The sequence below is a fragment of the Hemicordylus capensis genome, chromosome 2 (assembly GCF_027244095.1).
Source record: "Hemicordylus capensis ecotype Gifberg chromosome 2, rHemCap1.1.pri, whole genome shotgun sequence".
NCBI classification, from domain to species: domain Eukaryota; kingdom Metazoa; phylum Chordata; class Lepidosauria; order Squamata; family Cordylidae; genus Hemicordylus; species Hemicordylus capensis.
Genome location: NC_069658.1, coordinates 219,431,728 through 219,503,316, shown reverse-complemented (window position 1 = coordinate 219,503,316; position 71,589 = coordinate 219,431,728). Strand labels below are relative to the sequence as shown.

General features: G+C 46.8%; 1 protein-coding gene and 1 long non-coding RNA gene across 2 annotated transcripts; one reads left to right on the top strand and one right to left on the bottom strand.

The window, feature by feature from the left end:
* Positions 1–18,019: 18,019 nt before the first annotated feature.
* On the bottom strand, positions 18,020–23,263 carry LOC128341858 (uncharacterized). The gene is made up of 2 exons (XR_008314618.1): positions 22,565–23,263; positions 18,020–18,502 (listed from the first exon to the last, which is right to left on the bottom strand). It is a non-coding gene; the product is annotated as an uncharacterized LOC128341858 (long non-coding RNA).
* On the top strand, positions 22,711–55,981 carry LOC128341857 (ceramide synthase 4-like). The gene is made up of 10 exons (XM_053288462.1): positions 22,711–22,914; positions 24,399–24,516; positions 35,553–35,671; positions 36,376–36,433; positions 37,256–37,306; positions 46,037–46,129; positions 46,563–46,691; positions 51,500–51,606; positions 52,427–52,583; positions 54,020–55,981. Exons 1-10 carry the CDS (start codon positions 22,742–22,744, stop codon positions 54,212–54,214), a joined length of 1,200 nt encoding a protein of 399 aa, XP_053144437.1. The 5' UTR covers positions 22,711–22,741; the 3' UTR covers positions 54,215–55,981.
* Positions 55,982–71,589: the final 15,608 nt, after the last annotated feature.

Sequence of the window (71,589 nt, the reverse complement as noted above, 5' to 3'; positions counted from 1 at the left end):
GTTTGGGCTACGTCTGAATGAGGCCTAAGCAAGCCAGCCTGTGGATTTCACCTCAGCTGGTCAATTCCAGCCAAAGGAAGAGTGCAAAACATTGCAGGTGCATAGGAGGCCTGCAAATCCACAGGAATGGGCCACAATAATGCAAGAATGCTACCTCTGGAAAACAATTACTAAAGGGAGGAGACTCCAGTTCAAGGGGCTAATTACTAATGGCCACAAAACAGCAGGAACCAGATGAGAGCCAGAAGTGAAGTGTGCCCAGCAAAGAGGAGGAGACAGAACTAGGCCCAGCTGCATCAGAGGAGGCTGAGGAGGCCAGAAGGTGGGTGGAGACCTCCTGGTTCCTACTTAAACCCTGCAGGGCCAGCTCTTCAGTTGCTGCTGCGACAGCTCCCTTAGCTGAGTTTCCTGCTCAAGCTCTTCCTGGAGACCCAGAGCCTTGCAGAGCTCAGCCCAGCTTCCCTGGTAACGGTTAGCCTTGAACCAGCCTGCCTCAGCCCAGCTGCTGCCCAAGCCCCGTTCCAACCTGCTTTTCCTTAGGTTCCCTCAGCAAGTGCTCAGAACTTGGCAGGGAAGCTATCCAGGGGATAAACTGACTACAAAAACGACTCCACCCATCTCCAGAGGCAGAACCAACGGGGCAAACCACTTCTGCTTTGTCAGCTGGAAAAATCTCCTCTGAACAAAAACAATAATCCAGTGAAAATACTGGGATTCCAACTTTGCAAAATGTTCCAGATCAAGTTCCAGGCAAGACCTTCATGGGGCTACTAAGCCAAAGAAGGGTCTTGTATCACTACCAAATGCTTCTGGGGAGGAGGAACCTGATTCAAGGATGAAAAGGCCATCTTTAGAAGAGAAGACGGGCACAGCTGCAACACCTGCAACTCCTGGAGTATCTCTGACTCCAAGTGCACTGGGAATCGTTCAAACACCTGAAGTTCCTCAAATCCATGAAGCTCTTTTTACTAAGCTGCCACCTGTGGGGTTGATATCTCTGGGGCAACAAAAGACTTCAACTGACACATCTGACATTTCAAGCAGTTATGAAGAACAAGAAGCACAACCAAAGCAACTCCCATCTAAAATGTCAGCACCTGGTGCTGTCAGTAAACGTCATTTTAAAAAACCAACAACATCTGGGAAACCAAATAAACAACGAGAGTTGCCTGCAACTCTACCTGTATTGGAACCTAAGCAACAGGTTTTGAATTTTGCCAAAGGTTCTGCACCAGCCATCAAAGATAAGCCAAGCACAGGTTTCTTGACTGCAGCAGCTTCCAGAGGAGGAACGGCTTCCATGTCTTACAAGGACCTGAACTGCATCACAGATGATGATTACTGGCAAGCATTCATAAACACTGTCCCAGATGACCACAGCCCAAGACAACCTTTTGTGATTCGTTTCCGCTATGTGGGTGATGACAACCTCAAGGGTACGAGAGACTACTTATTGAAACACTTCATAACAGAAAAGATGGAATTCCCAATGGATACCATTACCGACATTATACAAGAGCCGGGTTCCAAACAGATAGACGTTTGCTTGGAATCGCAACCTATTTATGAAAGATTTTGGGCGGCTTGTAAGCGGGTGGATTGTTTCCATCCAGACCTATTGCATGGATTTGAGGTTGTACCCCTCTTCAGAGGAGACATGAAAGTAATGACTGTCGCCTTGAGAACGACGGCGATTCCTGCGGAAGACATCGCCATCTGGATCAAGCGCCACGCTGACCTCTTGATGGGACCACACAAGGTAAAGGACAGTTACGGCTGCTGGACAGGTGAGTACCGTTCCGTCATCTCACTCCGTAACGACCCAGAGACTGGCTGTGTGAGACATCTGCCGAAGTATTTTTTCATAGGAGCTGACCGAGTCATTACCACATACTCTGGTCAACCCCCCGCCTGTTATCAATGTGGGGGGTATGATCACTTCCGTAAGCTTTGCATCTCCGCCTTATGTGCGAAATGTGGCGAGATGGGCCATAACACACCTTCGTGTAGGAGAAATATTGAATGCAACTTCTGTTTAAGTCCAGGGCACACCTACACATGGTGTCCCGAGGCCTACTACAACCGGACCAATGTACGCCGCATGTCTGAAATCATGCAGAGAGTCAAGCTGGGAAAACAGAACTGAAAAAAGGGTTAAGGCGTGCATGAAAAGGACAAATCACATTGTACCTGGTGACTCCAAGGAAGTGAATGGTGTTTGACTTTTAGAGACGGAAGCCACATAGAAAATGCAGAAAATGACAAAAACAGGGCAGAGGGATGTCAACCGTGCCAAAGAGAAAATAACATAAAACAGTAAAGCTGAAACAGGTGTCACTTGTACAAGCCCCAACACATGCTAACAAGCTCACCTTTTTGGATGATCAAATTGATGGAGGGAAGAAGTACAATCAGAGGAAGATAACGGCCTGTCGGAGCCAAAGGAACAAAGAGTGTGAAAGAAGGTGGTAAACTAAGAGACCATGAGGGTGAAGAGATTAAGCGTAGGGCATGACCAAATCCAGAGGAGAAAAAGAGAAACTCTGAGGTGGAAGAAACTGAATTGGATATTCAGGAAGCAGTCCAAAGTTGAATTGGGCAGAACACCGAGAGGGTGAACTTGAGCTTGATCTCCAGGTCTTCCATGATACTCTTAAAGCCTGTCAGGTGTCTCTGGAAGAAGAATTTTTTTCTACAGTGTTTAAATCCAGAGCAGGCTGATCTTTGACCAGAAGCTCAGTATTAAGCAGAATTGATAATTAGACAGATAACACTGTTAAGATATCTGCCATACTGTGGAAATTTATAAGGAACAAAATTTGAATTTGGAGTATAATCCCTAAGTGCTGATTAAGAGGGATTCAGAAGAGCACTGAAAAACTCTTCAGGCTGAACATCTAGGCCAGGGGTTCCCAACCTGTGGCCCTCCAGATGTTGCTGAACTACAACTCCCATCACCCTAGCCACAATTGATGATGGGAATTGTAGTTCAGCAACATCTGGAGGGCCTCAGGTTGGGAACCCCTGGCCCAGATAAACTAGAAGCAGAAACGTCTGGGAAGGAGGGTGTGCAAAACCTGTCTGGTGATTCAAGACAAGAGGTCCTGATTCTGAACTTATCACAATGATTCTTAATGTGGGGCCCACCAGATGTTGATGAACTACAACTCCCAGCATCCCCCACCACAGTTGATTGGCTGTTGTGGTTCAGCAACTTCTAGTGGAGCCCACGTTAAGAACCACTGGCTTACCGATTTGGCGATGGTGCAAGCTTGGCATCGTATGTGTAAGGCAGACATCTCTGCCAATTGGCGTGAAAGAGCAGAACTAGGAGGTGGTTTGGATCCTCCGAAGCCTCTCTCTGTTATCCCAGGCATGAAACTATTGGCATATGCTGACAATGTAAATGTTTTGTATCAAAAGTAGATTAACTACAAAGTATTTTACACTTGTTTGACAAGTTTGGGGCTATCTCTGGATCAAAACTGAATATTGACAAAAGTATAGTGGTCAAATTGGATGTTTCTAAGAGGGAAATTAATGCTGACTCCTTTGTAACTCAAGACCCGAAACTTTAGGGGAAGTTGCTCAAGGCACTGGAGCTTGAAAGAGTCAACATTTTGGGGGGTGGGCTTTTTAGTTTTTTGCTTTAAGCGATCCTGATTTGGCTTACAATTGAAATCTTTGGTTTACAAAAGTAGAGGAGAGAATCCATATCTGGCCCAAGTGGTAGCTGTGCCTTCATAGGAAAGTGTTTTGGTTAAAATGCACACAGAAAGCGATTAAACAATAAGAACAAGTTCTTATATTTTTTTTGTGGAGGGATGAATGTTTCCCCCCCTTCTTTGGGTGATTGCATTTCAAAAAACCTGAACATGGTGGATTGGCTTTACCTGCCCTGGGCCCTACTCTTGTAGCAGTGTTGATGGCTTTTAATTTTTGCTAATGGATCCCCAGCATGGTGGAGTGGGACATGAGATTCCTTTTTACCTTTTGGATCTGGGCTTTCATGGCCCGGTGTGGGGAGACCCAGTGCTTAACCCACCAGGTTTCCCCCATCCAACGGGCCAAACTGTGGCTGCCTAGAACTAAGCAAGAGTTAGTCATGTTACAGTCTAGAGAGACTTTTGTACACTTTGCCATGATCCATTTGGTTTGGAGGAAACTGAGTCAAGCAGGGCATTGGCCTGCTTTGGCAACATAGGCAGCAGGAGGAATAGTTTCAGGATGTCTTGGCTCTCTCAAACTCCAGGGTCCTGCTAAGGTGAGCAGTTGGAATAGGAAAAGATCCTGTGAAAGGACAGCAACACAAGCCCCAGGACTTTGGGTCATGCCTCTCTCTATACGACCCATTGAGTTGAATTATATGTGCTTCTTGGTTTGTGTTTAGTTCATAGCAGAGAGTGAAGAATGAAGCACTAGCATACTTATTGGACTGGGTCTCACGATCCATGAGACCCGGTTTGGGGAAGTGAGCAGGAAGATCGGGCTGAGCCCGCTCTCGCCACTCACAAGCGGGGAGGGAGCCCTGAGCGGCTACTCATGAGCAGATAGCCTGGGTTTGTGGAGTGCTCGCTCCGCAAACCCGGGCTAAGGGGTGGGCTACAGGAGCTGGTTAGCTGCTCCAGAACCACCGGGCTCAGCTGTGAGCCCGGTGGTTCTCACGAACCACAGAAATCGGGCTAGGCTCTCCTAGCCCGATTTTTGTTCCTCGTGAGAATAGCCCCATTATGTTACTGTGAACTTGGTTGTAAAAAACATACAGACACTGGCTCACCTTGAGAAGAGAAGGCTCCCTTCTTCCCACTGGAAAACGTTCTGGCCGTGGATGGCGGAATCCACGGCCCACATCTCACCGGCGACAGCAAGAGACTCCTGCTGCTCTTCACTTGTTTCAAATTACCCAAATTTTCACTTCCCTGTGGCTTTCAACATTCTCAGTTTGGTTCCTTCCCTTGGACATATTGCTGTGAAGAGAGGAAGGTATCTGTATTAGTTTAGAGTCCTCTTTTGCGGTTGGGTTTTCTGTAAAGTTCACCTGTGGACTATATGCATTCACTCAATAAAGAGTTCATGAATCCAGCTTGCTTTGACCCTGTCTGCTACACCAGCCAGAACTCTACCAGCTGCATCACCGCCGAGCCATCCAGTAGACCAACCTGTGGGAAATACGGCCTCACCTTCCAGACCCTGCTGAGCCCTCTGACCCAGCCACACCGCTGCTCACTGTGCCATACAGCATGCATCCAGCTTTGCTGTCCATCCACAAGCCACTGCTCCAGCACCCGCTTGCCCGCTCCCTCCCCCGCTCCTCCATTTTGTGTCTCCCGCTCTTTTGTCTCCATTTTGTCTCTCCTCCATTTCAGGATGATTCAGACAAGCCTGGTGCTTGGTAGAGAGTGTGTGAGCACATAAGTGAGCTAGTGCTGCAGCCGGGGGACATAAGAAGTTGCCTTCTAGAGCAGACATTCTCAACGTTGGGTCTCCAGATGTTATTGGACTTCAACTCCTATAATCCTCAACCAAAGACCGCTGGGGCTCGGGATTATGGGAACTGAAGTACAATACCACCTGGGGACCCAACATTGAGAATCCCTGGTCTACACACACTGCCAACAGCTTCTCCAAGGTTGCATACAGGAGTCTCTCTCACCCCTATCTTGGAGATGCCAAGGAAACTTCTGTATGCAAATAGGTGCTCTTCCCAAAGCAGCCCCAAGCCCTCAGGGGAATATCTTACAGTGTGCACACATGTAGTCTGCCATTGAAAGGCAAACTAGGGTGGATCCTGCTTAACAATTTCTGCTTGCTACCACTTGCTCCCTGCTAACTGAGCAAAGAGGCACCATTTAAAAGAGCTGATTCTCTTTATTTAGCAGGGGGAGAGCAACTGGCCCTATCCATCTCCAGCACACCATCCCTCCAGTGGCAACTGCTGGTGTCAATCTTATGTTTCTTTTTTATATTGTGAGCCCTTTGGGGGACAAGGTGCCATTTTATTTATATCTATGCAAACCACTTTGGGGACTTTTGTTGAAAAGTGCTATATAAATATTCATTGTGTTAGTATATATAAATATTTGTCATATTCGTAAGGCCAGCTCTGTTGCCTGGCCAGGTGGAAACAAGACATAATGTTGGGGGAAATGGTCCCTTTAAACTAGGAATGAGTAGATTCCCCCGCCCCATTAATTGGCTCCTTTTCTAGTTTGCTCTGTCCTCTCCCTGCCTGAATTTTGATCTAATTAGAGGAATGTTTCTTCTGGAATTCAGCTTTCAGTTCATCACCCTCTAGGTCATGGATGTATGTGCGGGTAAAACACTGCAAGAAAACTCTCAATGTCCACACAATTGTTCCAGGATTCTGGTGGTAGAGTGGTCTCCCATTTGCAGCAGTGCCTCAATCATACACTGCCCCCCCCCCATAATCTTGAGTCAGTCCTGCATAGGAGCATGTCCAATTGCCTTGGGGCGGAGGGGGGGCAGCGTCACCATGCAGGGCAATCTTTAAAGAGTCCTGGTGTGCTGCAGGGCCTGGAGCCAATCAGCCAGTGCGGGGGCCCTTCCAGCAATTTTAATGGTGGCAATGTATGTGGCGGCCGCAGGGCCTGATCAGAACTACTCTGCTGGATCAGGCCCAAGGCCCGTCTAGTCCAGCAACCTGGTTTCCACAGTGGTCCACCAGATTCCTCTGAGAAGCCCACAGGCAAGAGGTAAGGTTATGCCCTGACCAGCATCTGGCCTCTGAGGCTGCCATGACCGGAGGACAACCCTGTCTCCACCTGTGTGTACCTCAGCCATCTGGACTGGGAGGAAAGACTGTGTGAAGTGAAAGATCTGAAAGCCAAACTGCATCCCATCTCTTATTTCCAGTTTTTGTACCATGGTGGATTCGTAATGCTTGAGTTCTCCTTTAGAAAGAAGACCTGATAGAACTCCAAAAGCCAGACAGAAATCCAGAGAAGAGAAGGCTGCAATTACTCTTCATTTAATTGGGGGTGGGGGGCTGGCTGTAGGGCTGGGTGAACTGGGCAGTCGCTCAGGATCCCTACCTGAGCATGCTAAGAAGAATTTGGTGACTCATTATGGCCACATTCACATGTAATGCAAAACAGCAGTTGAATAGGCCTATGGTTCTGCGGACGTAACATCCGAATGTGTGGGGCTGGAGTTGGTTGCAGCAACAAAATTGAGGGTTCAGAAAAGGACCTGCAATCTTGAGTTGTGGTGAGTTTTGTCACTGCAACCCGAGGTTCCTGGCAGCTTGTGGTACATCTGAATTTGGAACCACAGGCTACTGAGCCTGGAACCAGAGTTGAGGGAGGAAGCTCCTCCTTCAACTCCAGCCATGATTGGCTGTGCAGGCTGTCTTTCAGTAAAGAAGGAAGCCTGCACAGTCAACTCACACCTGCCTCTCTTCAGTCTCACTGACTGCGGAGAGACCACTGTCCTGAATGTTCAGATTCAGATGGGAGAGCGGGGGGACGGGGGGCACATTGGACCCACAGTTCTGCGTTACGTCTGAAGGCAGCTTATATGGTGAGTGTGCTGGCTGATAATGATCCGTTGGCCCTATGTAGATAGTAGGACATGCAGCACAGCTGTAGAGACTGGACTGTAGCACCAGAAACGTTACTGCACATTCCCTTGTTTGTGACAACGGGAAGAAATATGGTAACACATCTAGAATTGCCTGATCTTCACAATGGAGAAGCAAGCCATGCCATATCATCTCCATAGGGCTTCTGGGTCACGTCAGCCACCGTCAAGGATTAAATATGAGAAAGCAGCCTAACAGCACCTCTAGACAAACTGCACCAGTGCAGCAGGGGAGTGGCAATTTCTTCTCTCCTCCAGGAAGCCCTCTGAGCTACCCAAAAATATGTCCCTGAGGGTTGTGTGTCTCTTGGAGGCATGTTTTCAGGTTTCACAGAGGGCTTCCTGGATAAGAGGAGGGTGTCAAAAATTGCTGCTTCCCTGCTACAAGGGAGTCGTTAGTTGGGAAGTACTGTTAGGCTGACCTCTTGCTGCAGCAGGGAATCCTTGCTCTGTCTTGGCTCTCACAAACTCCAGGGTCCTGCTAAGCTGAGCAGTTGGAATAGGAAAAGATCCTGTGAAAGGACAGCAACACAAGCCCCAGGACTTTGGATCGTGCCTCTCTCTCTATGATCCATTGGGTTGATTTATATGTGCTTCTTGGTTTGAGTTTAGTTCATAGCAGAGAGTGAAGAATGAAGCACTAGCATACTTAGTGTGTTACTGTAAACTTGGTTGTAAAAAACATACAGACACTGGCTCACCTTGATAAGAGAAGGCTCCCTTCTTCCCGCTGGAAAACGTTCTGGCCGTGGATGGCGGAATCCACGGCCCACATCTCACCGGAGACTGCAAGAGACTCCTGCTGCTCTTCACTTGTTTCAAATTACCCAAATTTTCACTTCCCTGTGGCTTTCAACATTCTCAGTTTGGTTCCTTCTCTTGGACATATTGCTGTGAAGAGAGGAAGGTATCTGTATTAGTTTAGAGTCCTCTTTTGCGGTTGGGTTTTCTGTAAAGTTCACCTGTGGACTATATGCATTCACTCAATAAAGAGTTCATGAATCCAGCTTGCTTTGACCCTGTCTGCTACACCAGCCAGAACTCTACCAGCTGCATCACCGCCGAGCCATCCAGTAGACCAACCTGTGGGAAATACGGCCTCACCTTCCAGGCCCTGCTGAGCCCTCTGACCCAGCCACACCGCTGCTCACTGTGCCATACAGCATGCGTCCAGCTTTGCTGTCTGTCCACAAGCCACTGCTCCAGCACCCGCTTGCCCGCTCCCTCCCCCGCTCCTCCATTTTGTGTCTCCCACTCTTTTGTCTCCATTTTGTCTCGCCTCCATTTCAGGATGACTCAGACAAGCCTGGTGCTTGGTAGAGAGTGTGTGAGCACATAAGTGAGCTAGTGCTGCAGCCGGGGGACATAGGAAGTGGCCTTCTAGAGCAGACATTCTCAACGTTGGGTCTCCAGGTGATACTGGACTTCAGCTCCCATAATCCCCAACCAAAGACCACTGGGGCTGGGGATTATGGGAGCTGAGGTCCAATACCATCTGGGAACCCAACATTGAGAATCCCTCTGCTAGAGAGTCAGATCCTTGGTCCAACTAGCTCAGTACTGTCTACGCCAGGGATTCTCAGCGTCTGGTTCCCAGATGGTATTGGACCTCAACTCACATAATCCCCAGCCCCAGTGATCTTTGGTTGGGGATTATGGGAGTTGAAGTCCAATAACATCTGGAGACCCAACGCTGAGAATCCCTGGTCTACACAGATTGCCAGCAGTTTCTCCAAGGTTGCAGGCAGGAGTCTCTCTCAGCTCTTATCTTGGAGATGCCAAGGAAACTTCTGTATGCAAGTAGGTGCTCTTCCCAAAGCAGCCCCAAGCCCTCAGGGGAATATCTTACAGTGTGCAGACATGTAGTCTGCCATTGAAAGGCAAACTAGGGTGGATCCTGCTTAACAATTTATGCTTGCTACCACAAGTTCCCTGCTAATTGAGCAAACAGGCACCTTTAAAAGAGCTGATTCTCTTTATTGAGCAGGGGGAGAGCAACTGGCCCTATCCATCCCCAGCACAGCATCCCTCCAGTGGCAGTGGTTGTTGCTAGTGCCTATCTTATGTTTCTTTTTTAGATAGTGAGCCCTTTGGGAGACAGGGTGCCATTTTATTTATATCTATGTAAACCGCTTTGGGAACTTTTGTTGAAAAGTGGCATCTATATTCATTGTATTAGTATATAAATATTTGTCGAATTCATAAGGCCAGCTCTGCTGCCCGGCCAGTTGGAAACAAGACATAATGTTGGGGGAAATGGTCCCTTTAAACTAGGAATGAGTAGATTCCCCCATTCCATTAATTGGCTCCTTTTCTAGTTTGCTCTGTCCTCTCCCTGGCTGAATTTTGATCTAATTAGAGAAATGTTTTAGGGGTGTGCAATTTGGATTTCAGAAGTTTTTCTGAAGGGATGTTATTCCCTTATTTTCTGAGGTGTGAATTCTCATTCAATGATAGCAAATGAGATTTTTTTCAATTAAAGAACTCTCATGACCCCACTTTCACTTTTTCACACTCGCATTTACTATGAATATGATGAATGAATGAATCTACCACAAAGCACTTTATGAAGAAAAACCTCAGAAAATCAACAAAATCCAGCCCTCTGGCCAATCACTCTGAAATTGTGGATGGGTGGTAGCCTCCACCCATTAGGCACTATCTACCAGCCCACCCCACTCTTTTCGGGCAGATCCACTTTCTGCCCCCAATCTGCCCCAAAGACACCAAAACTTCAAAAATTCCCAAAAAATCAGCCCTCTGCCCAATCCCCCTGAAATTGGGGTGTTAGCTGCCACCCATTAGGCACTACCACTCCACCCCACTCTTTTGGGGCAGTTGCACTTTCTACCCCCAAACTGCCCCAAAGACACAAAAACTTCAAAAATTCCCAAAATATCACCCCTTTGCCCAATCCCCATGAAATTGGGGTGGTAGCCTGCACCCATTAGGCACTACCACCCCACCCCACTCTTTTTCCCCAGATCCCATTCTATGCCCCCAAACTGCCCCAAAGTCACTAAAACTTCAAAAAATCTCCCAAAATCAGCCATGAGCCGAATCACCCGAATTTTTCAGCCCCGAAATTCGGGTGATTCGGCTCAGCCCCGAAAAATATCAGGGGACATCAGGGGTGATTCGGTTCAGCCCCGAATCACCCAAAATTGCTCATTTCGGGCACAGATCGATCTGTGCCCAAAATTTTTTGCACATCCCTAGAATGTTTAATAGGAATTCCAGCTTTCTTCTGGAATTCAGCTTTCAGTTCATCTCCCTCTAGATCATGGATGTATGCGCGGGTAAAACACTGCAAGAAAACTCTCAATGTCCACACAATTGTTCCAGGATTCTGGTGGTAGAGTGGTGTTCTCCCATTTGCAGGAGTGCCTCAATCACACACTGCCCCCCCCACCCCAATAATCTTGAGTCAGTCCTGCATAGGAGCATGTCCAATTGCCTTGGAGGTGTGTGGGGGGGGGGTGGGCAGCGTCACCATGCAGGGCAATCTTTAAAGAGTCCTGGTGTGCTGCAGGGCCTGGAGCCAATCAGCCAGTGCGGGGGCCCTTCCAGCAATTTTAATGGTGGCAATGTATGTGGCGGCCGCAGGGCCTGATCAGAACTACTCTGCTGGATCAGGCCCAAGGCCCGTCTAGTCCAGCAACCTGGTTTCCACAGTGGCCCACCAGATTCCTCTGAGAAGCCCACAGGCAAGAGGTAAGGTCATGCCCTGACCAGCATCTGGCCTCTGTGGCTGCCATGACCGGAGCTCAACCCTGTCTCCACTTGTGTGTACCTCAGTCATGTGGACTGGGAGGAAAGACTGTGTGAAGTGAAAGATCTGAAAGCCAAACTGCATCCCATCTCTTATTTCCAGTTTTTGTACCATGGTGGATTCGTAATGCTTGAGTTCTCCTTTAGAAAGAAGACCTGATAGAACTCCAAAAGCCAGACAGAAATCCAGAGAAGAGAAGGCTGCAATTACTCTTCATTTAATTGGGGGTGGGGGGCTGGCTGTAGGGCTGGGTGAACTGGGCAGTCGCTCAGGATCCCTACCTGAGCATGCTAAGAAGAATTTGGTGACTCACTATGGTCACATTCACATGTAATGCAAAACGGCAGTTGAATAGGCCTAAGGTTCTGCGGACGTTACATCCGAATGTGTGGGACTGGAGTTGGTTGCAGCAACAAAATTGAGGGTTCAGAAAAGGACCTGCAATCTTGAGTTGTGGTGAGTTTTGTCACTGCAACCCGAGGTTCCTAGCAGCCTGTGGTACATCTGAATTTGGAACCACAGGCTACTGAGCCTGGAACCAGAGTTGAGGGAGGAAGCTCCTCCTTCAACTCCAGCCATGATTGGCTGTGCAGGCTGTCTTTCAGTAAAGAAGGAAGCCTGCACAGTCAACTCACACCTGCCTCTCTTCAGTCTCACTGACTGCGGAGAGACCACTGTCCTGAATGTTCAGATTCAGATGGGAGAGCGGGGGGACGGGGGGCACATTGGACCCACAGTTCTGCGTTACGTCTGAAGGCGGCTTATATGGTGAGTGTGCTGGCTGATAATGATCCGTTGGCCCTATGTAGATAGTAGGACATGCGGCACAACTGTAAAGATTGGACTGTAGCACCAGAAGCGTTTCTGCACATTCTCCTGGTTGTGACAACGGAAAGAAATACGGTAACACATCTAGAATTGCCTGATCTTCACGATGGAGAAGCAAGCCATGCCATACCATGGGGTGTGGTATGAAGCCCTGGGGTGTGTATGAAGCCATGGGGTGTGGTATGAAGCCCTCCATAGGGCTTCTGGGTCATGTCAGCCGCCATCAAGGTTCACTGCGAGAGAGAAGCCTAACAGCACTTCCAGATTAACTGCACCAGGGCAGCAGGGGAGTGGCAATTTCTTCTCTCCTTCTCCAGGAAGCCCTCTGTGCCACCCAAAAGTATGTCCCTGAGGGTTATGTGTCCCTTTGGGGGCATGTTTTCAGGAGTCACAGAGGGCTTCCTGGATAAAAGGAGGGTGTCAAAAATTGCTGCTTCCCTGCTACAAGGGAGTCGTTAGTTGGGAAGTACTATTAGGCTGATCTCTTGCTGCAGCAGGGAATCCTTGCTCTGTATGTCAGCTCGGGCCTGCAACAAGATAGGAAGACAACAACATGCTGATAAATCAGCCATGAGGGGCCCCTGAAGGCTCTTCCCTCTCTCAGGACACTGCTGGTGCCCCAATATTCTGCCCCTTGAGGTGACCATCTCACCTGGCCACATAAAAGGGCCAACTCTGCAGCCAATCCAATTACTTTTCATTGCCCAGAACAAGAGTTCCCAACCTCTGGCCCTCCAGATATTGCTGAACTACAACTTGCATCACCCTTGGCCACAATTTATTGTGGCACGGGGATGGTGGGAGTTGTTGTTCAGCAACAGCTGGAGGACCGCAGGTTGGGAACCCCTGGCTGAGAACCAAGGGCCAGCCCTAGAGGTGTGCTATTCACAGTTGTTGGTACGTGCAGATTTCCCCATTGGAACGCCAATGTAGTTTTAACCAGCCTTTGGCAAGGCCTGTGTGACTGGGTACTGTTGCTGCTGCACTGTTGGAGCACTGCCTGTTCGTTTCATCTCTGAGCTTGCAACATCTTGTAAGGCCCCTGGGCATCGGCGCTGGGAAGAAGAGGGGGTGACCCCCCTCTCCACGGGTGGTGGATGGGATCCAAACACAGGACAGCCTCTTGGCTGGAGTCCTTCACTTCTAAAGGGAAGCAGTAATCCCTCTGCCCCAGGCAAATTCCCTCCTTGCATTCAACAGGGAAAGTGAAAGACCCCAAAGCGACAGGAGAGAGACAGGCCCTTTCCAAGTGGAAAAGCACAGACCTCATCCTAGATTACTCTGCAGCAGCTGGAGGAGGAGGAGGAGGAGGAGGAGGGAATTTGCAATTGAGGTGTTAACAAATCTCAGCATTTGCTATCATGCAACTCTAGGGAGCAAGCACAGCATGAGTATGGGCATAAGCAACCAGGCTGCTCATGGGCTTTCAGTCAGTTTGGGACTGTGGCACGGAGGAGAGGGTTTGATCTTCCGCCCCTGCCACCATCCCCATCTGGGCCAGCTCCTTCCCCCACACTGCCATGGAAAAACAGCTCCGACTGCCAGCCACTCAGGGATGGACAGAGGGATCCAGGCACCTGCAGCAAGGTGGGGGTATTCCCCTTTCAGAGTGACCCCCTAGCAAGTGTTGAAAATGGGGCAGAGGATCGGGAAAAGGCCTCCTCTTATTTCCTCTTGTTTCTTGCCAGCTTTGCATGGAGTGTGGGGAGAGGTGTTGATCAGGGGCCGGGAGCACCTTCCTCATGAGGTAAGGCTACAACACCTGGGGCTTTTTAGTTTTGTTTTGTTTGGGCGGGGGAAAACTGAGAGGCACCATGATAGAGGTCTATAAAATCAGGCATGGCATGGAGAAAGTGGATAGAGAGGCATTTATTTTTTCTCCCTCTCGCATAACACTAGGACCAGGGGTCATCCCATGAAACTGATTGCCAAGAAATGTACTTGCCCACACAATGTACAATCAGCCTATGGAATTCTCTGCCACAAGTTGTGGTGACAGCCAACCACCTGGATGGCTTTAAGAACGGTCCAGATACATTCATGGAGGACAGGACAGGTCTATCAACAGCTATTTGTCTGAGGGCTATAGGCCAGCCTCAGAGGCAGGATGCCTGCAAATACCAGGAGAGAGGGCATACTCTCAGTTCTTGCCTGTGGGCTTCCCAGGGGCATCTGGTGGGCCACTGTGTTGTGTAACAGGATGCTGGACTGGATGGGCCTCCTTGGGCCTAATCCAGCAGGGCTCTTCATATGTTCCTATGCTCTTTGCAACACGTGCAAGGGTCCCCAAGAGCTGCTCCAGTGGGGGCAGTAGTTGTCGGGGGCATCTTGTAATTTTATATTACTTTTAATTTTTTGCTGTTGTGAGCTGCCCCAAACAGTATTGTACTGGAGGGTGGGATAGGAAAATAGGAAGCTGCCACATACTGAGTCAGACCATTGGTCTATCAAGATCAGTACTGTCTTCACAGACTGGCAGCAGCTTCTCCAAGGTTGCAGGCAGAAGTCTCTCTCAGCCCTATTTTCGTGAATGTCCATAATATGTCCAACCTCCTGCAAAAAACCTGGGTCTCGCTTTTCACTCTGCATTGGCGCAAGTCAGCATGGGGCATAGCATGGTGGGGGAAAGGATCTTTCAATGGTAATATCACACAAGTATTAAAAAGAGAACACCCAGACTACTTGAGAGATTTTTTATTCACACTTAAATGGAAGGTTGAACTGGATCTAATTAAAGGATCCTCCTCAGTTAAGCAGCTAAGGAAAACAATTTATGGAGTGATTCTAGAAGTGGGTTTCTTAAAACCTGATTTAGAACGTAAACGCTACAAACACCGCACTTCACAGTACTTGTTGCAACCCGATCACCCTATTGCTCTCTTTAAGGAGAAAAAAGTCCCTTTCCATTTATGGGAAACAAGGTGGCTCTTATACCATCAAGTACTACCACTTAATGCAGCTAAGCCATGGCTCCCAGAGGAACAGCAAGAGTGCCCTAAAATCACTTGCAAACAGAAAGCTAGTAAGCTAGGCAAAACATTCAGGGAAACCCACTCACATTTCTTAAAGGAGTGTGTGGTAGCCAAAAGAGTGTGGCAGGGAGTAAGCAAGCTGTTAGAGTGGCCTGATTTGGAAAAACAGACTTGGGAAGAACTAACCTCGGGTTTGAGCGATAGAAGCTCCTTTCGAGGTCCCAGAAAGAAACCTTCAAGGAAACGGGACGGAATGGGTGCCCTCATACTAGGGAATCGGAACGTTCCCCTTCTCGTAATCAGGTTAGTAAACCTGTATGTCATTTATGCAATGCTCCTGCATAGGAATAGGGAGGGAAGACGTGACCAAGAGGTTTACGCAGATGAGTCAGTAAATCTCTTCTGGAAAAGTTTGTATGGTTATGTGCAAAAAGACAAGAGTATCTCTTCTAAACAGCAATGGGACAAATTGTGGAAATGGACGTCGGACGTAACCCCCCTGATTACCTGATGTGCCTTGAAATCCCCCACCCCCGAGTTACAGTACTACCTGCATATATTTCATAACCTTGTGGGTTTCCAAATCCTGGTGTGTAAATCTTTGTAGATATATCATGTACAAACAACCACTTTGTATATAATTGTGCTTTGGCAACGTACTGTATGCTTTGGTAGTTTGTTGGTTCAATAAAAAAAACTTGTCCTATTTTTTAAAAAAATCTTGTCCTATCTTGGAGATGCCAGGGAGGGAACTTGAAACCTTCTGCTCTTCCCAGAGCAGCTTCATCCTCTGAGGGGAATATCTTTGGGATATAAATATCATCATCATCAACAACAACAATAATAAAAAATTAATAATACTGGGCTAGATGGACCACTTGTCTGACTCGGTATGCTATGTTCCCATGTTCCTGCTTGTCTGACTTGTTCTTAAAGGGCTTCCCACATGCCAGGCCACATGAAGCATGAATAGAAGTCAACAATGCAAACAATAAAAGGCGAAAAAGCAAGTGTACAATTTGAGCATCACTTGGTCAAAGCGGCTTCCCAGTTTGCTGTGATGTTATCTGCATCTCCCGAGTTGCTTTTTATGAATTTAGATCTCAGCCCAACCTCTCTGGGGCTGGATCCTTCATGCCTGGCTTTGATCTGGATCTGGATCTGCAGCTGTGTTAGTGTGTTGGTCCCTGCATGACAGCATTATCCATCATCCACTCCCTGTTGGAAATTCTCTGTGGTGAGAGAATCCCTTTCTCATTATAGCAGAGTGCACAGAGGCACAACACAGCGGTAGTTTAGTTAGGCATGCGTGTATGCTGAGAGTAAAGTAACCTGGAGCCAATTCATAGTTTCAAATCAATATAAAAGGCATTTATTAAGGAACTCCATTCTAGATAGGAAAGTGAGGATTTAGGATCTCTAATCTATCTATCTATCTAGATGCAGATGGATTCTGCATCCTCTCTGCACATATGGTGCAGGGAGAGAGGCTTGCCATGTTGCAAGGTAGGAGGCCAGGTAGGGAAGAGAGAGAGAGGAAGGAAGTTTGAATCCCCTAAGAGTAGCAATCTACATTTCAAAGGGATAGCATCAGAGCAGTGGAGAAGGGATGACCAATGTCTTGGCTCTCTAGCCCACTGACCCACTAGTCTGTCCTCCACTGTCTGAGGCAAAGAGACAGCGCAAAGTCCTTTAACTTCCAACACTAAGCAAGGTCTTGGTAAATTGGTGGGTTGTTGTTGTTGTTTGGGGTTTCTTCTTTTTCTTTAACCCCTGCTAACTGGGCAAAGAGGCACCTTTTACTGTGGTGATTCTCTTTATTTAGCAGGGGGAGAGTAACTGGCCCTATCCACCCCCAGCACAGTACTTCCAGTGACTGTTGCTGGTGTGTGTCTTATTTATTTATTTATTTTTAGAACGTGAGCCCATCTCGAGTTTCACCTGGAATGATCAATTGTTGCTTTAAGAGCAAAGTTGCTTGCCAATTCACTTTCACAGCATGAATTCAAAATTCTCCTTCTGCTTGTTTCAGAGGATAACGTCTCCACAGCCTTTTCAAAGCTTAGATTGGTGTGGGTTTCCAATTGGCCGATTATACTGCTATAGCTGGGAGGCATGCTCAGGAACAGAGCTTCTAGCCTCTGACTGTCTGAAAATCGTTCTCCTGCCTCTCTAAATTGAAAAAAGAATCTTCCAAAGTTCCCACAAAAGTAGAAAAGCAGTCCCCCTTTTATATTGGAGATCTTGCATTTTCTTTCGTAAATTAAAGGTGTATGCCCACCCTTTTTTCATATGCAAGGAATCTAGCTTGCTTAGCATTTCCTTTGAGGTTCCAAGATTACAAATAGCAAAAAGGTAATTTTTACTCACAGAAGCTGTAATTAAAGCTTGTGATCTTGCGTCTTTGATGACCCAATTTTGCCTGGCAGTCTTTTCATCATTTGTGGATCCTTCTGGCGGGGGGTCCCCTTCAATAACATTATGTAGTCCTTCTGCTTTCAGTGCAATCCTCAATCTGGTTTTCCATTCCAAGTAGTTGTCCACATCCAGGATAGTAAGCCTGAGTTTCCCTTCTAGGTATGTAGCCATCCTCACCAGCTCCAAAAGGCAGTTGCTGTAGATTAGCAATTCAAAGTGTCCACGCTAGATCTCAATGGATCTCCTGGAACAAACCTAACTCTCTAGTTGCAGCACACGAAGCTCAAAATACTGGGCTCCCATAACCTGTTGGAAATTCTCTGTGGTGAGAAAATCCCTTTCTCAATATAGCAGAGTGCACAGAGGCACAACACAGTGGTAGATTAGTTAGGCATGCGTGTGTGCTGAGAGTAAAGTAACCTGGAGCCAATTCATAGTTTCAAATCAATATAAAAGGCATTTATTAAGGAACTCCATTCTAGATAGGAAAGTGAGGATTTAGGATCTCTAATCTATCTATCTATCTAGATGCAGATGGATTCTGCATCCTCTCTGCACATTTGGTGCAGGGAGAGGAACTTGCCATGTTGCAAGGTAGGCGGGCAGATAGCAAGAGAGAGAGGAAGAAGGAGGAAGTTGAGTCCCTGAGATTAGCAACCTACATTTCAAAGGGATAGCATCAGAGCAGTGGAGAAGGGATGACCAATGTCTTGACCCTCTAGCCCTCTGACTTACTAGTCTGTCCTCCACTGTCTGAGGCAAAGAGACAGCGCAAAGTCCTTTAACTTTCCAACAAAATGATCCTACGATGTTATGCAGGTCTGTCCGTGGTACATTCTAGAGGGGAAAGGCTGAAAATTCACAGGAGAACCTTCTCAGCATTTCCAGGTCCTGCTGAAGCCACCATTGCTGCCTGCAGAGATGGGATGAAGAAGGGTGTGGTTGTCGTTTTAAGCTCATACACACCATTTTGAGAACTTTTTGTTTAAAAAGTGGCCTATAGATATTCTTAATGATAACTAACCCTAAAAGGCAGGGAGGGCTGATCCAACCACACCATGAACATGGGATGCCCAGAGATTTTGCCTGCAAACAGGCCCATTTGCAAGCAAAGCTATGCCCCCTGCGTCTGACGTCAGACACAGGGGGCGTGGCTGGGACACCAGGCCGGCATCGGGTTTTTTAGCAGATATGATGGGAAGTTGCTGATGAGTCATGCATACCCAGTACTTCCAGCCGAGGAGGGGCAACGGGGCAGCAGAGAGGTACGCTGCCACCCTGAAGGTTTTTCAAAGTAACGAGCTTTGGCGGGGGGGGAAGCGGCGGGAGGGGTGCGTGCACCCTCCCCCGCCCTTAAAGAGGCACCCCCGCTGCCTTCGAACTGCAGAGGCGCAGTTCCGTGCACATCCCTATTTGGGAGTGCTCCTGGATGCAAGTCCCACTCTTCTATTTCAGGCTGAGGCAGTGACCAGCAGCGTTTTCCATCAGCTTTGGCTGATACAACAGCTGCATCCATTCCTCGAAGAGAATGAACTTCAAACAGGGGTGCACTCTAGGTCTGATTACTCCAGTGTGCCCTATGTAGGGCTGCCTATACACGTTCGGAAAGGTCAGTTCAAATTTGGCAACCAGATTGGTCTCCGAGGCCATCCCAAGAAACCATAGTGCTCGTTTTTTACAACTACTGCACTAGTTTCTGGGCCAGACACAAAGTGCTGGTGAGGACCTTCACAGTTCTAAATGGCTCAGAACCAGTTAACCTAAGGGAACGGCTTCTTCTGCATTAGCCCCACCACTCATTAAGGCCATCTGGGAAGATTTGCCTCCAGCTGCCACTGGCTTGTCTGGTGGTGACAAAGTCCCTGCTGAAATACAAGGCCTAACACTTTTGGTGGCCTTCAAGAGGGCCTCAAAAACGTGTTTTTATCCAGCGGTTGGGTTGTTTTCAAAATCTGCACCAAATCTCCTTATGAGATTATGTATATTTTTTTGTGTGTGTGTGTGTTTTTTAAGCATTGGAGACAGGATGGAGCCCTGGGGGCCTCCATGTAAAAGCTCCCATTTCCAAGAGCAATGGTCTCCCAAGTGACACCCATCTGGAATCTTCCCAAGAAATAGAAATGGAACCATTGCAAGGTAGCGCCTCGTGTTCCCAGATCCACAAGGTGATCCAAAAAAACCCAAAAAACCCATGGTTGATGGTATCGAAAGTAGGGGTGTGCACGAAACGATTTTTTTGTGATTCGATTTGTACCCAAATCGAAACACCCCATTTCGATTTGTGTCCGAATCTGACCCATCCGAATCAGCCCAGATTCGATTTGGATCCAAATTTATCCGAATCTGAATCCGAATTTGATTGGAAAAATGGGTCTTGGGGTCAAAAGAGTGGGGTGGGGTGGTAGTGCCTAATGGGTGGAGGCTACCACCCCAATTTCCCCCAAAAATGGGCAAAGGGTTGATTTAATTTTTTTTTAAGTTTATGTGTCTTTAAGATTTTTTTTTTTTTTTTTGCTAGTAGCAGTAGCAAATGAGAGTGGATTCATGGTTTCTCATTGAAAATCTCATATGCAACCATAGAATCTACACTCAGAACACTTCCAAAACAACAGAACCCAGTACACCATGGGTTATCAAGCCATGGGGGTGGTTGGCACCCTATGTTCACTATGCCACCACTCTCTCTGGGCCACCCAAGTGGCCATTCTTCACTATGGGGGGAAAGAGTAAACTTCACTTCAAAAATCAAATAATATTGAGCCCTTTGCCCAGTCACTCTGAAACCTAGGTGGTAGCAGGCACCCATTGGGGCACTACCACCCAACCCACTCTTCCCCTTCCAAAATAACATCAACATCACACATCTACAACACCTGCAGAGCTTTGCAAAGAACAAGTTTTGGTCACGCACATTCACATCCCTCCCCCCCCCCCAGAAATGCAATTTATCCACACACAAGAGTGTGAAACAACAACTAACAACAAACACCACACATAAATTTTTAAATTCAATTGCTGCACCCCCAAAGCCCATGCTCCACTGCTGCACCCCCAAAGCCCATGCTCCACTGCTGCAACCCAGAGCCTGTGCTCCCCTGCTGCAAACCCAAAGCCCCGTGCTCCCCTGCTGCCACCCCAGACCCCGCACTGCGCTCCCCAACCCCAGACCCCGCGCTCCCCTGCTGGCCAATCTGCAGGCTGGAAGGGCCGGAAATTCAAACAGATGTCAAAACTCAAAATGGAGACTGAAGGAGAAAGATTTTTTGTGATTGCAAAATGGAGTTGCAAAACAGCCGAACAACAAAACGTTTTGTATCCGAAACAGGGACGTTTTGTTTTGGCTACAAAATTTTCTGTTTTAAGCATTGGGTGTTTTGTTTTGGCTACAAAACAGATGAAATGGCCTGTTTTGTGCACAAAACGTTTTGTATCCGAAATGAAACGCACATCCCTAATCGAAAGCCATCCTCCACCCCTGCAGAGGTGGGTTGTGACTGTGAATCCAACCTTGAGCTGATGGCGGCCCATCCATGACAATGGGGCAACCATAAGAGTCCCCGCCCACGGGCCCCTCCCTGATCCCAGCAAAAGACCAGATCAGGCCTATGACAAGCAACAAACAGTCCGGAAATCTGTTTCATATGGCTATAGTTGATTGACTCCTGAGCCGCACCAGACAAGCCAGGCCTGAAGAGACTCTTAGGAGAGCAAAACCCTTTTTTTCCATAAAGAAAAATCTAATAAGTTTGATTCTTGGAGAGAGAAGGATATAGTATGCAAAGTCTAACTATTGGAAAAACAAAACCTAAACCTATTCCAACTCTTACTTTGGAATGGTCCGAGGAACCTTCATGGTTTCAATATTTACAAATTAGTTCTATAGTGCAGAAAGAAATACAAAGACAAGGTGATAAGCTCAGAGATTTAACAGAATTTGAAGTATTAATAATAACCAAAAACATTGATCATTTATTGGGATTGATATACAAGTTGCTGCTGAAATACGATTCAGAAACAGAACAGATTAAAGACTGTATGATTAAGTGGATGCAAAATTTAAACAGGACAATTGATATGCAATCATGGGAACATCCATGGGATGTGAATATAAAATTTACAGCAAATAGCACCCTAAGAGAAAATTGGTACAAAATGTATTTTTGTTGGTACATTACTCCTACAACCATTAGTAAGGGACAGTAATTACTCGGGAGACTGTTCGAAATGCAAGAATCATGCTGGGACATTCTATCATATGTGGTGGACTTGTGGCAAAGCACAACAATTTGCGGGGGAAACTCACTTTAAGGTGCAACAAATTCTAAATATAAACAAGCGCATTATTTATATCTCTTTATAATACCTGATGTGAGGGGGAAGGTTGGCAAAGGGTGGAAGTGGAACTTTGGATTGTCAGATGTATAATGTCATATGTAACCACTGGAAGTTCAAGAGATGACAATGTAACCATGTTCTTTCTTTTTATTTTCTTATAAATAAATGAAAAAAAATTAAAGGAGAGCAGAACACAAAAACTGGCTGTTGAGTCTTGGTGGCAGCAGTGAGACTGGAGGGGGAAGTGGCAGATATAAGTAAAAATAAATAAGAAAGAGCAGGATATAAAGGTAAAAATAAATCAATGAAGTGCATCAAGGTGTGGCCAGTTGTTCATCGGGTCCGGTCACTTTGGCCCAGGAGCTCAAAGAGTGACCTTGGGCCAACCACTGGATCTTCCACCTACCCACCTCACAGGGTTGTTGTGGAGCCAAAACAAAGAGAGGGAAGAACTGTTGGCAACACCCTGAGCTCTTTGGAGAAAGTTGGGGGTTAAAATGTGATAGGAATACCTGATTTGGGTCATCAGCTAAATGTTTAGGGAAGAAATCAGCACCCTTTCGGTTGGCACCCTTGTCTGCTGGCAGTCCTTTGGATTTTGGAGAGGGTGGGGAAGGAATCAGAGATGCATTTTTCCCACCTTTTGATGTCAGTTTTGGCACTTCGGGACTGTTGTGTAAGCTCCTGGAAACGCGCCAATGCCTTGGATCCATCTGTGTTCCTTAAAAGCTCATCCCTAAACTTCCAGCTTTCATTTCTCCGTGTCCATTTGCCGGAGAGGCTTCCTTATCTCACCGCCTTCTCTTTTCTCCCTAGGATGACACTGCCGTTGACTGCTTGGCTTTGGCAGCATGAATACTGGCTGCCTCCAGGGATCACCTGGGAGGACATGAAAGAGACGGAGGAGACCCGCTACCCTCAGCCCCAGCACCTCCTGGTCAGCCTCCCCGGTGCCCTTCTCCTCATCGGCCTGCGGTTCATCTTTGAAAGGCAAGTCCAGTTCCCTTTCATTGGCTCTGCCCCATAGCAGTTAAAGAGCCTCCAGGTTCAGAGGCAGTGTACCTGGAACACTTTTTGCTAGGGCCAAAGAGTAGAGAGCTGTTTCCTTCATGCCTGGCTTGTGGACTTCCTGGAAACAGCTGGGGGGAAGGAGAGGGTGGACCTGACGGATCTTGGGTCTGATCTAGGAGGCGGTGATGGTCTGGCTAACCTAAACCCCAATTACTGAATAATTACCACACATAGTAAATTTAAATCTTAGAAAGATCTTCTGGTCCTCTTGGCCATGATGTCATTTTTGAATTATCGATCTGATTATTGAGAACTATAAAAGTTCAAATATGATTATATTCAGAATTTCTTCTAAAAATTAAAAAAAAATCATTACTTACATCTTTCATCCAGCATATTCTGGTGTGAAAAGTAGTGCATCCCGCTAATTTAAGTGGCAGTATTGTTTATGTAAAATTTGGTATCGGTGGTTAATCGGGAAGTATGACTTCATTTTGCATAAACAAACATATTCTCTCTCTCTCTCTCTCTCTACACACACACACACACACACACACACACACACACACACACACACACACACACTGTTTGATGTTTTGAAACTGCCGGATAGCAAAAACCTTGTGCAATCCCCAGCTTATCAACTACAGGAGGACCTCTATGTCTGCACATTCGCGTATCTACGGATTCGCGTATCCACGGTTGGGTAAAAGACACCCAACCTCAGCATATGCAGGGGGAAGTGGTGTGGGGGGGACACACCGGCCTTGCATATCCGCAGGTCACGGGTGGCTGGAAATGATTGCAGAGGTCATTTTCGGCCTCTGTTTTCTGTTTGGGAGCCTCAAAATGGCTCTGGTTTTTTGTTTTGTTTTTAAAGGAAAAACCTATGATTCTTGGGCAATTTCCAGGGCACAGTTCAACTCAGGGGACTAGCAAGCACTGTAAGGCACTTTCCCCACAATTCCTCCCCCCCTAAAAAATTTGATTGATTTTTGGTCATTTTCAATTATTTTGCCGACGACTGGGAGCCTAACGCCTGCAATCCCATAGCCCCCAATGACTTGATATTCGCAGTTTCCTTATCCACAGTTGCAGCCAGGAACGGAGCTCCTACGAATATCGAGGTCCTCCTGCACCTGGAAGTTCTGTTAGCATAAGCTCTACACTAATTCCAATCGTGTAGAGAAACTAGCTGTGGTGCTGCACTCTGCACATGCTCAGGCACCTGTTCCTGCTTCACATGTTCAGAAACCAGTGTGCCAAAACTGTTTCTCAAAAAGGTTATTTTTGTGGTGGCTCTAGTGGGGAGGCAAAAGCTATTCACATATGCTCAGAGACACTCTTTTCTCTGCGCTGGCACCACGTGTCTGGTGGCTGAGTTCTGCCAGAGAAAACAGGCATCGGGCCTAGACCTATCCAGAGAGTGCCCCGTTGCTGACCCTCTTTCTTCTCTCTTGAAGGTTCGTAGCTGTGCCCCTGAGCCAAAAGATGGGGCTGAAGGAGAAGCTGCTAAGGAAAGCTTCTCCCAACCCTGTGCTGGAGGCTTTCTACGCTGCACACCACAGGAGCCCCAAAGAGGTGAGCTCACCCACCCACACACACCCTGCAAGGCCCTGCTCTTCCCCTGGGGGGAGTCTGGGGGTTCAGCATGGTCAGCCCTCCTATTTAACCCACAATAGAGATCGGGAGAGCAGCATGGTTTCTGATATTAGGGGATGGTTTTGTATCCTCTCTGCATGCAGCAGCAGAAATCACTGGCAATAACGGAGGGGGAAATATCCATTAAACATTAACATGTCTGGTTGAAAGAGGATTTGTGGTGTCTTGAATCCTAAACCTCATGTTACAATACATCCAGCTGGGAGGGAACTAGTTTCTAACGTTTCAAAGCTTTAAAAAAGCCGTCTTCCAAGTTTCCGTTCAAAGTTTTGAACTGGAACCAAAATAATCTCTTCTCCAAGACACATTCGAGGGTGGGGCGGAATGGTGTGGGGCTATCCTATATAATAAAAGGCTAAGTGAGTGGCCGTGGCCTTGGAACGTTGGGGATCTGCGTCCCTGCCTCCTTGGGCTGTTCTGGGCCTGCGCGAAGCGCAGGTCCAGAACAGCCCAAGGGACACAGGACCGCAGACACCAGTGTCCCAAAGCCACGGGCGGCCATTAGCCAGCAAACACCCGACCTCTCGCCGCGGCCCCACGGGCGCCCATTACGGGCCAATCGCTGCCCGCCCGCCCGCCACCACCGTCCCGGACCCACCGGCGGCCATTTCGGCCCAATCCCCGGTCCTCTTTTCAAGCCCCCACGGGCGGCCACTTCAATCCAAATGTTGCCGCTGGCCGCCCGCCCTCCCTCCTGAGTCCTCCTTCCTCCTTCCCGACTCCTGCGTCCCCGGTCCTCCTTTCACAGCCCCACAGGCGGCCATTTCCACCCAAATACTGCCGATGGCCGCCCGCCCTCCCTCCTGAGTCCTCCTTCCTCCCTCCCGAGTCCTCCTTCCTCCCTCCCGAGTCCTCCTTACCCTGGCCATGTCCGTCGGGCTGAAAGCTACTGCATTAAAGAGAAAACGAGGAGCTCGCAAGCAGAGCTCCTCTCTTTGCAACGGCTCTGTCCGAACTGACACTCTGGCCGTGAAGGACGCAATAGGCGTCCTTTGCGTCCAAACTGACAGTACGGGCAGAGGCTTTGCAAGAGAGAGGAGCTCTGCTTGCGAGCACCTCTCTCCCACTGACATGAGGCAGTTCTTGGGCGAAGGACTCTCCTCATGGGAGAGCGGCCGGGAAGACAGTGGTGACAGCTCCGTAGGCCAATTGCACCCGGAAAAATATTCCAGACCTTCGGAGGAAGGGCGGCCGGGAGGGCAGCGGAGCAGGCGGCAACGGCACCATTTCCATGGGACGATCTGGACTTTAATACTGTGGGGAGGGGGGTGGGGGGAGTACCACACAAGCACACACACACCCTTTGCTTAATTATTTACTATTTGTGAAGATGACTGTAATTGTTCAAAATTATAGAACTTTCCAATACTACTTTGCATACTGCGCAGAGATCCACAGCTCTGAGATGTGCGTGTACTGCTTGCAAGCCACTCCAAAGTGCAACCACTCTGGGGCCACTAAGCAGTGCATAATTCTAATTGTGATGGTACTCTCATTTTTCCCAATGGGTGTGCAAAACAAAGAGAGAGAGGAAGAGAGAGAGAGACAGACAGACAAAAAAATAGACAGACAGCAAAAGACAAAACAAGGAATGAGGGAGGGATACAGAACAATAGAGAAAAGAAAAGAAATAAAGAAGGAAAAACAGAGAAAAGAGAGAGATGGGAAAGAAAAGAACAAAATAAAGAGAGAGGAAGGGAAAATAAGAGAGATAAAAGTGAAGAACAAAGGGAAAAAACAAAAGATAGAAAAAGAGAAAAAGGAAAACACACACACACACAAAAACCCCACAGAACACACCCATTATAGAAAGAAGAGAGAAAAAGATAACGAAGAGAATAAAACATATAAAAAACAAAACAAAAAATATATAGAAGGAAAAGGAGAACAAGAAAAGGAAGGAAAGGAGAGAAAGGAAGAGAGACAGGGACAAAAAAAAGCAATAGAAAGGAAGAACGCTTAAAGGGGGGGGGAGCTAGCACCCGTTATTATAACGGGCTTAAAAATACTAGTTTTCTAATGTTTCAGAACTTTAAAAAGCCACCGGCTAAATCTTCAGTTCAACGTATCGCCAAAACAACCTTTGCTCCTGCAAAGCATTTCCTAACTTTTCCGCTTAGAACAGTGGCACTGATGTCATGTGATGTGCTGTACAGAAGCCAATTTGCTGGCAATTTGCACCATTTGTGGTCAGCTGACCTTGATCATAAAGCACCATGCCCACTTGGAAATGCACCATTTCCTACTGTAGAGAACAGTGGGTTTTTGAGATGAAAATCAGAATTGCTCAGATGACTTGCTGAGATGACAGAAATCTGGCATGTCCCTTTTTTATCTGTCATAAGAACAGAGGAACTGTCCTGCTGGATCAGGCCCAAGAAAGCCCATTGAGTCCAGCATCCTGTTTCACTCAGTGGCCCACCAGATACCTCTGAGAAGCCCACAGGCAGGAGGTGAGGGCATGTCCTCTCTCTTGCTGTTGCTCCCCTGCAACTGGTCTTGAGAGGCCTCAGGCCTCAGGGGCGGAACCAGGGTGGGGCAGCCAGGGCACGTGCCCTAGGCACCACTTGAGGGGGGCGCAATTGCCGTGCCCCACCACGCCCCCTCCCACCACCAAAAATTTCCTTTTCCAAAAAAAAAAAAAATTCCCCCCAAAACACCTTTTTTTAACAAGAAGCCAGCGGGCGCCACCGCCGGGCAGGGCACTGCCACTGTCTCTGGGCGCCCCCTAACCCACAGCACCCCTCACCCCATGCTCCCCACTCACTCAGTGAGGTGGCAGGCGGGCACTCCCATTGGCGGGTGGGAGAGCATGCGCCCCTGCTGATTGGGCAGCGGGCTGCTCACCCCCCCCCCACCGCCGGTCATTTGTAGCTGCACACCCAACACGCATGCCTGTAGCACGACCACGTGCATTGGGACCTAGGTCAGGAGGGACTAGCAGTAGTGGGAAGCAAGTTGCTGCTGCTGCTGGGCGTTAGTGTGCTACGTGTATGCTGTCCTTCATCTCTGTGCTACAGCTGGCTGGTTGACTTACTCGTTCATCCCCCACCCCCCGTTGCCCTCCACCACACTGCCTGCAAACTGAGCAAAGCAAGAAGTAAGTGTGGATCTTCTGGCCATCTTCTTCCTCCATCCTGCTCAGAAGCCCGGGACCTCTCTGAGGGAGGGGCAGATTTCCGGGCAGGTCGAATGCAGCAGCTCTAGGAATCTCCTCTCCCCTGTTGCAAACACATTTTCCATGCCTGCTTCTTTTGCTCGTTTTCCCCACTTTAGCCTAAGAATAAACGGGAGGTAACTGCTAACAAAGTCCAGTTTCCATGTGGCATCTCACATTCTCTTCTGTATCCTGTTCTTCCTCCTTACAACAACCCTGCGAGGCAGGCCAAATCATTTGAGTGGCAGGCTCTGTGTCACCCAGCAAGTGTCATGGCTGAATGAGGGTCTGGACTCGGGTTTCCCCGGTCCTAGTCCAGCACTCTAACCACTGCACCACGTTGGCTGACAATCATACTTACAGGCCTTTGTCAGGGCAATCAATCTCCATCCAGTATACCTGACTTCATTCTCCATAAAGGGGTGATTCGTCAGTAACATCTGGCTTTGGGAACTTCATCTAGGTCACATGTAGATAGTTGTGGTGTTCCAGTTCTCCATCTTTAGCCTCATAACTTAGCAAGTGACCAATGAGTAAGGGTTTGGGGTTTGACATCTTTGTAGGGTAACAATATCTTCTGGGAAAAACCTATATAAGAAAGAAACCGTCCATGCCCCCAGGCAAAATACTATACCTTGTTGAAATAGGATTGAGACTTCCGGACAAGGCCTAATGTCTAATGAAGCAAATCAAAGTGTCTCTTTTTTCAGGCCTCTTTAGTAAAAGGTGTTATCAGAAAAATTGTCCATAATCTTGCAGAGGGGTGAAACCTGTGATAATAAAGTCAAGTCTCTCATCAGGAGCTGTGAAAACAGGGTATGGGTTTCACAGTAACACACAAAGCTTGATCCTTTCAAACTGGGAAGTCTTCTAGGTAAATTGCAAATCGGTACTTTGGAACTCCCTTCCACTTGCAGGAGTGGCAAAACAAAATTCCTTTCATCAAATCTCATGTCTGGGATCTGGAATTTTAAGATTCAGCTACTGTGAAGGCAAAGCAGGGCTAGTGGATGAGACAAATTTAAAAATTTAAACCTTAGACCATTTGATCATTAGCTCTCAGTTTACATCAAAATCAGCTAGCAGAAATATTGCATAGATTTTGCAAAAACATGACAGTAATACAATTAAACTAATTTATCTTAAAATCCATTTTTCCTTCTCACCCACAATTAACTGGCTGGAACACAAACTGCTTTACAGAGAACCTCTTTTCCCCTCCCATCTGGAAATGGACGGAGTTGTCATTGTTCATCAGAGATCAGCTCTCAGTTGTGAGAAAGAATTTGAAAGGGAAACTTCCGGTTTAGGGAAAGGTTTTGAGCTCACAGAAAAAAGATAGACCATGTCAAGGAAATCAGTAAACATAATATATAAAGGCTTATGATACTCAGTAGTGGCAGAAATATCACAATCAACTTGATAGAAGAATGAATGAAATAGAGCTTGCTCCTATGCCTAATGCATTCAGCCAGCCATAAGCAGCACTTTTGCAGAGGTGGAAAGATTCAGCCCTCCAGTTGGCCAGCTGGGACTGTTGCTCCCCCTGTTGCTCAGGCCATGACCAATTTTATGTTCAATTAATATAATAACTGCTAATTTTGGAATTCAATGTCAGAGCAAGTTTGGTCTGGAACAGTTTACAGGAAAAGACATGTCACTAGAATAAATAAATTCACAAATACAACAGAAACCTCATCTTCACAGAGATGAGTTAAGATTGATGGGTGTTGGAGAGCTTTGGGCTCCCGCTCAGAAACATGCACACACACACACACACACACACAGAGGCTTGTCTATTTCACAGAACAAAGGACTAAACAAAAGAAATTTCATATGAGTCACAAAGAATTTTATAACATTTTTAAAATGTTAGCCATAAACTCAGTTAAGAAAGTAGCTTAAACAGAACAGCTTACCACAGTCATCCATAAAACAATCTGTAATTCCATATTAGCTTTCCACATCACAACTTACAACTTACAGGTGCTTTTCAATCAATTTTCTTTTTGTTTTGTTAACAACTTCAAACCAAAATCCTTTCACGTCTCCTTCTAGTCTTTTCTCTGCAATTCCCTGCACAGAACTTCAACATATGCATTCCTTCAAACTCCATTTTCTTTCCTCCTTTCCAACTGCAAGCAGTTGAAGAGAGAGAGAAAAAAGAAAAAGAGAACAAAAGCAGCCTTTTGTTCGGAGAAACTTTTTGCAGCAAGAACAGTGTTATCTTTTGGCTTCCTTACAGTAGCAGCAAGAATTTAGACTGTTTGCAACACAAGAGCAGCTAGCAGCTGTTTGAGCTTGGAAAGAGAACACAAACAACATGATTTTAGCAAAAGGCAATCATTCGGGGGTTTCTTTGGTAGGCCTGTGCATATTGGTGTTATTAAAATTTACCGGTATGTGTATAAAATAAAAGCAATTGCAAAAGGATGTTACTGAGCTCATGATATGTCCAAACTTCCATACTGAGGCGTTTTAAAACTCTCATTCTGAGGGCGCCTCCCCCTCCCGTGAGAATCATCCAATTTTTCAACATGCATTCTAAAGGTGTACATGAAGCCCGTTCAGATTTTGTGTACTTGCTATTTCTACTCCCCATAGCGCCCCCCATTTCGTCCCTGCACGGACTTCGTTTGCCCCTTCACGGGCTGCAATTTCCCCTCGCCCCTGCGCGGACCGGGTACTCACCAAAAGACGTCTCTGGATTTCACTCTCTCTGTCTCACTCACTCACTCTGTTCACACTTTCATTCACTCTTGCCTCGATTCCCAGATGTGGCGTGTTTGTAACAACTGGCATGTCTCAGGTCTATGAGAATCCTCCACAGACAAAACGCTGTGGGGCGCGCTGGATTTCATCGTCCCGTGACAGGTCAGACTGTCCACCCAGAGGTCACATCCGACTCTCACGGCACCAAATTGATGTGAATTCGGTTCGTCCCTGGGTCCGCCTTCAGCCAATCAAACAGACTCAGTAGGAATTCTTTAGAGGCTTTTATTGCACTGCAGTTGCAAGGTATTCAACGGCTAATTGCTCCACATTGAATACAAATAAGTTACAGCTGAGGTTCTTCTTTTATACAATCAACAAAATGGATGCTGACACCCTAGACATAGTATACGTGGCAATAAAATGGTGGACTAAGTATCTAGTACGCATGCGAATGATTCATTGTTCATCTGGTGCTTACTCCTTATTTGGTGAAATCCTGTTTTCTTAACTGTCAGCAAAGAACAGTGAGAACCTTGTGAGAACCAAGTTTCTTAGATACAATTTAGTGGTGAGAGATGATGACGTTGATCATGAGAGACCGTGATGTCCCTGAGCTGGGCTGGGGTTACTTTGAGTTAGAATGTGGTATTCTGGGCAAACATGGAGTTTCTTTGGTTTTCTAAACACATCAGTTGGAGGAGATGGGTGTTGGAAGAGCAAGCAGGGTGGGACAGAGACCTGCTGCCAGGGTGGGGTGGGGGGGCGCAACAGCAGAGCAGATGTTTACTTGGACTAAAGTCTTGAAGGAGAGAGCTTTCTTCCCTTTAAAAATCTTGTTTATTCCAGCTCTCTTTGGATTTCCCCCCTGAACATGTTTCTTTCTCTGGAAGCTCCTCCTCTTCCTCCTTCCACTCCACAACACACATTACATTCGTTAAAACAACAACAACAACATCCTCTTTCCCACATGTAGCTCCTCTGTTTCCCATACCCCTGCTTTTTTCCCCTTTTCCTTTTTAAAACGGAAGCCCTCTCCCTGCCTGCCTGCCTGCCTGCCTGCCTGCCTCATGGTCCCTCTTGCTTCCTCTTGCTCTGGGTCGGTTGCCGGCTGCTTTGTTTACCACCACTTCCTCCTCCCCAGCAAGAACCTCCTCACATAGGAGATAAGGAAAGAGGCGCTATTTCTAGCAGCTCCGTTTCCCACCAATGTCACGCCTTTAGACCAGGGGACTCGAGCTTGCTCGTCCGTTGCTTGCAATTCCGGGGCTTGAGCGCTTTCCCAAGTTCTGAACCCCGAAGGAATAACTTTTTGGGGTATGCATCTTGCTCCCCATTTCTGGACCTCTTCCTCCCACCCTCTTTCTCCACTCCCTTCCCCCACCTTTCCTCACTGTTCGGAGATGAAATTAGTCCCGGTCCACATCCTCTGGAGCAGGGTTTCTCAACGTGTGGGTCCCCAGATGTTATCGGACTTCAACTCCCATAATCCCCAGCCCCAGTGGCCTTTGGTTGGGAATTATGGGAGCTGAAGTCCAATTACATCTGGGGACCCACATGTTGAGAATCCCTGCTTTGGAGGAACCTGTTTGGTTGCATTTCAATGAAACATTACAGGAGGGAAAGGGAAGTTTTATATGCCTGCACTCCACTTTCTTCCCCTTTAATCCCCGAGTGTCAGTATTTACAACCCCATCTAGCACCTTGCTTAACATCTCATGAGGCAGCACACTTTGCATTTATTTTGAGTTAATGCGACCTTTTAAAGCTGCATTCACACACACACACACACCTTTTTTTTTTTTTTTTTTTTGCATGTCTGAGCTTGAGCCTTGAAGGGAGGGAGGCTTGTCCTGGTGGCAAATGTTTTTCCTCTCTATCCCTCCACGTTGCTTCTCAGCTCCTAGCGTTTCTCTCCAAACTGTTATAGTTTTGTGTCCTAATTGGTAATGATAATGCTTTTCCTGTCTCCAACTGTTGCTGCTGGAGAAGTGAAAGGAGAAGGGAATTACTGTTGTTGTTCTTTCACCATCATCACCATCATCATCATCATTATAATTTATTACAGAAGATACCCACTTGCAGAATCAATGTAGGGAAAGAGAGGGAATTTGCCAGAAGCGAGTTTTGGAAATGTAGTTTGCCCCCATCCAGGGTCCCCAAGAGGTGTAATGGGCAGAGGGAGACCCCGCCTGAGACAGAGATGAGAAGTGATGGAGAAAGAGCTTTGTAGGTGGGGGAGAGGAAGAGGAAAGTGTCAAGGAAGAGCAGGGCTTGGCTCCTGCTCTGGTTAAAGTGTCACTGCCTCCTCCTGCTGCTCACATATTATTAGCACAGACAGGGCAGCTGACTGTGTTAAGTGGGATTCGCTTCCCCAAGAGTCTTGTGTGGTGGCACCTTGGAAATGGCTGCATTGGTTGTGGCATAAGCTTTTGTGCAGCAGTACAACCAGAAAGCAGAGGTGCAACCGGAAAGTGGCTGCATCACACAGAGGAAGGAAAAGAAAGCAAAAACCTGAAAATTGGGCAGTTTTGAAAAAGAGCAGTTGGATAAACGTTTCTTATACTCATTGGACACAATCCCGCAAAAGTTAGTCATAATGGAATTTTTATAATCCCATTGCTTTGTTCTCAGTGGCCCAGCCCAAGTCTAAGCATGTTTACTTGGAAGTAAGCCCTATTGAATTCACATAGTTTAAGGTAAGCACGCATAGGATTGCTGTCTAATGCTGCAATCCTACGCATGCTTACTTTGGAGTAAGCCCTCTTGAACATAATGGGACTTACTTTTGAGTAAACAATTTTGCATCAGTGAAAGCAAGGAAGGTGCAGTTACAATTTCCATGTAGTGCCATAATTTGTTAATTAAAAGATTTGTTAATTAACGGGTTTGACTTGTATTTTTGAGCTGATGGTATGGTAAAATTTGGACAGGGGTGCAATTTCAGTGCTTGCCCTAGGCGCTATTTCCCCTAGATACGCCTCTGTCAGGCCTCTGAGGCTGGAGGTGGCCTATAGCCCCCAGATCAGTAGCCACTGAAAGACTTGTCCTCTCTGAATTTATCTAAACCTCCCTTAAAGCCCTCCAGGTTGTTGGCTGGCACCACATCTTGTGGCAGAGAATTCCATAGGTTAATTATGGGTTGTGTGAAAAAGTACTTGTCCATTGGTTCTCCAACCTCAGTCAAGACAAATGGGGCAGATCAGCTCATCTTCATATGTAAAGGGGAGTGACCAAGGGCAAAGCTGAGATGACCCTATAGCCTGTCAACCGAAGGGTTAACCAAAGGCTTCTTTTCATGGAGCAATGAGGGCTCTGCTGCTTCTCTGTCTGAAACACAAATGTAGTCCATCCTGCTCCTCAGCCCATTTGGATATTAACTACCAGAATAATTGGCATATGGCTTCATACTTATTTATTATTTATTATTATTTATTATTAAAACTTTTATAAAACTTTAAACTTTTTTTATATGGCTTCATACTTAATTAATCTTAATAGTTTCCATCAAGTTGCTTTTGCAAAGGCTGTTTAAATACTTCCCCCTCACAGGAGTTATTAGGGAGATTCTAGGGTGTACAATGATACTGTCCATGCAATAATTTAGAAATAGAGACTGTGGAGCATGTACTTTTGGTCTGTGGGTTTTATGTTAATATGAGATAAAATCTCATTTGCTCCTTATTAATATCACAACCTGGTCAATCAACAGGGGCGTATCTAGGGTAGGGCAGGCAGGGCACGGTGCCCCGGGTGCCACTTGAGGGGGGCAACATTTTGTAAATTTTTTTTTAATGGCTGCCAAAACCAAAATGGCCACCGCACATGGTCAAATGGCCTCTGTGAGGCCCTAGGTCATGCCAGGCCTTGCAGAGGCCATTTGAGCATGCACGGTGGCCATTTTGTTTTCAGCAGCCTTTTTTTAAAAAAAAAAGATTATTTTTTTAAATGGCCACCGCACATGCTCAAATGATCCCTGTGAGGCCCTAGAGGCCAGAGGGGGGACCTTTGAAGACCCCCCCCCAACAGCCTTTAGGAAGCCCCCTGAAGGGGCTACAAGTAAAAAAAAAATTAAACTTAATATAATATAAGACACTGTACACATATTCAGATTGACACTATGTACAGAGAATCAGGGCTTGTGAATACTGAGCTGAAGCTTATGAGCTAGGATTGTATTCATTTGCTCTTACTTTGCTTCTTGTGATAAGCGAGTTAAATGTGATGTCTTAATAACATGGCTATTAATGGTGAGTTTGTCTTTGAATCCATGTAAAATCCTTAGTATTAACGCCCACTGGGAGTATCTTGCTCTCTTTCTCTCATTTTAACTGTCTTTCTGAAAGACTAGAATATATTCCAAGCAGTGACACAGTTTACTCTGCATATTCTTTAATTATTTTCCAGAGTATCTGGGAAAAGTCCAATTCTCCATTTAATTTTAAAACTTATGTAATAGTGATGCTACAATGCATAGTAGAGAATTTGACAGGCACTTCTGTTTAGTTTTCCAAGTACACCTCCACATAGTATGTGGCTATTTCATGAGCCCCAGCATACTGAAAGTTGTCATTTTCCAGCCCTTTTTGGTCTGGCTATGTTCACTGCTAAATAGCTTTTGAAAGATTAAAAGATTAACGAGCTTGACGTATATTTCAACTGATATTATGGTAAAGTTATCTGAAAGATGGGTGTCAGATGTTTGGACAGGGGGCACAATTTCAGTGTTTGCCCTAGGCACTATTTTCCCCAGATACGCCTCTATCGATCAGTTCAGGTATATGCAGAATTCCTTTTGTCTGACTCCAGGTCTGAGGTAACTCTTGCTGTAGCTAAATTCTTAGCAGCTGTGATTAAACATAGGAGGAAATTGCTATCTTAAGTGTCTGTTTTGTATTCCAATGGTATATCAAATTGCTGTTATTCTTTTGTTGTTTCTTGTTCTCTTGCTGTATTTTGAGTCTTTTGACTGTAATAAAAACTACTACTACTACTACTACTACTACTACTACCACCACCACCACAAAGGGCTTCATGGATGTGTGCCGTGATTCCTCTCACCTTTGCTTCTGTTTTCTTTCTGCAGGGCGAGCTCAGTGGTCTGGCCAAGCAGTGTGACCTGCAGCCCAGGCAAGTGGAGAGGTGGTTTCGGTGCCGTCGGAATCAGGACCAGCCGAGCTTGACGAAAAAGTTCTGTGTAGCCAGGTGACCAGGGAGAGGGGCAGACCGCTTTCCTTTGAACTGGAACAAAAGGAATTTGGGGGAAGTAGGGGGTGGGATAAGTTCCACTCTGGAGTTCTTAGAGTTTACATTTGCATTTGTCCATTCAAAAATGCAAAGATTCAACAGGTCCTCTTTGGCAGCAATGAACTGTGCAACATAAGAAGCTTTCGAGCAAATTCCAAGCACAAGTTGAGTCATGCTCCACACACTCCTGCAGGCCTCAGTCTTTCTTCCCACCCTGAATTCATGCTATGTGTAGATAGAGAGCAGAGTCCTTGCGTGATATTTACAGCTCCACCTGCTGGACAGCACTTGTATTTCATGAAGAACCACCATTTATCGAAAAAGCAGTTCTTCATGGAATGCAAGAGGTAGCCAGGAGGTGGCGCTCCAAAAGTCACACAAGGGCCCTGCTTTGTTTTTGAATACAGTATAAATTTGAACTCTGAAGGCTTACAGGTGTGTCGGGAGGGTATCTTTGAAACTGCACAGCTAAATCTATTGCCAACTGGAAGGACCCCTAATGTTCTGAAAGCGGGGGGGGGGGATTTTTCTTCCTTGTAATAGTTTCCAGAGCAAAACAACACTTGCTGTGCATTTGCTGTGGTCTGCACACACACCTTTTCCCTCGAACCTCCCCCAACCCCAAACCTTGATCTATGTTCTGTGTGTTTGTTTTCCCCTAGCTGGAGAGCCACCTTTTATTTAACGGCTTTCTGCATAGGCATGGCCACCTTATATGATGTGAGTATGAAGATCCTGCCCTATTTTGAATTAGCCATTACCAAATGACAACCAGCAGAATTGCATCCCTGGATAGACTTCCCTGTGCTTGGGGGGTTCCCTGTTTGAATAGAAGAAGAGAGGAGGGGTAGTCTGGCGGAGAGCAAAGGCATCTGGCAAGTTACCCGAGGGATACAAGGGAACGGGGCCATATGCAGGAGGTCCCAGGTTCACTCCTTGGCAGCATCTCCAGGTAGTGCTGGACCAGGTCTGCTCAACTTTGACCCTTCTGCAGATGTTGGCCTACAGCTCCCATGATCCTCGGCTATTGGCCCCTATGGCTGGGGATTATGGGAGTTGTAGTCCAAAAACAGCTGGGGGGGGGCTAAGGTGAACAGGCCTGGTTTAGACACAACTGAGCTAGATGGACCAATGACTCAGCAGAAGACAGCTTCCTGTGTTCCTGAGCCAGCGTGGTGTAGTGGTTAAAGTGCTGGACTAGGACTGGGGAGACCCAAGTTCAAATCCCCATTCAGCCATGAGACTTGCTGGGTGACTCTGGGCCAGTCACTTCTCTCTCAGCCTAACCTACTTCACAGGGTTGTGGTGAGGAGAAACTTAAGTATGTAGTACACGTTCTGGGCTCCCTGGAGGAAGAGTGGGGTATAAATGTAAATAATAAATAAATAAATAAATAAATCCCTGCATAGTGCTTCTGTGGGCCAAGTCTGCTTTTTGCCCAGAGGCCCTCCGTCCAATTTTTGATGCTGCCATAAAATTGGCATCTCCTATAGTGTGTGTTTGGACCATGCACACTTCTTAAGAGATTGTGTCTCCTTGCAGAAACCCTGGTTCTGGGATCATCGTGAGTGCTGGACCGGGTACCCGCAGCAGGTACGTAACTGAGCAAAGCCGAAGATCAGGAGTAAGATCAGGAGTGAGCAACCTGGGCTCACTGGCTGTTTTGGAACTACAACTCCCATTATCCCCAGCTGCAGTTTAGTGGGAGTTGTAGTTCAGCAACAGCTGGCGAGACCAGGTCGCCTACCCCTGCCCTAAGATGACCCAAACTCATCATTCTCACACCCAAACACCTAACGTGACATTAATGTGGGTCTGACCTTTTCACAGGCAAACATGGCTGGGAACTTAAAAACCCAGAATTCCCCCTCTTCCTTTAAAATTCTAATTCTCGGCTGCTGGGTGAGGACACCTCATGTGGGTCATCCTCCCAGGACACCCCAGAGGCAGGACAAACCAATTAAGCAAAGCCTTTAAGAGGCAGTGGAGGATAGCCCCTTCCGTTTTATTTTTAGTTTGTCCTGCTAAAGCTCCGGAGCGTTCAAGCTCCCCTCACTTCTTGCTTCCCTCTGTTTTCTCCTTCAGCTATTTGCCTCAGCTTACCTTATCTTCCTTACTCTTCCTCAGTCTTCTCTTCATAAAAATATTTTTAAAAACCCTTATCCTTTCCCCTTTCTTTCTCCTTCCTATCATCCTCCCTCCTATGGAGTCGGCATTCTTAACGTTCAGATCCCAACGCGGGAGGAAACTATGGCCCTGCTGCAAGCCAGTAAGCCCCAACACCACCGCAGTAGAGAGGTTTACGGGTGCTCACCTAACTGAAATTGAGCATGCGTAAAAGTGCAACTATTCCAAATCCCCCTTCGGTGGGAGGAAAGCCGCCAAATCATTGTTCTGTTTGAGGATATCCTGGACTCCTCAGTGGGCCTTCAAAGCCCTCATTTGCCTTGAGTGCCCCCTACAAAGTGGCCTTGAGAAATCTGCAGCCAGGGCACTTTCCAAATTGCACCCTACAACAGGGTCACGATGAATCTCTGAAGTGTGCTTCCACACTTCCTGTGTTGTGACATTGCAGTCCCTACACTGGCAGCAGGATGCTGTTCATATTTCCAATGCCTTGCTTCGAATTTAGTCGCTGTGATATAGTGCTATGACGTCGTATATCCTGCGTAAAGAAGTTGCTGTTTTTTGGGGTTGTTAGTTTTCACAAGACTGCTCCCCCTGCTGGGCACTTTGCTATTTACGTTTTGAAAGTGATTTGCTTGAATGGAAGCATTTTGCTACTGTTGAGAGGCTAACTGGAAAGCGCCCAGCCAGCAGCAAAAATACTGAGCCCCCGAGCACACCACTGACTGTAGAAGGAAAAGGAGAAGCAATGCCGGGCAGGTCCAACCCAACACCAGAGGACCCTGTTCTTATGCTGGCTCTACCCGCGCCTTCGAATCCAGGGGGCCTGACACGTGATGAAGGTGGTGAGGATCCAAACGCCCACCACCACCACCACTCCATGGACTCTGGACAATAAAGACAACGATAATGTTCTTTAGCGGCACCACCACCCACTAAACCAGTCATGCCGGGACCAGTGAGTCGAGGGCCATCTGGCCCCACTATTCCAAATACGCCCCAAGTACCTATTAATCCAATGCCACCCACCTCCACTGGTGAGGTCCCTGAGGCTTGGGAATCTTGGTTCTCTAACATGCTGAAGAGCAACACAAGTCTAAGAAATCCTCCAAAAAGCGCCATAGGCCTAGGGAGGTGTCGTCTTCCTCAGCCACTTCATCATCTTCATCAGAGAGTTCCCTTAAAATGACAAAAAAGAATCATAAGCAGAAGAAATGGAAAAGATACAAAAAGACTAAAAAAAAAAAAACCCTTTAAAAAACCATTCAGGGCATAGGCCTAAAAGGCCAGCTTCCCCTCACTCCTCGGCTGTCTCGGAATATGACTCTCCAGACCCTCACCCGGGGCGGGGGGCTGTTGAACCACATATTCCACAGGGGCCCACAAATCCTAAAGATACCCAATGGGCTTCTCAGTTGATTTGGAACATGGACTAGACTTCGAAGAAGAGGGAGAACGGTCTGGTGGCCAGCAAATTAAGGAAATGGACCCCAAAAGAACCCACCACCATATTATAGTCCAAAATGTTATGCTTCATAAGTATGCATGGACTTTGGAAAATTGTCAAGTCTATGGATGGTGGGAGTAGTCCAAACATCAGGGAATAAAAATATAATATAAAGAGAAACAAATAATAAGCAGTCTCATTCAACACATCGATGTGAGCAATGTAAACACATGTAACCAGGGAGAACAAGAGTACAGAACAAGTTTGTGTAATGAGCATTTACAATCAACCTCACCACTGAGGTCCCCAAAATAAATATTCAAGGAATAGCACAACTCTTGCAGATCATCCCTCCAGCTTGCTGCCCAGTAGGCTCACACACTCACAAGAGGGCCAGTCTTTGGGGGATATGCCTGTGCCCACTAAGGTGCTATCCCCATCCATGGACTGAGCCCGCCACTTCACCACCAGGGAATCCAAGAAGACCCTGCTCTGGTGAGCCCCTCAGCTCTCTTTGTTGAAAAATACAAAAGGGAAAGAAACACTGACTCCCCTCTCCCCACATCCCTGTGCAGCCTTGCATGTACCCCTACGGGCATCCCCACATGGCTTGGCCACCTGCACAGCTGGTGAGCTGGGCCAACGGGACAGTGCATTCACTCCAGTTTTAAAGATCCCTTCTCCGGTCCTTCTGTGTGCTCAGTGCAGATAAGCGAGTGCAGGGAATTGTGAGGGACAGCACTCTCTTCTGCTCCCCTAACCCGGGGGCAGCTGGGTTGACTGCCTGGGCTGCGGGCAATGGCGCCCCTGTGCACAGGGGTGCATGGCCAGGCAGGGGGCTGTTTTCCCAGGCACCTCGGCCGCAGTCCCTGAGAAAGCGGTCTCTGGGATACACCTGCCCATGGCTTCCCAACACGCAGCAACACAGCTCCACTTGGAGCATCCATGGACTGACACTATTGTGAGTGGGCGTAGTCCAAATGGCCATTTCCTAGACACACTCGTCATCATGTTTTGATGAGGAGTAACCAAGGCCTTGCTCATGCATAACCAGGGGTTGCAACCCTGTACCCCCAGAGAAGTGGGTGGGTACGGGGTTGCAACCCCTTTCTCTGTAAAAAATAAAATAAAATAGAGCATATCCCTTGAAACCTCCCCACACTCTTCCTCTGTGCAAGGAATCTAGGTGCCCCCCTTTCCCCTTTCCCTTTTACTTTTATTTATTTTATTTTTACATTTTATATCCTGCTCTTCCTCCAAGGAGCCCAGAGCAGTGTACTACATACTTAGGTTTCTCCTCACAACAACAACCCTGTGAAGTAGGTTAGGCTGAGAGAGAAGTGACTGGTCCAGAGTCACCCAGCTAGTTTCATGGTTGAATGGGGATTTGAACTCGGGTCTCCCCGGTCCTAGTCCGGCACTCTAGCCACTACACCACGCTGGCTCCCTTGCCATGGTGTGTGCGCTGTGAGGGCTGGACACCAGCACAGATCCTTCCACCCATTCAGAACTCCCGGTTCGTGGTCCAACCTCCCGCCATAAGCAAATCTACAGGTACAGGGATGGGCAGGAGAGGCGAGCCCCCCACCCCACTACACCTGTGCACATGGACATGTATCGCAGCGGATTGTCCGCACTCCCCAGGACTAAGCAAGTGTTCCCCGGGATAGCACTCTCCACGGCTGCAAGCCAGCTAGCACTCCTCGCTCTTTTCAGAGCACCCATGGCCTGACACTCTCGTGAGGGAGGTGTTAGGTGGAGAAGGGGATCGATTGCCCTCTTGCATCCATTTTGCTGTTTCCGGGCAATACTCTCCTCTCCACTCCACTTGGATGGTCCCTCTCATGAGCTGTCCGGGGGTGTCCCCGTGGCTTGTCTCTCTCATGCCTGGCCACTGAACCCTGGGTCGGCTGACAGTTGCCTTGAAAAAGGCTCTCTGCTGAACCAAGGCTGTCCGCAGTGACCTGCCCTGCTCATGAGCTAGCCTCTGTGGGCATAAACCCCCAAAGGGGAAGGGGCTGGAGTTCCCTTTCCCACCCTTTCTCTGTGGAAAATAGAACTTGGCTGCTCTGGAATCCCTTCTGGGGATCTGCCTTTCAGACCCTGGTACAACATGGGTACCCTGTTGTTCATTTGGCATTCATGACCAAAGACGGTTCTCTTCCTGAGGAAGACTGTGGGACCAAATGTTCCTACCCAGGGAAGGGACTAGAGCCCCCTTCCCCACCCTATGTGTGGAAAATAGAACTTGGCCACACCACCTTCCCTGCTTGGGCCTGCCTTTTGGCTTCCCCCTCCCAGCACCGTGATGGGGTGCCCTGCTTGTGATGCCATTTGGAGTGTTTGTGCTTGTGGACACCCATGACTGTTGCCCATGAGTCGCTGTGTGACTTGACAGGCTGGCCAGTCTGGGGTGGGGCGTGTTGCCCTGTTGCCTGGCAACTCCACAGCTGCTTGGCTGACGGGAGGGGTGTGGCCTTCTTTCCGAGCACCTGCGAGTGAGAAGTGCTGAAAGCATGCAGCAGCCTTGGGCAGGTCTGCACGGCTGCCTCTGTGACTGGAGTTTGGAAATGGGAGCTTAACTGCGGTTATGAGCAAGTCTGCCTTCGGGCGTAACCGTTCGGTGGCAAAACTGCATTTGTTGGTGGCAAAGCTTCAAGAAAATCTCAGGTTACAACTGCAATTTGTTGGAGGAAACTGGAGTTAAGAACATAAGGACAGCCCTGCTGGATCAGGCCCAAGGCCTATCTAGTCCAGCATCCTGTTTCACACAGTGGCCCAACAGATGCCTTTAGGAAGCCCACAGGGGAGAGGCAAGGGCATGCCCTCTCTCCTGCTGTTGCTCCCCTGCATCTGGTATTTTGATTGAATGTCATGTCGGTGTCGACTCTTAGCGACCACATAGATAGATTCCCTCCAGGATGATCTGTCTTCAGCTTGGCCTTTACGCTCTCTCAGTGGTGCATTCATTGCTGTTGTAATCAAGTCCATCCACCTTGCTGCTGGACGTCCTCTTCTCTTTCCTTCAACTTTTCTCAGCATTATGGACTTCTCAATGGAGCTGAATCTTCACATAATGTGTCCAAAGTATGATAGTTTGAGCCTGGTCATTTGTGCTTCGAGTGAAAATTCTGGATCAAATTGTTCTATGATCCATTTGTTTGTTTTCCTGGCTGTCCATGGTATCCTCAAAAGTCTTCTCCAGCACCAAAGTTCAGAACCATCAATGCTTTTTCTATCTTGCTTTTTCAAAGTCCAGCTTTCGCATCCATAGAGTGTCATGGGGAAAACCGTTGTCTGAACGATTCTAATCCTTGTAGGTGCAGACACATCTTGGCATCTAAATATCCTTTCCAAGGCCTTCATTGCAACTCTACCAAGTACTAGTCTGTGGCGTATTTCTTGACTGCTGGATCCCTTACTGTTGGTGGTCAATCCTAAAAGGCAGAAACTATCCACCACTTCAGTGTCAGTTCAGAAGCTGGTTGCTGTACCTGTTGTCATTAGTTTAGTCTTCTTTACATTTAATCGTAGTCTCATTTTTTCACTGTGCTCCTTGACTTTCATTACTAGAGCTTGCAGATCATCCACATTCTCAGCTATCAGAGTGGTGTCATCATTGTAGCGTAGGTTACTGATGTTTCCTCCTTCAACTTTAAAAACACGCTCATCTTCTTCCAATCATCTTCTCTTAGCATTTGTTCAGCATATAAATTGAATAAAGGAGAAAGTATACAGCCTTGTCTTACTCTTTTGTCAATCTAGAACCACTCTGTTCCACCATGTTCCGTCTGGACTGTGGCTTCCTGTCCTGTGTATCAGTTTCTCATGAGAACAATGAGATGTTCTGGGACGCACATTTTCCTAAGAATATTCCACGACATGGTCGATGCAACTGAAGGCTTTTCTGTAGTCAATCAAGCACATATTGACTTCTTTTTGGTATTCTTTGGCTTTCTCAATTATCCAGCGTGCATCAGCAATGATGTCTCTGGTTCCTTGGCCTTTTCTAAAACCAGCTTGAACATCCGGCATTTCCCTTTCCAAGTAGGGCTCCAGTCTGTGTTGGATGATCCTGAGCATTATTCTGCTAGCATGTGAAATTAAGGATATTGTGCGATGGTTTGCGCAATCTGTTAAATCTCCTTTCTTTTGGTTTGAGTGCTGAGTTAGGGGCTTTCTCCCTCCAGTTTATTGTCCCTGTGTTTTACCAGCGCCAAGGTTATCATGATCCAATGTCTTAGAGACATTGAGTATCAACGCCTTGTCTCCTTAGCGAATAGATGCTGCTCTCCCATATATCTTGGTATTTCCCTCCCTGCTCGAAGTCATCCTGCTAAATATCTCTCCCTGCTCCATCTGGTTAAATTGAGGTCAGCCTTTGCAAGAGCCAGGCTGAATGTTCTACCCTCTGCCTTGCTCCTTAGAAGGTTTTGCAAGGATTCCCCTGTTTCGGGGCTATGTTCTTATGGAGAGGGCTGCTTAGAAACAGTTGCTCATGTACTTTTCTACTGCCCTCTGTTCCACGACTCAAGGAAAGAATTATTGACCCCTCTATTTGATCAGTTCCCAGGCAAGCCTGACTCATTTTATCTTAATTTATGTCTTGCTGATGTTAATGTGGGTATCACTAAACTGGTTGCTAAATTTTTATATGGGGCTATGAAACTGACCTCTTGTCATGGGGTTTTATGAGGCTGATCCTGTATCTTTCAGTTATTTTATGCTGTATATTTATCTATGGTAACAGTCCAAAGTTTTAATTTTGTTTGGCTTACAGCTTTAAATAAAACGATTGATTGATGGATGGAATGGGTATGTAGACTAAGTGTGAAGGCTTACTAAATGATCAATTATTTGTATTTTTGCTTAAAGTAAGTAAATGGGGTTCTATGGTCAACAGAGATCACAGATTTTGAGTGAAAAAAGAACAAGAGTTAAGGGAAAATATCCCCTTAATAATATCTCTCATTCTAAAAAGCTGCAGACATGGACCACCCCTGTATGAATTTATTCTGGACAGCTCCACCATTACGGGTGAGATTTCTGGAGCATCCAAGCTCGGACTGGCCCACAGGGCAACAGGGCATATTCCCGGAGAGGCCCACCTGGGGGGGCCCCTGCGCCCCAACTCCCACCCTTAATTACCCATTCTGCTCAAAACTCGGCGCCCTCCCCACATACATTCCACCGCCCTCTCAGTGCCCCCAGTCCGGCCCTGGCGAGCATCCCACGTTCTGTAAAATGAATCCAAAAATGGAGGTTGCAGCTGGCCTCTCCCCCAACTACCGAAAGAGATCTGAGCAGCTGCCAAGAGGTTAAAGCCAACCTTGAACTTACCCAGACTTGAGAACCGGCTGCAAAGGCCAGGCAAGCCTTGGATGGAACCTCTCCAGATAATCCAGGTCCCCAAATCTTGCATGGTTATTGTGGGGGGCAGAAGCTAAAACCCAGCCCAGGCCCCCTCCTGCTCATCTGAGCCTGGGGAGAGTGAGACGCTGGGGTTCCCTGCTTGCTCCGTGGAGCATCAGCTGTCCCTGCCCAGAAAGGAAGGGGTTCAATTTTGAAAAGCACATTGGTGGAGTTCAGATTTAGGGTTGATTTCTTCAAGCAGCTGATATGATATGTGTGCCAGATTCCTTGACTCAACGATACTTCCCAGGCTGAGCAGTAGCTGTAGGGGAGGAGAGGCCTACCAAAGGCTCTGTGGCCATGATAGCTCAGAGAAGCTTCCGTGGCCCGAGGCAGTCTACCTCAGAGCAGCATTTGCTGGAAGGGCCAGCAATGGGGGAGGGATACTGCCCTTGTGACCTGCTTGTGAGCTTCCTGGAGTAGCCTCCTGGTTGGAAAGGGGATGCTTGGCCAGGTGAACCTGCCTTGGTCTAATCCAGCATATTCATTTTATGTTCTTAGAAAGAGTTAGATAAATACACAGTAGGCAGGGCTAGCGATGGCTGTTGGTTATAAATAGAACTCCATTTTCTGAGGCAGTGTACCTTTGACTAACCAGATGCCAGGGGTGGAGGAATGATAGAGGAGGCCATCAGTTTCCTGTCCTGCCTGTGGGCTTCCCAGAAGCATCTGACTAGCCACTGTTAGGACATAAATGCTGGTCTTCTTGAGACATTTAACCTTGCAGCGGCAGCCCTTACAGGATGGACACCTCCTCAAGGTGGCTCTTGTGGAACTACCATCTCCATGAAGACGGTAAAGCCCTCGTTCTTTCAGCTGGTGGCTCTGAGAAGGAGCTTTTTAAATCAGCACAACTGGCAGAGTCATCATTGCATGAGACTCAAAGAAGATATACCTGGTGAATGTTTGTCTGAGATGGTTCAGCAGCTCTTAAAGGGGGAAAGTGGCAGTTCTGTTCACACTTCCCTCCCTGCCCCCAAGAGCAACTCCCTCTTACGCTGGAAGAAGAAACAGTCAAACATGAATTCCCTCTTGGCTAAGCAGGGTTCACCTTGGTTTGTATTTAGATGGGTGACTGTATGTGAGCACTGTCTGCTGTAAGAGATTCCCCTTTGGGGATGGAGCCATAGCTCAGTCGTAGAGCATCAGCTTTGCCTGCAGAAGGTCCTAGGTTCACTCCCTGGCAGCATCTCCAGGTAGGGCTGGGAAAGACCCCTGACTGAAACCTTGGAGAAGCTGCTGCCAGTCTGTGTATACAATACTGAGCTAGCTGGACCAATAGTTTGACTCTCTATAATGTGTCTTCCTGTGTCTCCGCTCCCTTTTCCCTCTCGCAGCGGCTCCTCTACTCCACCTTTGGCTTCTACATGCTGGAGCTCTCCTATTTCTGCTCCTTGGTCATCACATTGCCTTTTGATGTCAAAAAGAAGGTGAGTGGGGATATCCACTGTGGCAGAGGGAGGTTCAGTCCCATCCAGTGTTCCCCTAACTGGGATTCCCAGGTGTTGTTGACTACAACTCCCAGAATCCCCAGCTGCAATGGCTTTTGCTTGGGGATTATGGGAGTTGGAGTCATCAACATCTGGGAATCCCTGTTAGAGAAAAGACTGGTCCCATCCATGTCATATCTCTGGGCAGAAGCAATTCTTCCTGCTATTGTGCATGCTGAGCGGGAAAATTCTTGCACAAGTGCTGCAGGACTGTATTGGATAGTGTATGTGCCATCGTCACTAATGAGCAGTTCACTCCTTTTTAAAGCACCATACGAACGATCAGCATTATTCAGGCTGTATTATTAACGCAATATTTGGCTGCATCAGAGTACCCTGGCAATCCCACAGCCATGACTTTCCCACCCCACAGGACTTTTACCAGCAAATTGTCCACCACGCTGCCACCATTCCGCTCATCATCTTCTCGTATTGCGCCAACTATATCCGCATCGGCACACTTGTCATAATCATACATTTATCATCTGAATGTTTGCTGGAGGTAAGTGGTGCTCATGGCCCAGGAGGGAAGACCAGCGGAGGTGGTGTGGGCTCCCTCCCTCATGGCTTATGCCGGGGGGGGGGGAAGGAAGATGAGGGATGCTTTGTTCCCAGAGAACACCTCCTCTTGGGGTACAAGCAGGGGGTGAATATAAGCAAGGAGAGCTGGTGTTGTGGTAACAAGGATGAATTGTCCCATTTGCTAAGCAGGGCCCCCTAGTTTGCATTTGAATGGGAGACAACATGTGAGCACTGTAAGATATTCCCCGTAGGGGATGGAGCCACTCTGGGAAGAGTATCTGCATCTTTGCATGCAGAAGGTTCCAAGTTCGCTCTCTGGTATCTCCAAGACGAGGCCGAGTGAGATTCCTGCCTGCAACCATGGAGAAGCCACTGCTAGTCTGTGTAGACCAGGGATTCTCAGCGTTGTGTCCCCAGATGTTATTGGACTTCAACTCCCATAATCCCCAGCCCCAGTGGCATTTGGTTGGGGATTATGGGAGTTGAAGTCCAATAACAGCTGGGGACCCATCGTTGAGAATCCCTGGTGTAGACAACACTACTGAGCTAGATGGAGCAATGGTCTGACTCAGTAGAAGGCAGCTTCCTATGTTCCTAAGCTTCCTTTCCATTATCTCATCAAGACAGAAGCTGCTTTGCAATAGCATGTCATAGAGCTTTGAGACAGCAGCTGATGTCCACAGCCAAAACCTTGCTTGTGGAACAAACTCTAGTGTGAAAAGATGGCTTAGTAGTGCTGAAAAGGAGGATTATCAGAACAGCATGAAAGCACTCCAGGGCACTTTCCAGATTAGACCCTGCAATGGGGTCACGGCATATCTCCGAAGTGTGCTTCCACACATCCTGTGTTGTGCCACTGCAGTCCCTATGCTGACAACAGGGTGCCGTTCACATTTCCAATGCCTTGTTTTGGATTTAATCGCTGCGATTTATTGATAAAGCGTTGTATGTCTGGCGTAAAAAGGTTGCTGTTTTTTGGGGTTGTTAGTTTTCGCGAGACTGCTCCCCCTGCTGGGCACTTTGCTATTTATGTTTTGAATGTGATTTGCCTGAACGGAAGCATATTGCCGCTGTTGAGCAGCTAAACTGGAAAATGTCCTTATAAAAGTTCCCTAACCACCTTCAATTCTCTCAGGCAAGAAATGGCTTCTAGTCTATTCTGATGCCCTAATGGAGATCCCAGAGCAGTTTGTGCTCTTGAGATACCTGAGAAGGGCACTGCCTGCTCTTTGGACCCTTCTTCGTCTTCTTCAATGAGCCAAGCCCACAATTGTTGGCCATTGGTACGATCTCGGGGATGAATGCTCGTAGTAATTTTGGGCACCCCTCTAGAGATGGAAAAGAGGTGATTGCATGTTGCATGTACAGCTTTTTCTCTGTGTTATCACCCCACCTTTATCCCTACCTTCAAATGATTAGAGTAAAATTGCCATCATTTTTGCACAGAGGAAAGGGTTAGAGTAACAGTGAACAAATGGTTGTCATCTCTCCATGGAGTAATCTTTGGAGAACATGTCTGCCAATTTTCATTTCCATCCCTCTGACAACATTGATATAAATTATGTGAATATATGTGTGATTGTGTAACATGCACTGTTGCAATCTTATTGGGGGGAGGAGAAAAAGTTAATAAAATTATATAGTAGGGTTTTTTTATTTTTAAAATATTTACAAGCTTCTAAGCACCATTTCAAATGTGGCCGCTGCAGGCCCAATTGTCAGGACAATGAAAGCATGAGGACACACCGAAAACTGAAAGTATTGCAATGCTCTTACCTCTTTTCCATCTCTATGGGTGTAGACCTTCTCAAATCAATCAATCAATGTTTATTTTGATCAAAGATCAAATACAGAGTTAAAAAACCAATAAAAGAAAAATATTACAACCAACTGGATCATGATGGTGTCAAGTGTCATGTTTTCACCACTGCTGCACTCAACTAATGACAACGGGTACAGCAACCAGCCTCAGAACTGATAATGAAGACTTTATTTATTTATTTATTTGACACATTTGTATACCACCAAAAACGCAAGTCTCTGGGCGGTTTACAACAAAAGTATAAAAACAACACATTAAAAGGTTAAAACATTACAGCAATTAAAAATTTAAAATGTTAAAACTATTCAACACACAATTAAAACAATATCTAATTAAAAGCCTGGGTGAACAAATGAGTCTTGACTGCCTTTTTAAAAGTTTTAAGAGATGGGGAGGCTCTTTGAAGTGGTAGATAGCTTCTGCCTTTTAGGATCAACCATCAACAGTAAAGGATCCAGCAGTCAAGAAATATGCTGCAGACGAGCACTGTTGCAATGAAGGCCTTGGAAAGGATATTTAGATACTGTCACGTGACAATGGTTTTCCCCATGACACCCTATGGATGCGAAGGCTGGACTTTGAAGAAGCAAGATAGAAAAGGTATCGATGTTTTTGAACTTAGGTGCTGGAGAAGACTTTTGAGGATCCCATGGACAGCCAGGAAAATAAACAAATGGATCATAGAACAAATCAATCTAGAATTTTCACTTGAGGCACAAATGACCAGGCTCAAACTATCATACTTCGGACACATTATACGAAGATCCAGCTCCTTTGAGAAGTCCATAATGCTGGGGAAAGTTGAAGGAAAGAGAAGAAGACGATTAGCAGCAAGGTGGATGGACTCGATTATGACAGCAATGAATGCACCACTGAGAGAGCTTAAAGGCCAAGTTGAAGACAGATCATCCTGGAGAGAATCTATCTATATGGTTGCTATGAGTTGACACCGACTTGACGGCACTTAATCAATCAATCAAAACACAGAACTTAGCTACCATGCAGGTGAGGGTTTGATTTGTATCAGAGAGCAATGGCTTCATATAGAACCGCTCCAATCTATCCATATGCCTCTACAGTAGAGAGGAAATATATCTTGTACAGGAGTCCTTATAAAACGTGCAGTATAACAGGACATGTTGGATCGTTTCTATCTCCTATGCCCCGCATGGGCAAGTTCTCTCAGCCAGTGGTGCTTTGGAGTATCTACCCTGCAGGAGTGCCGGGAAAACAATGCCATCAAATGCCTAAGCCCTCTTTAGGTCTTCCAGCTTTCACGCTGGGAGTTTCATTAAGAGAATTAACATCAAACCCCATCCAGCTCTAAGTCTTTCAAGGCCCACATCTCCTGTAAGCGGAGAGTATCATGTTTAGATAGATAGGTGACAAGGGCGGAGTCTCTTATGGCATTCTGCCAGCCCGCAGCATTCCACGGGAGCAGGGCGAGGTTTGTTGGGAAAGTCAAATGTCAATTATTCTGCTCCAGATTACTCAGTGGGGGCAGTTCGATCACAGGAGATGTTGCAGCCAATATATTGGTAGAATCGCTTCCCGGGAGGCTCATGTCTGCTTCTTGAGGCATCTTACAAGGGGAGGAGGATAACCCCTCCCAGTTCAGCAAAGAGGGCGACAAAACCATGAGTTAGATCAAACAGGTCCTTGTCTAACATCTCCTACTGTTGGTGGGGCTGTGGGCTTGTCTGACATAGGTTAGAACATAAGAACATAAAAACAGCCCTGCTGGATCAGGCCCAAGGAAGCCCAACTAGTCCAGCATCCTGTTTCTCACAGTGGCCCACAAGATGCCACTGGAAAGTTGAAGGCATGCTCTCCCTCCTGCTGTTACTCCCCTGCAACTGGTACTCAGAGGCATCCTGCCTTTGAGGCTGGAGGTGGCCTATAGCCCTCCAACTAGTAGCTGTTGATAGGCTACTAGGAATTGATAGGTTCCTCAGCTTCCATCCATGATGAGGATGTCAAGGGGTACATTGACAATTACTTCATCCTCTTGTGAAGGTCCTTCCAGTACTCCATTCCTCGGCTGGTAAGGCTGATCTTTCTTCAGAGTGACTATAAATCCAGGAAATGATGGCACAGGTCCCAAAAGAACCATCAGATTTTCCAGTCTTGAGATAGGCTCAGAGAAGAATTGCTGACTTTGCTCTGCTAAGGGAGGGAGCTATCTTATTTATTTATTATTTCTCTATGTAAACCGCTTTGGAAACTTTTGTTGAAAAAAGTATATAAATATTTGTTGTTGTTGTTTCTCTAATCTCCAGTTGGGCATCAGGATTTGCTAGAAGCCACCACCCACGCACCCACCCCGAGAACTGAAGGTGGTTTGAAAGAAGGTTTGCCACTTGTGTGTGTTCACTCTTCTCACTATCATATTCGGACCCATGTGAGCTTCTGCTTGTTCAAGTACTTGATACTCTCCACTTACGTTTTTGTGGGTGGGTTGAGGCAAGGCAATGCAGCTGCAGGGAAATGGAGGCAGAGAGAGGAGGTGGTTTTGCAACACTTTAAAGATTAACATCTTATTTTTAAGAGCAAAAGTTTCACCACATGAGAGAAATGTGAGGAAGAGCTCTCTGCCGGAGTAGAAGAAAGAGGGCCCACCTAGTCCAAGATCCTCTTTCCAAAATTCCACCAAATTCAATATGCACAAATCAAGGAAATACCAGATGACGCGTTTGAGGGTTTTAGTTCAGGAAAAAACAACTCTAGGGAGACATGATCAAAGCGTATGGATGGAGAAAGAAATCCCGTCTGACCTATCATGGCAGGTCGTATTCATGCTCTAATGTTAGTCCAAAACTACATTTCCCAGCATTCCTTGGGAGGAGGGCAAGCCGTTACAGCTTCTCAGGTTGACGTTGGGTTGAGTCTGCAGCAGGATTGCAAGATGGGGATCTCATTTCTCGATTTGTACCTTTTGATTTTGTCCCCACCCCCACCCCCCACAGCCCACCAAGATATTCTACTACCTGAAATGGCGCCGAATCTCTGATGGTCTGTTTATCATTTTCTCCGCCGTTTTCCTGCTTACCTGGCTGGTTATTTTTCCTTGCATGTAAGTTTTAGCTTCAGGCTGCTTTTCCACACTGTTTCATGACCTCCCATGTTCCAGTCCCAGGCGTGCTGCACCTGAACCAGAGGAGCGCAGCTCTCCTCACCAGCTCCCAGTTGGGATGCAAAAGGTGGCAATTTGGGAGAGGGGAGCATGGCCGGGCAGGGCAAGGGAGGGTCCCTAGATCTGTTCTACCCACTTGCCAGAAAACCACAAATTCAGAACAATCCCAACTTCCTCTCCCCCAGTGCTATAGCTGCGGCCAGCAGAGGCGGCCCTTCCATGAGGCGAGGTGAGGCGGTCACCTCAGGTGGCAGATTATTGGGGCACCAGCAAGATCCCCCCCCCGATTTACAAAAAAGGAAAGAGGGGGAGGAGGGTGTGTGCAAGAAGGCAGCATTTGGCACCCTTTCTCAGGCACACAGAGGTCTTGAGCTGCTGCTAGCTACCAGGTTGCAGTGATGCATTTAAACCTGCTTGAACTGCGTGTAAAGTGGGAGGGTGGGGGGGCTGGTCTTTAGGGCAAAACAGGTACCCCAAGTAGGGAAGCTACATCTTCTGTAAGAGAGTCCCCTTTGGGGATGGTGCCATAGCTCATTCGTAGAAGAGATGCTTCCAGGCCAGGTGCCATGGAAATTCTCCAAGATAATCCTTATTCCTTGTTTCTCAGTGTACAAGGTGGGTGCTTTACAGAGTGCAATATCAGCAGAAGGGGGCATGTCTCTGCCCCAAATAGCATACAGTTTAATGGATAGAAGGCTAAGAGCCTCTTTCTGAAATGCTGTAGTGGATTGATTCCTCCAACCCCTTCTTCATCCCACAGGGTAATCTACAGCACATATTACTACTTCATTGAAATCTACCAGCCCTTCTTTGGCTACTACCTCCTGAATGGCCTCCTGATGGTCATCCAATTACTGAATATCTTCTGGTCCTGCATGATCATCCTCATGGTCTACAGGTTCATCCTCCATGGCACAGTAAGCACAGAGAGGCTATCCAGATAATAATTTATTCCACCTTTTAGGCAGATTTTGACAGGAGATATCATAATGTGTCCTGATTGGATGTATGTGTAGTGTAAATTTGGATGTAATGGGTGTAGTGTAGTAAATTTGGATGTAAAATGGATGTAATGGGTGTAGTGTAAATTTCTAGCACGATCTTCTGACACACCACGAAAACCCCTGTATCTTTTCAGTCTGGCTTTAAAAGTGGTAAGAGCCAGCGTGGTGTAGTGGTTAGAGTGCTGGACTAGGACCAGAGAGACCCAAGTTCAGATCCCCATTCAGCCATGAAACTAGCTGGGTGACTCTGGGCCAGTCACTTCTCGCTCAGCCTAACCTAATTCACAGGGTTGTTGTGAGGAGAAACTCAAGTATGTAGTACACTGCTCTGGGCTCCTTGGAGGAAGAGTGGGATATAAATGTAAAAATAATAAAAATAAAATAATAATATTGAAAAGGCATGGCTTTTTCACAGATTTTCAGCAGATGGCCAGTAGATGGCGCAAATAAATTATCTGGCATGCTTAAACATCATGTAGAAGCCTAGTAAAAATCGGTTGGGAATTTACGTTGAAATTGAAATAAATTATTATCTAGTCAGAGTCAGAAATGGGGCAGACCTTTCAGGGTCTGAAAAGAAAATTGCTCAGTCTCTGAAAGTCTTTCTCTACAATCCCTAAAGCTTGCTTTTTGTGAGTAGTGCTATTTATTCAAATTTCAGTTTGTTCTCTCTCTCTCACACACACACACACACAACCAACATTGTTCATGATATCCATGATTTATATATCACAACAGATTTAAAAGCTACTATTTTTATACACTCATCATTTCTCAACTCAGCATATCCATCTTCTGTGTCTCAATTCTGCATAATGCTCCTAGCTTTAAACCACACATTTTCCTGTTAACTGGAGAAGGGAGAACAGTGCCTAAGGGTTTTTCTTATCCTGGAAATGATCATTCCAAGTTTCGGTAAAGAAGCTCCATCTTTCCACAAAGTGGACTTTGCTCACTTATTCCAAAGCACTTCTATACAGAGGGCCTTCAAGCCTGGAGCTGGCCCTGGGGCAGGTGACAAAGGAGAGGAGAGCTGGTCTTGTGGTAAGAAGGATGAATTGTCCCCTTTGCTAAGCAGGGTCTGCCCTAGTTTGCATTTGAATGGGAGACTATATGTGAGCACTGTAGGATATTCCCCATAGGGAATGGAGCCACTCCGGGAAAGAGCACCTGCATGCTTGCACACAGAAGGTTCCGAGTTCCCTCCCTGACATCTCCAGATTCCTGCCTGTATCTTTGGAGAAGCTGCTGCCAGTCTGTGTAGACAGTGCTGAGCTAGATGGACCAATGGTCTGACTCAGTATAAGGCAGCTTCCTGTGTTCCTTACAAAGGTTCACTTCTTTTGCAGGTGGAAGGGGACGTGAGGAGTGATACAGAAGACAGTGAGAATAATGAGGAAGAGATGGAGCAGGAGAAGGAAGCCAAGAGGAACAGGGTCCCCCCTCACAGCCCAAACAGTACAGCTGCTGCCTTGGCATTGGCAAGAAGAACCCCCTGCAGCGGAATTGGCAGGAGCCAATGGCCCACCGGCGGCCATGCCTAAATGAGATAACTGGAGCCTGCATGTTATGATAACTGGAGCCGGCCCCTGCCAGGTTGCTCCTGCTTCTCGTAGGCCTGGACGGGCACCCCTCTAGCTTCCTAGCCAACTCTCTGCCCTCTGCAGAATACACACTCTCTGCTGCTTCTCTTGATCTCTTCAGTTCTTTACATTGTTTTTGGAGTAGCCAGAAGTAACACAAGGGATGGCGTCGCTTCAAGCTGGCCTTGCCTTCTCTCTTCAGCCGGCTCTGATTGCAGCTTGGCGAGGTCGTTGCAGCCGCCCACTTGCGCATCTCCACCAAATAGCCCCCAGCATGTTCCCCCAACGAACTCTGAGAGGTTAGGGCGCTATGAGGCCAGATTCAGGAGGCAGTGACAGCCTGGGACGTGGCTGAGGCCCCGCGTGGTGGTTCATCAAGAGGCATCTCGATGTGACACAGAAGCTGGAGAGCCCGGAGCCCAGCGGAGTGCTTGGGACGGGGTGCAGGAGCAGCCGATCCGGCCATCGCAAGACGGGAAATGCCGTCAAGAGGTCTCTGTAGCTGGGATCCGGGTAGAAGTGCAAGGAGGACATTTGAAGTGGCAGGAACTGCAGGAGAAAGGCGATGGGAGAACTGGCGATATTGGGTGGCCCGTCCACAGGGCACCACAAGGAAGCGTTGAGCTAGAAGGAAGACTGCCACGCTGCCCCCAGCGGGAGGGGTCTGGCTATGATCCTGCAACAGGAGGGCCTCTTCCTCCTCCTCCTGAGTCGGGCTGGGTGGCAGGTGGGAAGCTATGCTAGTGCTACCATTTGGGCTGTATTTTCCCAGTTCTCTTCCTGAGTCGCGTGACTCCGCCTTCCGGTGCCATATTGAGCACACCCGACTGCTGGAACCAATAAGGTCATTGAGGAAAGCAAAATCCAGGGCGTGTCTCTGTTTTTATCAGAATGGTGCATGCTAAAAATGAGGCACGCTGGGGCCCGCCATACGGAGGATCAGTTCAGCTGTAGAACAGCAGAAGAACAAAAAAGAGGAACCACTGGGTGAAAAGGATGATGGTTTATTCCCAGTGCATTTTGAAAATAATCTTTTTCAAGGGAGCCTGGTGAACAATGCAAGCCAGAAAAACATACATTAGGAATGAATGATCTGACATAATCCTACTAAATTGTTTAACATAATCCACAAACACTCAGTTCTACAAAAACTTAAGATATACCCCAAAGTTACTGTTACTGAACTGCCTGTCTCCCATATTTCTAAGCAGACTGATCAATGTACCCAACCCCAAAAGGGGTTCTTGAGTTCTCCACTAACTTAGTTTTATCTTAAGATAAAATAACTTCTTACGGTGTTGTCCCTTAGATTTTTCATTCAAAACGTATGTGTTTTTCTAATAATAATAATAACCATTTGCTGACAGCTCCATAACAACTTGTTCTCTGGGTGGCTCAGAAAGTACAACAATAAAACAACTATTGAGTAAAATGTACTGTTAAAACACATAAAACTACCCAAAAAAGCACAATAGAATACAAAAAGGTTTTTTAAAAGCTGTTTTATATGGCCTGATTTTTAGTCTACATTCCCTAAGAAAAGTAAGCTTATGAGATCACCTGGCATTGTGTCTGTCTGTGTGACCCTCGCTATCAACTTTGCAATGCTTGGACCAATATGAACCAAATTGGGTACAGTTGTAAGGACACATAGAAACATTTCTTAGTTTGTGATGATGTCATCCACCCCGAATCAAGATGGCAGATGCGTGAACATTTGAGGCACAGTTGGGCTAAATTGTGGATCATCTAACTGATTTGAACCAAATTTGGTACAGTTGTAGTTAGTGACACACACGGACATCTGAGTGGTGTCGTTTGTGATGATGTCATCAGCAATTCCAGATGGCAGGTCTGTAAATGTTTGAGGAGTAAGTGGGCTAACTTTGTGAGCTGTCTAACTGATTTGGACTAAATTTAGTCCCAGTTGTAGGGATAGTGAAAGGAAAGTAGGCAGATTAGCCCCCAGAACTCTTTCTTCTATATTTTATTGTTCACAGAATTCCCTTTAAAAAGATTGTTTTTGAAACACGTTGGGAACAAACATGTCCTGGTCTTCATACAGCGCTACCTTTTTATTGTTCCTGTGGTTCAATCCTGTTGCCCCACCACCTTTGTTGCAGCCTGGGGTTACAAACATGTGTTCTGCTCTTGCTATTATTCACAGCATGTGCTCCGGCTGAGCCAGAGAAGGTGGCCAGTTTGGGTACTGTTGAAGGCAGCACAGTAGGCAGGTCTGCCTGAAGGGGGTGCTTATAGGGGTGGGGGCATGAGAAGGCACAGCAGCAGGGGCCCTTCTGTTCCGATGTCATGCTGAAACCTCCCTCATTCTCAAGAACGTGCGTTTCCCCCTCTGATCCCCTCGCGAGTGGCTACTTCCTGTCTAGGTCAGGAGAAGCTGAGGTTGGTCGCGACATCTGAACCCACCAATCTCAGCTTTTCTAACCCATGGGTTCTCAGTCCCCAGCTGTGGGTGGACTGCAACTCCCATCATCCTTGGCCACAATGGCCTAGCCATTGTGGCAGAGGATGATGGAAGTTGTAGTCCCTGGGGCCCCAAGTTTGAGAACCCTTGCCCTAACCTACGTGCTTCGGTGTTGGGTTCTCTGAAGGCTGAAGCAAGTCGGTCAGAAAAAGCCAAGATGGTGGGTTCAGGCGTTGCAACCAGTACTGGTTTATCCTAACCTAGAAAGGAAGCAGGTCACACTTCCGTTCCTGAATGGACACTGAGCAGAGTTCAGTGTTAAGAGGTTCCACACAAAAGCTGGATCTGCCCATTATAGGGGGCCTGCAAACTATTTTTGCCCGGTGCCCCACACAAGCAGGAGATGGCCCTGAGAGCAAAGCCTTATTCACACATTATGATCAAGACGAGTACTATGAGTGCGGTGTAGACAAGTGCAGTTCTGTGCACAGGGACTACTATTCACAGGTTTCATTGAACGCAGGTACAACAGTACACATCCTGTCTATATCCTGCATTTGAGGGGGTTTGTGCCCAGGTACCCAGGTCCACTTTTAACCAATGCAACCATTCACACAAGAACACATACATGTGCACAGACAGCTGTACACTTGTACAACATAATGTCTGAATAGGGCTTTAAAAACATAAAGTGCTGCTTCAGGGACATAAATCTACATCCTTGTGCAGGATATTCTCTTGCACAAGATTAACTGAATATATATATATTTAAAAACAGTCCTGCAGAGTCAGCCCAACGGGGCCACCTGAGTCCTGAGTTAACCTCTGGTTCCCAGAGGGGACAACCAGATGATGATGATGATGATGATTTTATTTTTACATTTATATCCCTCTCTTCCTCCAAGGAGCCCAGAGCGGTGTACTACATACTTGAGTTTCTCTTTCACAACAACCCTGTGAAGTAGGTTAGGCTGAGAGAGAAGTGACTGGCCCAGAGTCACCCAGCTAGTTTCATGGCTGAATGGGGATTTGAACTCGGGTCTCCCCGGTCCTAGTCCAGCACTCTAACCAACAAACCACTGGGGATGTAATGGCTGCTGCCCTCCACTGTTAGTCTCCAGCACCAGATACCCAGTGGTAGACTGCCTCTGAACATGGAGGCTCCATTTTCCTCTCCTGGCTGTGAGCCATTGACAGTTCTGAACGATCTCTTTTTTCCTGCTAAAAACATATTTGGTGTTGTGGTTACCATGTTGGCCATTACTAGGGGAACCTGAGTGCAAATCCCTGTTCACGCATGAAACTCATGCCACGTCTCTCTCAGCTTAACCTACCTCACAGGCTGACTGTGAGGATACACATGACCATGTAGACCGCTCCGGCTTGTATGTTACAGCCCAGGCTGCATGCCCAGCACCAGAACCAAAAGCGCGGTTAGCCAAACTGAGGCCTGCCTCTAGCCCACGTGTCCCTGCAAGGGATTCTTTGGTAAAAAGCAGGTAGCCTTCTGAGTGAACCATCCACTTAGGGAGGGTGAGACCAAAAGGGGTCTTCACAGGGACTGCCATTCACGTGTTACATTGAACACAGGTACAGCAGTACACATCCTGTCTGTATCCTGCATTTTCTTCCTTGAGCTAATTGCTCTTGCCTTGAATAGCTGATTGTAAGCTGTCATTCTTGCCGTGATTTACTATTTGAATGTCACTCTCTGAATTGCTTGCCTTATCTGTATGGGAGTGTCTGTTGGAGATGGAGTTCCAGTGCATCGACCTTTTGCACCGACTATGCTAATGACCGCTAGGGGCATTGGGAATAGGGTCTCCTCCTTACCTGTCCCTGCTTGCCTTGACTCCTCAGGTACTTCCTGTAGTGAGTCAGTACTCCTCCATTCCTCCTAGAGAGAAGATGGAAACCTCTCTCTCTCTCTTCCTACCTATTCATTATGTAGCTGATAGATAGGATAGGTCTTTCCTATCTCAAATGTATTTCACCAATAAATCAACTTAGTATTTAGATTGTACAACGATCTCCATGCGTGTTCTTTAAATAGGGTTGCCATGTCCCCCAGAATTTAGGGTAGCCCCTGAATTTTGGCTCCTCCACTTGGCTGCTAAATTCCACCCGGATTTACACCAATTTCAAATGTGCTGCCCGGATTGCCCGGATGTTACTCTGGATCTGATCACATGGGAGGGCAGAGGAGAAGAAAGTGTACAAATCTGTCAAATAAATAAATGCAAATTAGCTGCCACATAAATTTGCATAAGGTGACCTGCCCAATACAGGAACCAAAAGCCCAGTGAGCCAAACGGAGGCCTGTAGCCATCCCAGGCATGTCTCCCTGCAAGGGATTCACAGGTGGTAAAGAGCATGTTGCCCCCTGAGTGAACCATCCAGTTAGGGAGGGTAGGACCAAAAGCAACCTTCCTTGAGATCATTGCTATTGACTTGAAAAGCTGGCTGTAAGCTGTTATTCTTGCCTTAATTTATTATTTGAATGTAATTCTAAAATTGCTTGCCTTATCTGTATGGGAGTTTCGTGAGACGCACATATATTGTCCTGGGGGACCTCCTCCTGCCGCCACCCCATGCCTGCCCCGCCACGTCCCTCCTGTCCTCTTTCGCCACCGCTATGTTCATGGCCAGGGGTAGGGTGGGGGGTGAGCTGAGCAGGCTTCGTCCTCCCCCCTCCCATGGTCGTGGTGTCCAGGGACAGACACAGCAGGTGGGCCCATCCATCTGGGACTAGCACACCTGCACAGTGGGAGTATCGAGCGTAGCAAGCCCATGACGTATTATGAGGGTGTATTGCAGAGAAGCTGAATGAGTTCTTTGCATCTGTCTTCATGGCAGAGGATACTGACAATATACCCACTCCGGAATTCAGCTTGTAAGGCTCCACTGGAGTTGATGAGGAGGGAAGATGTTCAAAACTGTCCTGAAAAAATTAACGAATCACCAGGGCCAGATGGCATCCACCCAAGAGTTCTGAAGGAACTCAAATGTGAAATTGCTGATCTCCTAGCAAAAATATGAAACTTGTCCCTACAATCAGGCTCTGGTTGTACCAGAGGATTGGAAAGTAGTTAATATAACTCCAGTTTTCAAAAAGGGATCCAGGAGGGAATCTGGGAAATTACAGTCCAATTAGCTGAACTTGTGTGCCAGGTAAATTGATGGAAAACATACTTAAGGACAAAATTGTTAAACACATTGAAGAACGGGCCTTGCTCTAAAGGAGAACCAGCATGGCTTCTGGAGGGAAAGTCTTGCCTCACTAAACATTTTGAGTTCTCTGAGAGTGTCAAAAGGCAGGTGGACAAAGGTTATCCAGTTGACATAGTATATGTAGCCTTCCAATAAGCTTTTAACAAAGTTCCCCACCAAAGGCTCTTGATGACAGGTTCATGTATGGATTGGTAACTGGATGAAGGACAGGAAACAGAGGGTAGGAATAAACAGACAGTTCCCTTAATGGAGGGAAGTAAGACATGGGGTAACCCAGGGATCTGTACTGGGACCAATGCTCTTCAACGTGTTCATAAATGATCTAGAAGCTGAGGTAGGCAGCAAGGTGGTCAAATTTGCAGATGACACTAAATCTTTTAGGGTAGTGAGATCCAGAAGAGATTGTGAGGAGTTCCAAAAGGATCTCCCCAAACTGGGGGAGTGGGCGACAAAATAGCTGATGCAGCTAAATGTAAACAAGTGTAAAGTGATGCACGTTGTGGGGGAGGGGCTCCAACTTCACATATCCGCTGCTGGGATCGGAGCTGGTGGTAACTGACCAGGAGAGGGATCTTGGGTTGAGTGGTGTCTATAGGACATCTCCAGCCTCAGAGGCAAGTTCCCTCTAAATACCAGTTGCAAGGTAGCAACAGCAGGAGAGGGGGCCTCCCCTCACCTCTTGCCTGGGGTCCCCAGAGGCCTCTGGTGGGCCACAGTGTGAAACAGGATGCTGGACTAGATGGGCCTTGGGCCCAATCCAGCAGGGCTGTTCTTATGTTCTTATCTCTTTTGCCTCTGGTCAAATGGGTGTGGCCGGTTTCCATGCTGTTTCAAAACCCTACACCACCTGCTTCATCAGAGGTGAAAGAATTTCTGTGTGACCGCCATAAAGAGATTCCCTATTCAAGTCACTCTGACAGTCTTTTCTGTGTCCAGCTAGTTCTGTTCTCAGTCCCCTTCCTAATGACCATAATGGTGAAAACTGGCACATACATTTTTGTAGCAGTAGTAATTGCAGCCTTGTGGGTGGGTTCTGGACAAGCAGTGCCCCTGCTGGTGGGAATGGGAGACTAGAAACACATCCAGAAGGCCTCCTCTTTTCTTCCTTGAAATGTTGGAGGGTGTGTTTTTCAGGAAGCATCAGGGCAGGTGACCTGTCACTCTGGATGGTGAAGGCAAACCCACTTGTCCATTGAGTCGTCTTTGGAAGAGACACTGCTCTAGGAAGGAGGCCGTTGTATTTTAAACCCAGAAAAGGAGGACTCCTCCATGTGTCTCGTGGAGTTGACAGCAGCAAAGAAGGGAGTCCTGGAGGTGGGAAGGGTCTCCCAGGAGGGATTTGGGACAGTGCCCCTCTAACCATGGTGGGGATGGTGGAAACCTCTCAGGGAAACAGGGACGTGGCCGGAAAGGGAGAGATCCCTGGGAGAACCGTAGGGGCCCCAGAGTTCCAAAAAGGGTTCTCGACTCCAGAGGACCAGCAGCTGTTGAGCTGGCAGTTAACTGATGATGCGTCCCCCTTTGTGACATCACCCATCGCTACGGTGTCCTGTGGCAGGAATCATCGCTGGCTCCCTTTAACGACTGTGAGAGTGGAAGAGAGAGGGTGTCTGAGAGAGAGGCTGAGCGAGCGAGAGTCTTATAGAGCGAGATTGAGCGAGCTTGTGGGAGTGATTGAGAGAGCAGAGAGTAGAAGGAGAATATTGGAGTGATCAGAGGTGGGGATTTGTTTGGGATAGGGATGGGAGGCGTTTGGGGCTGGGGTTAGTTGTAGTTTCTAGTTTTTGCTGTTCTAGTTTTTGCTGTTGGGTTAGATTGAGTTAGGTTGATTGTTAGTCTCAGGTTTAGGTTAGTGTTAGGCTTCAGATCATTCACCGGAGAACAACCATGATCCTGTTGATCATGTAAGTATTGATTTATTCGTTCCATTTCATTTATAAACCGTCTAACACCTTATTTCTCAAGGCAATGTATACAACTGAAAACAATAAATAAAGGTCAATAAAAATCATTCAACCACTTTTTAAATCACATAATTTTAAACGTAGTTTTAAAAAAACACACTTTAAAAAGAGTTTTAGCAAAAGGCCTGAGAAAACAGGTGTGTCTGAGGTGATCTTTGGAAGGCGGCCAGAGATGCAGGAGCTCCTATATGGACAGGGAGCCCATTCCAAAGCCGGTTAGGGGCAGCCACAGAGAAGGCCTGGCCCCACACCACCCCTTCTCCAGCACCCACTCCCTTCTTGCGTCTTTTCTAAACTCAAGAGCCATGGAGGGTTTGGCCTTTCCTTACAGGGAAGGGTCTCCACCCTGCTGAGGGTTGGGAGATCGTCTTTCTGCCCTCCCCAGCCCAGAGTTGTGCCCAGGATTCCCAAAGGGGCTCTGCCCCCAAGCTGGCCAAAGAGCCACCTCATAGGAACACAGGAAGACAGGAAGTTGCCTTGTACTGAGTCAGACCATAGGTCCATCTAGCTCAGTATTGTCTACACAGACTGACAGTGGCTTCTCCAAGGCTGCACGCAGGAATCTCTCTCAGCCCTATCTTGGGGATGCTGCCAAGGAGGGAACTTGGAACCTTCTGCTCTTCCCAGAGCGGCTCCATCCCCTGAGGGGAATATCTTACCGTGCTCACATGTGGTCTCCCATTCATATGCAACCAGGGCGGACCCTGCTTAGCTAAGGGGACAAGTCATGCTTGCTACCACAAGACCAGCTCTCCTCCCTGACTGAAGAGTGCTAGCCGTGTTTAGGCTCCTTGCATTCCCCTCCTGGCTGCTCTGCAGGGTTTTCCCGCCTGCTGGGCCCCCATCGTCTTCACCAACCTTTCTGCCCATGAGCCTCACTCTCTCCCCACTCTCCTCCAGGCTGCGCAGGATCTGAACCTTCCTGGCCAGGAGATCCAGCAGAGTGGCCCCCCCAGACGCCCCAGGGGAGCCTGCAGCCTCCAAGCCAGCTGCTGCCCGGGGCTGGTGGTGCCTTTGCGGCCGCAGCAACCGGGTGGGCCCTGCTCCTTTGCTGCCAGCAGTTGGAGGGAGCAGCAAGCCAGAGCCAGCGGAGCCCCCTGCTGAGGATGCCAGAGCTGAGGAGGTGACCCAGTTTGCAGGGAATTGTGGGGCCAGGGAGCTGGGGGGAGAAGGCAAGGGGGGGTGGCCTGGCTGACAAGATGGCCCAGTCCCTGTTCCAGCTTCCCCATCTCTTCCTGCAGCTTCCGCACCCGGCAGCCTCATCAAGGCCAGGCTGTGCCTGGTGAATAAGGCCAGACCCCCAAGTGGAGGAGAAGGGAAGGTATGGAAAGACCCACTCCCAGAACTTCCCGCGGGGTGGTCCAGAGCAGTGTCTAGGGTGATGGGCTACCAAGGGATGGCAGGATGACTCCCATAAAAGGGGGCCTGCCATCCAAGGGGAATCCTGCCCTACTTAACAGCCCCATGCTTTCCCCTTTCAGTACCGAAGGGACCGGGTCATGTTCTTGGTGACCCTGATCGAGGCCTGTAGAGACACTCTCCAGAGAGGGGAGCGACGCCTTCCCTTCTCAAAGGGCCTGGCAGCCCAGGCTGTCCTGCTGAGTAATTGGCAGCTGGGGGAAGAGGTCTGGATGGGGGTGAGTGGGGTGGAGGCTGTTGGAGATGAACTTCCAGTGCATCGACCTTTTGCACCAACTGTCCTAATGACCACTAGGGGCATTGGGCGTAGAGACAGTGAGTAAGGGTCTCCCTATCTGTCCCTACTCTATGACCCTTGAACTGACTCTGCAGAACTTCCTGTGCAGAGTCACAATCCTTCCTTTCCTCCTAGAGAGCAGATGGAAACATATATCTCTCTCTCCTTACCTATCCACTATGTAGTCCTTTAGACTAGATATAGGTCTTTCCTATCTAAGTGTATTTAACCAAAAAATATTTAGTGTTTAGTCATACAAGGATCTCCATGTGTTTTCTCTAATTAGCTGCAATATCCAAACCATCCTCTGCTACCTACTCTCTAACTGGAGTATGTACTCATTCCTTAGTGCTCTGCTGTTTTACCTATTGTGGCTAAAAATCAACAACCTCTAACAGAGGCGGCCCTTGGAAAAGGGCGAGACCCAGCTGGGAGAGGGTGGGGGTGAAGCTGCAGCAGGTCTAGGGAAGACTCCCGGGCTCCAAGGTGACTCTCTCCTCCCACTCTCTGTTCCCTCCCAGCAGGAGATGGTGTATACCTGGGAGGACCCTGTGCACCAATACATTTTCTGTTTCTGCAAAGTCAGTTCAGGGGTCATAGAGTAGGGACAGATAGGGAGACCCTTACTGTTGGAAGTGAAGGACTATATGCTGTCTCTTGTCTCAGTGACATAGGAGGACAGACTAGTGAGTCAGAGAGCTAGAGGGTCAAAATATTGGTCATCCCTTCTCTACTGCTCTGACACTATCCCTTTGGAATGTAGATTGCTGATCTCAGGGTGACTTCCTTCCTCTCTCTCTTCTCTCCTGTCCCTTGCAACATGGCAAGCTCCTCTCCCTGTACCATGTGTGCAGAGAAGATGCAGAATCCATCTGCATCCAGCTAGATAGATAGATTAGAGACCCTAACTCCTCACTTTCCTATCTAGAATGGAATTCTTTAATAAATGCCATATATATTGATTTGAAACTGAACTGGCTCCAAGTTACTTTACTCTCAGCATACACGCATGCCTAAGCAAATTCTGCTGTGTTGTGCCTCTGTGCACTCTGCTATAATGAAAAAGGGATTATCTTACCAGAGAGAATTCCGAACACTTACTCACTGTCTCTACTCCCAATGCCCTTAGTGGTCATTAGGACAGTTGGTGCAAAAGGTCGATGCACCAGAAGTTCATCTCCAACAATTTAAACAGATGCCTCCCTTCTGGGTTTGATCTCTGCCCTGGTCCTTCCTTGCAGCCTGTATTCGAGTCCAACCTCTTCTGCCTCCTCCTCCCAGACTATTGTCAATATTCTTCATGAAGAAGTGTAACCACGTGTGGTTTTAACATGTTTTTTTAAAAATAGTGTGCCTTTACAATTGGCATGTCTGCTGTCGAAGCAGAGCCTTTTAAGAAATCATATACTGTTATTGTGCCATTTTTGGAAGGGCGGTATAGAAATCAAAATAACAACAACAACAACAACAAAGGCAAGACAAGGTAGCAGGGATGATACACTGGAACATCTGCAAAAAATACAAGCTACCTATAGCCAAAAATTGGTGCACATTGGCACAAAAGACCAGCTGCTGTTTGACAAAATGATTTTAGAAAACTGCAAGAGAAGAAAAACCAATCTAAGTGTTGCATGGATTGACTACAAGAAAGCCTTCGATTCATTGCCTCACACATGGATACTAAAATGTTTAGAAACAACTGGTGTCAGCAAAAACATTCAGATATTTATTTTAAAAGCATTAAAAAAGCAATGAGCATGTGGAGTACACAGTTAACAATCAATGGCGAGACACTTGGACAGGTTAGCATTAGAAGAGGCATTTTCCAAGGTGACTGACTATCCCCTCTGTTGTTTGTAATCGCCATGACCCCACTTTCACAAATACTAAACAAAACAGGCCTTGGATACCAAACATCTAAAACATCAAGTCAAATCAACCATCTGCTGTACATGGACGATCTGAAGTTGTATAGAAAGTCCCAGTCAGAAATCGAATCACTGCTAAACACTGTCCGTATATTCAGTAGCGATATAGCAATGGAGTTTGGACTTGACAAGTGTGCTGCATTAATAATGAACAGAGGGAAAATAAGAAAAACAGAAGGAATAGAACTGCCCAATGGAAGCAAGATCAAGAACCTGGAAGAGAAAGAACCCTACAAATACTTGAGCATTCTCCAGGCTGATAACATCGCACACACTGAAGTTAAAAGAAAAATTGGAAGTGAATACATCAGGAGAGTTAGAAAAATCCTCAAGTCCAAACTCAATGGCGGGAACACCATATAAGCCATAAACACCTGGGCTATACCTGTTATCACATACACTACAGGAATAATAGACTGGACTTGCATGGTCAATATTTGCACAATATAAGTGGAAAATCAGACATCACCAAGACCTGGCAATGGCTTAAGAATGGCAACTTGAAGAAAGAAACAGAGGGTTTAATACTGGCTGCACTAAGAACAAATGCAATAAGAGCAAAAGTAGAAAAATCCACAACAAACAGCAAGTGCTGCCTTTGTAAAGAAGCAGATGAAACAGTGGACCACCTGATCAGCTGTTGTAAGAAGATTGCACAGACTGACTACAAACAAAGGCATGACAAGGTAGCAGGAATTATACACTGGAACAACTGCAAAAAATACAAGCTACCTGTAGCCAAGAATTGGTGGGACCATAAAATTGAAAAAGTTGAAGAAAATGAAGATGTAAAAATATTATGGGACTTCCGACTACAAACAGACAAACATCTGCCACACAATACACCAGATATAACTTTAGTTGAGAAGAAAGAAAAACAAGTCAAAATAATCGACATAGCAATACCAGGGGATAGCAGAATAGAAGAAAAAGAAATAGAAAAAAATCACCAAATACAAAGATCTACAAATTGAAATTGAAAGGCTGTGGCAGAAAAAGACCCAAATAATCCCAGTGGTAATTGGCACCCTGGGTGCAGTCCCAAAAGACCTTGAAGAGCACCTCAACACCATAGGGGCCACAGAAATCACCATCAGCCAATTACAAAAAGCAGCTTTACTGGGAACAGCCTATATTCTGCGACAATATCTATAACAGCAACAACATTGACAATAAAATTCTGGCATCCCAGGTCCTTGGGAAGGACTCGATGTCTGGATAAAACAAACCAGTCAATAACACCTGTCTGACTGTGTAAACAAGAAATAATAATAATAATAGTAATAGTAATAGTAATAGTAATAGTAATAATAATAATAGACTGGACCCAGGCAGAGCTAGAGATGCTAGATCGTAAGACCAGGAAAATCATGACCATCAATCATGCTCTGCACCCCCGCAGTGATGTCGATAGGGTATACCTCCCTCGCAGCTCAGGTGGAAGAGGAATGCTGCAAGTCCATCAAACAGGAGAGGAGAAAAGAGGCCTTGAAGAATATATCAAGGACAGTGAAGAAGATGCACTTAAAATGGTCAATAACAAGAAACTGTTCAACACCAATGAAACAAAGCAGGCCTACAAGAAAGAACAAGTCAAGAACCGAGAAGAAAAATGGAAAAAGAAGCCCCTGCATGGTCAATATTTGCACAATATAAGTGGAAAATCAGACATCACCAAGACCTGGCAATGGCTTAAGAATGGCAACTTGAAAAAAGAAACAGAGAGTTTAATACTGGCTGCACAAGAACAGGCACTAAGAACAAATGCAATAAGAGCCAAAGTCAAAAAATCCACAACAAACAGCAAGTGCCGCCTTTGTAAAGAAGCAGATGAAACCGTGGACCACCTCATCAGCTGTTGTAAAAAGATGGCACAGACTGACTACAAACAAAGGCATGACAAGGTAGCAGGGATGATACACTGGAACATCTGCGAGGTGGCGGCGGCAGGCCCGGGCGGGCGGGGCGAGGCGGCAGCGGGCCCGGGCGGGCGAGGTGAGGGGGCGGCAGGCCTGGGCGGAGCAGCGGGACTCGGCCGGCAGCCTGGGCAAGAGGGTGGGGGAGAAGAGGCTGGCCGCAGAGGCCAGCAAGCAGCGGCAACGGGCCTGGCAGGCCCGGCCGCAAAGGCGGAACTCAGCCCGGTGGTGGGCCTGGCGGCAGAGGCGGATCAAGGCCAGGCGGCAGCGGAACCAGCTGGGGGGGGGGAGAGGTAGCCAGCCCCAAATAGCGCACAGATGCTCTGTGCGGGGTCTGCTTGTTGTTATTAATCCTTGAAAAGGATTTCGTGGTCCCTGACTTTAGACTGATTGTGGGTAGCTCTACAGAGTAATGAAGCCAAACAGATTAAATCAGAAGGTCACCCTGAGGTTGAAATTGGTGACCAAAATTTATGTCTTTCTGATTCATCTATGTTAACTGAACCCTTAACTTCAACACAATTTGAAGGACAGCCTTTGTGGTCTCAAACTTTGTTGGAGGCAATGGAGGTGCCACAGAGTGATTCTGTTGGAATGAATGGACTACCTCCATCAGTTACAAGTTCAGAAGAACTAGCATCAAACAGAGAAGGAAATGCAACTCATCATTTGGAAGTAACTAAGTGACATTTAACATCTGTGTGGCCTTTATCTTTCACAACATGGAATGTGGCTGGTTGGAGGTCTAAGATTAAGGATGACTCCTTTATATGGAATATATTTCAGATTCTGATTTTGTGGTGCAGCAGGAAATGTGGTTTGATGAAGAGCTTAGTTTAGATGGTGTTATCTCTCTCTCCCTGAAGGCAATTCCAGGCTCGGAGAGAGGTAGATTATGTGTTGGGTTAAGTTGGTTGGTCTCCACTGATCTTCAAGCAACATTAACTATGTTGCTACCCTTCAAGCATTTATTGATGGCTGTTGATATCAAATTTGACAGTGTCAACATATTACTGGTAAATGTTTGTTTTCCCCCAGGGCAGACCCACGCACAAATCGATGAGATATGGGGGGAATTTGAGGATTATTTACTAAATAGTTAAATTCCCTTCCTCGTGCCTATAGTGGTAAAGATTGTAATGGGCGTATGTATTTAAATGATATAGCACTTTATCAAAAGTTCAAAGCAAGTCCACTTGATGTAGGCGAAGCCCTACCTCCTCTTGTTTCCCAACAATTCAAAGAGTGGGTTGGAAACTCTTTCGGTTTATATCTTGCAAAAAACCCTGCTAACTGGGCAAAGAGGCACCTTTTACCATGGTGATTCTCTTTATTTAGCAGGGGGAGAGTAACTGGCCCTATCCACCCCCAGCACAGTACTTCCAGTGACTGTTGCTGGTGTGTGTCCTATGTTTCTTTTTAGAATGTGAGCCCTTTGGGGACAGGGAGCCATCTTATTTGTTTTATATCTCTTTGTAAACCTCCCTGAGCCATTTTTGGAAGGGCGGTATAGAAATCGAATTAATAATAATAATAATAATAATAATAATTAAAAAAAAACAATGGCCAAATTAGATTTATATTTATCAAATGTTTCTGTACAGGAGGATTGGCCAGCAGAATTCACTTTTTGAGCTGGAGCTAAAACGTCTTCTATTGATTGTTATGATTTCAAGGAATCAAATTGCTTATTTGAGGGAATTCAATATGGCAGCCACACAGACAGTGATCATCTTCCTGGTGTATTATATATTAACTCCTTTTGGGGACAACCTTTTTAAAATAGAGATGAAGATTATTTTATTGCAGCTGAGGTTCAGCCCCTACGAGTTAGATGGTCTGAGCCAGTTAGGGATCGAACTGCAGTTGACCTTAAGTCTGATCATTTGAAAGAGGCTAGATCAGCAGTACAGGATAAGGGTACAAATGGAGGTATTCTTGATCTTTATGAAATTTCATTCCGATTCTTAAACCTGCCTGAATTGCATCAACAGAGATCCTATTAGATCAAATAGATATCCAAGCTATTCTATTCTATGAGGTTAGCAAAGCTCATCTCCATGTGCTTCAAACAGCAGTCCTAGAAGGGAGGTACAATAAATGCCCTTATGCTGAGAGTTTTTGCCCTTGTACCAGTAAGAGTATAGAAACAACAGCACACGTACTGCTATATCGTTATTTTTATAGGGATATTCGTGATTACTATTTGTTACCCTCTTTAAAAGAATTTTCAGGGCATTCAGATAATTTTAATCTAAATTTGCTTTTACCTGATACATCTGATGAAATTTCTTTAAATGTTACCAAGTTTTGTTCAATAGCTGGGAAGGTTCATCGGAAGCTGGTAGCTTCATCAGTTTAAATGTTTCATTTGAGTGATAGTTAAATTTCTAACTGTATTATGGATGTAAAGTGATTTCCCCCCTTTTGTTTCGCTTTCTTTGGATTTTGTTTTATGTTTTATTTTCTGCTTTTCTGATCATGATTGAACGAAACCATTCATTCATTCACACTCATATTGTATAATATTTATCTGCTGGAGACTGAATTGGAAATAAACATTTGTTTTGTCTGAGCTTGGTCCTCTGTGGTTTGTAGAATAGACTCTACTGGGAGGTGAAGCCCATCACTGACTGGGCAAAGTCATTTTGCCTAGATTATACTTGTAGGGAAGTTCAAGAAATTCAATATGTCAGAGAATTATTCATTTGGAAAATAAATGCCAAGCATAGGGAATTTGAATCTGAGAAAGATCTTCTCTTGGGCATGATGTTTTGGAAATATTGATCTGGGTGCTAAAATCTGTTGAGAACAGTTAAAATGTGATCCTTATATTCAGAACTCTTGCTAAAAATACAAAAAAAGATTTAAATCTCCCAGCAAGCATATTCCAGTGCAAAAATTATTACATTCAGCAAATTTAAGTGGCTGGATTGTGTAGGAGGTCTTTGGTTATAAGTAAATGGGAAATATTACTTAGTTTGTGCAAAATAAACTCACAAACACTTCAAGATAAAATGTGAAAGGATATAAATACAAGTAGGGATGTGTGAACCTGTTCGGATTCGAACTGGGGTGTTTCGATGGTTCGAATTCGAACCAAATCAGGCATCAGGTTCAAGCTGCAGGTTCAAATTCGAACCAAACTGGGGGTGGTTCGATTCGAACTAGTTTGAATTGCCCAATTTCTTTCAAATAATTCTGATAGCTTCCTTGCCAACCTTGGGAACTATCACCCACCACACTCCGCTCTAGGACACCCCTTTCCCCCCGATGTGAAGATATACATTTGCTGCAATCCTCATTATTCCCTATGAGGAATTCAAAAAATAATTTAAAAATTCACCAGTAATTGAAGGAGTGTCCAATTGTCATGGGGTTTTGTGGGTGGTAGGCAACCCTGAGTGTCTACCACCCACCCCACGTTTGTGTCCCTAGGTGCTCCACAATAGGGGATAATGAGCTGGTTCACTTCCTGCTCTGACAGATGCTTCCATGGTGCTCCGAAGCAACTCTGCGCCCCCCCCCCCCAAAAAAAACTCTCTAGGTTAGAGCCTCAGGGATCCTGGGCAGGGCTACTGGATGGGTCACTTGGTTGGGCAAGTAGGCTACAAAATCACATGTGGATGATGCTTATCACAGCATCAGGAGTCTTGTTCCCCCCCCGCCCCGAGCCCCTTTCATTTGGTGGTGGGGACGTAGCCCATCACAGCAGCCATCTCTGGGATTATTAGGGCGCCATCTATAACTTGCGTAAGGAAATTCTAGTGCACACAGTTTGTACCAAGGTGGGTTTTCTCTTCAAGCCACAAAGGGACGTGCCTTTGACAGCTAGCCCCACCAGCTACAACATATCCCTGTCGATTTGGGAAAGCGCTCCTCCCAGTGGGAATCAAAGGTCTATTTATTTAGATATTTAGCAATAGCAATAGCACTTACATTTATATACCACTCTATAGCTGGAAGCTCTCTAAGCGGTTTACAATGATTTAGCATATTGCCCCCCAACATTCTGGGTACTCATTTTACCGACCTCGGAAGGATGGAAGGCTGAGTCAACCTTGAGCCCCTGGTCAGGATCGAACTAAATAAGTATACCCACCCACCCCCTCCAGTGCACTTGGGGTAGATTAAAAAGGTATACAAAATAGAACAATTTAAAAAACGAATACACTT

Excerpts from the sequence above, each read along its gene's own strand:
- LOC128341857 (XM_053288462.1), top strand. The coding sequence starts at position 22,742 with ATGACACTGCCGTTGACTGCTTGGCTTTGGCAGCATGAATACTGGCTG. Across the intron at positions 22,915-24,398 it reads CTGCGGTTCATCTTTGAAAG|GTTCGTAGCTGTGCCCCTGA; the intron begins GCAAGTCCAGTT and ends TCTCTCTTGAAG. Across the intron at positions 37,307-46,036 it reads GGACCGGGTACCCGCAGCAG|CGGCTCCTCTACTCCACCTT; the intron begins GTACGTAACTGA and ends TCCCTCTCGCAG.